General features: G+C 41.1%; 3 protein-coding genes and 1 long non-coding RNA gene across 14 annotated transcripts in view; 2 read left to right on the top strand and 2 right to left on the bottom strand.

Moving 5' to 3' along the window:
- Positions 1-5,676: 5,676 nt before the first annotated feature.
- Positions 5,677-12,759, bottom strand: LOC124257082. Of its 4 annotated transcripts, none has more exons than XM_046691066.1 (4): positions 12,442-12,759; positions 9,669-9,856; positions 9,427-9,475; positions 5,677-6,293 (listed from the first exon to the last, which is right to left on the bottom strand). In XM_046691066.1, the coding sequence occupies exons 2-4, from the start codon at positions 9,837-9,839 to the stop codon at positions 6,145-6,147; spliced, it is 369 nt and encodes a 122-aa protein (XP_046547022.1). In that variant the 5' UTR covers positions 9,840-9,856; positions 12,442-12,759; the 3' UTR covers positions 5,677-6,144. The 4 variants fall into 4 exon arrangements, with proteins under 4 accessions (XP_046547022.1, XP_046547020.1, XP_046547021.1 ...); XM_046691064.1 differs by having other exon boundaries at positions 9,669-9,918; positions 12,442-12,757; XM_046691065.1 differs by lacking the exon at positions 12,442-12,759 and adding an exon at positions 12,264-12,373 and having other exon boundaries at positions 9,669-9,918.
- Positions 12,760-12,828: 69 nt separating this feature from the next.
- On the top strand, positions 12,829-24,769 carry LOC124257061. 2 transcript variants are annotated; one of them, XM_046691032.1, is made up of 4 exons: positions 12,829-12,892; positions 18,927-19,051; positions 22,906-22,975; positions 23,442-24,769. In XM_046691032.1, the coding sequence occupies exons 1-4, from the start codon at positions 12,886-12,888 to the stop codon at positions 23,621-23,623; spliced, it is 384 nt and encodes a 127-aa protein (XP_046546988.1). In that variant the 5' UTR covers positions 12,829-12,885; the 3' UTR covers positions 23,624-24,769. The 2 variants fall into 2 exon arrangements, with proteins under 2 accessions (XP_046546988.1, XP_046546989.1); XM_046691033.1 differs by lacking the exon at positions 12,829-12,892 and adding an exon at positions 16,771-17,113.
- Positions 24,770-40,471: 15,702 nt separating this feature from the next.
- On the top strand, positions 40,472-54,236 carry LOC124257042 (tumor necrosis factor-like). Of its 7 annotated transcripts, none has more exons than XM_046691015.1 (6): positions 40,472-40,628; positions 41,101-41,289; positions 45,159-45,259; positions 45,560-45,681; positions 46,479-46,749; positions 54,081-54,236. In XM_046691015.1, exons 2-6 carry the CDS (start codon positions 41,282-41,284, stop codon positions 54,095-54,097), a joined length of 519 nt encoding a protein of 172 aa, XP_046546971.1. In that variant the 5' UTR covers positions 40,472-40,628; positions 41,101-41,281; the 3' UTR covers positions 54,098-54,236. The 7 variants fall into 7 exon arrangements, 5 of the variants coding, with proteins under 5 accessions (XP_046546971.1, XP_046546970.1, XP_046546969.1 ...); XM_046691014.1 differs by having other exon boundaries at positions 54,024-54,236; XM_046691016.1 differs by lacking the exon at positions 54,081-54,236 and adding an exon at positions 44,966-44,996 and having other exon boundaries at positions 40,476-40,628; positions 45,120-45,259; positions 46,479-46,770.
- Positions 54,237-58,551: 4,315 nt separating this feature from the next.
- Positions 58,552-64,647, bottom strand: part of LOC124257053 — a 6,846-nt gene continuing 750 nt past the window's right edge. The window contains exons 2-3 of the long non-coding RNA XR_006893170.1: positions 62,161-62,194; positions 58,552-60,919 (exon numbers count right to left, since the gene is read on the bottom strand). This is a non-coding gene — a long non-coding RNA (uncharacterized LOC124257053). The remainder of the gene's footprint in view (positions 60,920-62,160; positions 62,195-64,647) is intronic.

Below are 64,647 nucleotides of genomic sequence, written 5' to 3'. Positions count from 1 at the left end.
CCTGGTAACACGGGAACGGTAACACGAGCTCAAATCATGAAGTCACGGCCTCCGGGTAATGAGCTGATATTCCACGATATAGAAAGTAATGTAATCAAGATATTAAGTCTTCAGATATTCAGTTGTCGTCTTCAGAAATATATTACATGTTCGACATGGGCATTCGATTCGTGACATGTGTAGTCGTTATCTACGGGTATAAAGGTATGAAGACTTGCGTCAGTATGTGAAATCGTGAGAGCCGGCTATCAAATTGTGCTTCCCAATTGGTGAGCGCAGTAGATCTGCAAGTGTTAAATTTCAGTTATTGATGTAAACTTCAGCTCCATAACAGTACAGAAATAACACTGCAATAATAATCATAACATTAAAACTTTACTCTTAATGGTGAAACTGTGATGCCATCTTATGTAATATGAGGCACTCGACGTTAAAAAGTATATTCTTATTTCTTCATCAGGTGAACTTCATACACAAACCTACATCAGATTAAAACTTCACTCTACTCAAGAAGATGTACACATGCCGATATACGCGTCATTTCTAACAGTGTGGATCGAAAGCGGATGTCACGAAATGGGAAACCTTTACAATCAAAGGGAAATAACTCTTGTATACCTGGCTGTCCATGTTGAGGTTAAACTGGAAGCTGGATCCTTCACGTATATAGCCACAGCGTACAGCTGTAAAGTCATATCCTTCACGTATATAGCCTCAGCTTACAGCTGTAAAGTCACAGCCTTCACGTATATAGCCACAGCGTACAGCTGTAAAGTCATATCCTTCACGTATATAGCCACAGCTTACAGCTGTAAAGTCATATCCTTCACGTATATAGCCACAGCGTACAGCTGTAAAGTCATATCCTTTACATATATAGCCTCAGCTTACAGCTGTAAAGTCATATCCTTCACGTATATAGCCTCAGCTTACAGCTGTAAAGTCACAGCCTTCACGTATATAGCCACAGCGTACAGCTGTAAAGTCATATCCTTCACGTATATAGCCTCAGCTTACAGCTGTAAAGTCATATCCTTCACGTATATAGCCTCAGCTTACAGCTGTAAAGTCACAGCCTTCACGTATATAGCCACAGCGTACAGCTGTAAAGTCATATCCTTCACGTATATAGCCACAGCTTACAGCTGTAAAGTCACAGCCTTCACGTATATAGCCACAGCGTACAGCTGTAAAGTCATATCCTTTACGTATATAGCCACAGCTTACAGCTGTAAAGTCATATCCTTCACGTATATAGCCACAGCGTACAGCTGTAAAGTCATATCCTTCACATATATAGCCTCAGCTTACAGCTGTAAAGTCATATCCTTCACGTATATAGCCTCAGCTTACAGCTGTAAAGTCACAGCCTTCACATATATAGCCTCAGCTTACAGCTGTAAAGTCATATCCTTCACGTATATAGCCTCAGCTTACAGCTGTAAAGTCACAGCCTTCACGTATATAGCCACAGCTTACAGCTGTAAAGTCATATCCTTCACATATATAGCCTCAGCTTACAGCTGTAAAGTCATATCCTTCACGTATATAGCCACAGCTTACAGCTGTAAAGTCATATCCTTCACGTATATAGCCCCAGTATACAGCTGTATAGTCACAGCCTTCACGTTTATAGCCACAGCTTACAGCTGTAAAGTCATAACATCCCGGGAAAACACTGGAGTGGCTGTATCTCGCCCAGCAAATCTAGTGGTGTACCATGTCTCAATACCCTCTGAAGGTATGTAATGTTATGGTTGGGTGACACTGAACAGCGACTTGTCTGAGACCACACGAGACCTCACTGCGATTATCGATCGCAGCGGTCGCAAAGTTTTTTGCTACCAACTTTGACTTTCCGTTTACACGGTATATGGTGTGCGACCTGCCTAGGACCCCAAAAATCTAATTTACATTTTTATGGCGAAATGATTGAGACTGATGCGATCGGTCTTATAGATCGCAACTGGGTCGCTCGTTGGTGAAATTTTAGAGAGAATAGGGCACATCATCACGGGAGAAGGAACCAATTACAGGTCCTCTTTTTAAGCAGGGTTGAAACTCTGACATTAAGACACTGGTGACCAGTATCCAAGCTTGGTCTACAGCTACAGGGCCAGCAAGTCATCCCTACAGCACGTTGTGCCCCAAGTTGGCCAGGCGATCCTGGAGGCCTACAGAGACGAGGTATTCAAGGCTCCTTCTACACCAGAAAAGTGGAAGGAAATAGCCCGATAATTCTAACTTCGATGGCAAGTGCCTCATACCACAGGGGCCCTAGATGGAAAGCACATCAACATCAGTGCACCTGCACAGAGTGTGTCTACAGAAGCTGCTACTTCATCGTTCTCCTGGTGCTTGTGGACCACAACTACAAGTTCCTGTGGGGGGAATACTGGAGGTCTTGGACACCAGTCAGACGCCCAGATCTTAAATGCATCTGATCTGAAACATCGCTTGGACACTTGTACACTTGGTATCACCACTGGTCTCGAGACAAAACAGTTGGAGCAGATGGCGTAAACGCACAATGCTTCGCGGCAAACCGAGGAGCATGACTTTTCATGTGCGGTCAGACCACGTGCTCTTGACCAAGACAACAATCGAATCGGTCAGTTGTGTTAGGGTTTGCTTGGGTTAAGGTCTGACTTGAGTTTAGACGTCAGTTTAGTTCAGGTTTCACTTGAGTTCGGGTGTTTCTTGAGTTGGGTGACAGCTCGTCAAAATAGGATTTAGATAGACTGATATAAAGAATGTATTAGTGCATCGAAATAGAAGTTCCATATAGCTGGCTGCTATAGAGCTAGATACTGTACATGATAGACTTTACGCTGCAATAGAGCTAGATAGATTAGTGTAGATAATAGAATTTAAGGTATCACATTAAGTTTTCACCTTTAGTTGCCAATTTGTATTGTTTAAAATATTTGATCAGTTTAAGTAAGAGAGTCACGTTTAGTTCCCAAAAATAGCACATTTCGACACTTCAATGTTAGTTAGTCTAGTTTTTAATTCCACTGCGCAACAACCTTTTCTGAGCCTATTGAGCAATCTGAAGACTTTGAACCAAAGAACCTTCTCTACCTCATATTGGCCGATGATGCTTTTGCCATAAGAACATATCTAATGAAACCATGGGCCACAGGGAACATGACCAAGGAGGAATTGAGCGCAAAAACAACGCGATCTCCTTGCGAGCGAATGCGACCTCATGACGACAGACATACGACCAAATTGGGAGTCCATTGAGACTTCTGCGATCAGGTTACGGCCAATTTTGCGATCTCATAGCGGGTTGGACCGCTCGCATGCGGTCGCAAAACTTGTGCGAGTGTTTTGACCAGTTCCATACACTCGCACAACTCGATACGACCGGTAGCGAGTAATGGCGATAGATGGCGATGATTTAGGCGATGATAAGGACCTCACTGAAACCCCTACGCTACCCCACTACGAGTTTGTGAGAGTGAGCACGGTCGATGGGCATTTTTCTGTCGTAAGTCGCAAGCCCAGTGTAAACATGGCATTAAATATATATTTAGTATTTGTAATAATTTTACTCTCCAGGACCAATGGAAGAGGGTCATTTATGTACCGCCCACTGTACAGCCACAGCTTTCGATTATAAGCTCACTTCTAGGGGCATAAAGTAGCACCCTAAATGTATAAGACCACAGCCTACAACTGTAAAGAAACAGCATTCATGTGTAGGCCACAGACCTACAGCTGTGAAGTCAGAGCATCGTGCATCAGCTCACTTGAAGATATGTGAAGTATCAACCTTCATGTACTGCCACAGCCTAGAGTTGTCAAGACACATCCTTCGTGAATAGGCACACAGGCACAGGTGTGAAGACAATGCCTTCATCTATGAGGTCACTACCTCCATGTATTCTATCACAGCCTCCATGTATTATATCACAGCCTCTATCTATGAGGTCACAGCCTCCAAGTATTCTGTCACAGCCTCCATCTATGAGGTCACAGCCTCCAAGTATTATGTCACAGCCTCCATCTATGAGGTCACAGCCTCCATGTATTCTGTCAAAGCCTCCATGTATTCTGTCACAGCCTCCATCTATGAGGTCACAGCCTCCATCTATGAGGTCACAGCCTCCATGTATTATGTCACAGCCTCCATCTATGAGGTCACAGCCTCCATGTATTATGTCACAGCCTCCATGTATGAGGTCACAGCCTCCATGTATTGTCACACAGCCTCCATGTATGAGGTATATTATGTCACAGCCTCCATGTATGAGGTCACAGCCTCCACCTCTCCATGTATTATGAGGTCACAAGCCTCCATGTATGAGGTCACAGCCTCCATGTATTATGTCACAGCCTCCATGTATGATGTCACAGCCTCCATGTATGAGGTCACAGCCTCCATCTATGAGGTCACAGCCTCCATGTATGAGGTCACAGCCTCCATGTATTATGTCACAGCCTCCATGTATGAGGTCACAGCCTCCATGTATGAGGTCACAACCTCCATGTATTAGGTCACAGCCTCCATGTATTATGTCACAGCCTCCATGTATGAGGTCACAGCCTCCATGTATGAGGTCACAACCTCCATGTATTATGTCACAGCCTCCATGTATGAGGTCACAGCCTCCATGTATGAGGTCACAGCCTCCAGTCACAACCTCCATGTATGAGTCACAGCCTCCATGTATGTCACAGCCTCCATGTGAGGTCACAACCTCCATGTATGAGGTCACAGCCTCCATGTATTATGTCACAGCCTCCATGTATGATGTCACAGCCTCCATGTATGAGGTCACAGCCTCCATGTATGAGGTCACAGCCTCCATGTATGAGGTCACAGCCTCCATGTATGAGGTCACAGCCTCCAGTCACTGAGTCACAGCTTACGGGTGTAAAGTTACAGCCTCCATGTATGAGGTCACAGCCTCCATGTATTATGTCACAAACTTCATGTATGAGGTCACAACCTCCATGTATTATGTCACAGCCTCCATGTATTATGTCACAGCCTCCATGAGTATGAGGTCACAGTCTCCAGCCATTGAGTCACAGCTTACGGATGTAAAGTTACAGCCTCGATCTACAGGGCCCAACTCATGAGGTGTAAAGTCACCTTAGTATCTTTGAGAACAGCATGACAGACCTGTTCACGCACATAGCAATGTGTGAGCTCAGATGACCATGGCTTGTAAACTGGTAACGGTTATTAATATCACAAATATATACCCTTCAAATATAGCCCAATAGCATAACCTATCATAGGCAGTGATGGCCATCTCAGGTAAGCATTCTAAATGTGTATGTAAACAATGACAACACTTATAACAAACGTAATACATTAATGAATGTCTGCTGTATACGTAAGCTATAAAACGCTATTTCTCATGCCCGGTGCACCTATTGGCTGCAAGGAGTTGCGTCCCTTAGACCTGTTTGGTATGCTCGATTCTTCGCACCCGAGATTCTCCCTGCTGCTTCTCCGCATGCTGCAACACGTCCGAGCACTTGCATTGGGACTGACTTTGGTATTAGTTTGGACTTACACTTTGAGATCACGACATCGTGTTAGCTAATCCCTTACCGCTGAAATAAGCTCACTCACTTAACAGTCGTAGGTTGCAGCTTTTCTCGTCTTAAGGTATACAGCCATTCGTTACCTTCGAAATTGCAAGGAATTCAGCCTTAAGTAACAATCGTTTATTGCACTTCCGATATTTCACATGTACACACAAACATTTCAATATACATGTTGTAATTATCAAACCTTCTGATTACAACTGTAAGATGGCCAGATATGATAGTGTCATGTATATAAATGCCCGTTCCTATGTACTGTTTTATGATGAATCACCATGACGTTGTGTTCCAGCAGTATACTTACCCTCACATATGCTGAAGGTACCACATAACATACTTCAGATATTAGCACTACACATCGAAACAACATACCTTGGCACATGTATCATTCATTCACATATAGAAATCACTCGTACACTCAATTATAAATAATTTACCATTGCAACGACATTTTTGCACAAAATAACGTTCTATAGGAGAATAGCTCCATATGTATCCATTTAAATGCACATTCGGTATATACCCTCAGTTCCTGATTTGGTCCCTTCTGTGGGTATAACGCCTCTGTTCGGATCATATCCGGGTGAAGTTCACTGTGGGTTTCCGCTCCAGGTCACAGGTGCAGCGTCTGTTCATTGACACAGAGAGTTTCACAAGACCCACGAACACACATATACAAGCCGCTACGATTGACAACCTCAGGAATATCGTTTTGGCCAAATCTGAAAATAAAATGTGATAAAGTTAAATAATGATTACCTTTTAAACACTCATTCATACCACAGAAGTATTGAGTGTGCAAAACATGTGGTTGCTACATCCCACTACAATTACTGCATGTTATGTTAAACTTTAGATCACAGTTACTGCATGTGAAACCTCAGGCTATAGTTAATGCATGTAAAACCTCAGGCCACATTTACTGCATTTAAAACCTCAGGCCACAGTTACTGTATGTAAAACCTCAGGCCACAGTTACTGCATGTAAAACCTCAGACCACAGTTACTGCATGTAAAGCCTCAGACCACAGTTACTGTATGTAAAGCCTCAGACCACAGTTACTGCATGTAAAGCCCCAGGCCACAGTTACTGCATGTAAAGCCTCAGACCACAGTTACTGCATGTCAAGCCTCAGACCACAGTTACTGCATGTAAAGCCCCAGACCACAGTTACTGTATGTAAAGCCTCAGACCACAGTTACTGCATGTGAAACCTCAGGCTATAGCTACTGCATGTAAAACCTCATGCTATAGTTACTGCATGTGAAACCTGTGAAACCTCACGCCACATTTACTACATATAACACCTCACGCCACATTTACTGCATGTAGAACCTCAGACCACAGTTACTGCATGTAAAGCCTCAGACCACAGTTACTGCATGTGAAACCTCAGGCTATAGCTACTGCATGTAAAACCTCATGCTATAGTTACTGCATGTGAAACCTCACGCCACATTTACTGCATATAACACCTCACGCCACATTTACTGCATGTAGAACCTCAGACCACAGTTACTGCATGTAAAGCCTCAGACCACAGTTACTGCATGTGAGAACCTCAGGTGAAACCTCAGGCTATACTGCATGTAAAACCTCATGCTATAGTTACTGCATGTGAAACCTCACGCCACATTTACTGCATATAACACCTCACGCCACATTTACTGCTTGTAAAGCCTCAGACCACAGTTACTGTATTTAAAGCCTCAGACCACAGTTACTGCATGTAAAGCCACAGCCACAGTTACTGCATGTAAATCCTCAGACCACAGTTACTGTATGTAAAGCCTCAGACCACAGTTACAGTATGTAAATCCTCAGACCACAGTTACTGTATGTAAAGCCTCAGACCACATGTAAACACAGCCACAGTTACTGCATGTAAAGCCTCAGACCACAGTTACTGTATGTCAGACCACAGTTACAGTATGTAAATCCTCAGACCACAGTTACTGTATGTATAGCCTCAGACCACAGTTACTGTATGTAAAGCCTCAGACCACAGTTACTGCATGTAAAGCCTCAGACCACAGTTACTGCATGTAAAGCCTCAGACCACAGTTACTGTATGTAAAGCCTCAGACCACAGTTACTGCATGTCAAGCCTCAGACCACAGTTACTGCATGTAAAACCTCAGACCACAGTTACTGTATGTAAAGCCTCAGACCACAGTTACTGAATGTGAAACCCCAGGCTATAGCTACTGCATGTAAAACCTCATGCTATAGTTACTGCATGTGAAACCTCACGCCACATTTACTACATATAACACCTCACGCCACATTTACTGCTTGTAAAGCCTCAGACCACAGTTACTGTATGTAAAGCCTCAGACCACAGTTACTGTATGTAAAGCCTCAGACCACAGTTACTGCATGTAAAGCCCCAGGCCACAGTTACTGCATGTAAATCCTCAGACCACAGTTACTGTATGTAAAGCCTCAGACCACAGTTACTGCATGTAAAGCCTCAGGCCACAGTTACTGTATGTAAAGCCTCAGACCACAGTTTCTGCATGTAAAACCTCAGACCACAGTTACTGTATGTAAAACCCCAGGCTATGGTTACTGCATGTGAAACCCCAGGCTATGGTTACTGCATGTGAAACCCCAGGCTATAGTTACTGCATGCATAACCTCAGACCACAGTTACTGCATGTAAAACCCCAGGCTATGGGTACTCCATGTAAAACCCCAGGCTCTGGTTACTGCATGTGAAACCCCAGGCTATAGTTACTGCATGTACAACCTCAGGCTATAGTTACTGCATCTATAACCTGAGACCACAGTTATTGCATGTAAAACCTCAGGCTATAGTGACTGCATGTAAAGCCTCAGGCCACAGTCACTGCATGCCAAACCCCAGGCCACAGTTATTGCATGTAAAACTCCAGGCCACAGTTACTCAGGCTATAGTTGCTGCATGTTTAACCCCAGGCTATAGTTACAGCATGCATAACCTCGGACCACACTTACTGCATGTATAACCTCAGGCTATAGTTACTGCATGTAAACCCCCAGGCTATAGTTACTGCATGTATAACCCCAGGCTATAGTTACTGCATGCATAACCTCAGACCACAGTTACTGCATGTAAAACCCCAGGCTATAGTTACTGCATGCATAAACTCAGACCACTGTTACTGCATGTATAACCTCATGCTATAGTTACTGCATGTACAAACCCCAGGCTATAGTTACTGCATGCATAACCTCAGACCACAGTTACTACATGTAAAACCCCAGGCTATAGTTACTGCATGTATAACCTCAGGCCACAGTTACTGTTTGTATAACCTCAGGCCACAATTACTGCATGTATAACCTCAGGCCACATTTACTGTATGTATAACCCCAGGCCACAGTTACTGCATATAAAACCCCAGGCTATAGTTCATGCGACTATAGTTATCAGTACTATAATCTATCATTTTTTTCATGTTTGCTTCTATGAACATGCCTTTTCTTTTTCTGCTTTTAGATTTTACACTTAACTATTCCTCGAGGTTCCAGATATGTAGATACCAAGTTAAATTGGGGTTTGGATAGGTTTCTTTTCTGTGGTTAATGGTAAGATATTGATACTAAGAAAAATATCGATGTAGCGATACTTTTTCCTTGTGTATATATTCACAGTCGTACACTCCAGCTTTCTATCTTCTATTTAATGAGAATACATTTCGGACAATATTTGCCGGGTAAGCCTTATCTCCATATATCGCACTTACACCGAGGACACACTTATCATATCTACCCGTAATACAGCTTACAGATCACGTGAGCCGGAAGTACAGTTTACATTTACACGTTCAGCTGGAGAACATATACGTTGAAACGTGTACAGCACGTACCTGCTCTGTTTACAGAACAGCTGCCTTCAGCAGAACAGGATGCGTCGCCCTGAAAGAAAAATGACGTTTGCTAAATCCAACGTTAACATTGACTGAGCGTTGTCCACTCACACATCACCACTGTTGGGCACAGGTAATATATAGGTGGAATACGAATTATCATCTACTGTTTTCATAGCGCATGGCTATATTGTAATTGCTCTCATAACGAAAAGAATCCGTGAAAGAGACAAGATGCCTACCACCGTGGTGTTGCCAGAATGTTCTGGTGTGGTACGTTCTGTGGAGATGTGCTCTGTGGATGTTGAAGGAGATGTGGTGGTGGGTCTGGCAGGCAGAGCAGGAGACGCCACACAAACTGTTGTCACCAGTACGATCGATATCACACAGTTACACAGTCGTACTGTCACCATAGCTGATGAGGGCCGTTCTACAACACAAGGATCGCACACCTCAAGTAGGAGGAACCTGCCGTCTCACATGCTCCCGCAGCTGAAACAATACAATCAGTGTCTCCAGGCACCATTCTGCAGGGTCAGGTACGATTGTGTTATTAGGTTTAAAATCCGACACTTAATATTAACTCTTTGTAATTCAATGAGGGTGAAATTTGGATGACATGTTTGTGGTCGACGGATGTCTTACTTGGTAATATGTATTTACTATGTACAAACACACACGCGCACATACACATAAAGACTCATAGAAACATGAATATCCGCTGACTAAAGCAAACACACCCCCGCGCGTGCGTATGTGTATATGAAAATATGATCTGAATTATGCATGCATTTATTATTTATGGTAATCCACTGGTCAACTGCTTACACACACGCTCACACGACACTCAGACACAAAGGCACATTCAGACAGACACTCATACAGCCACACACAAGACACATACAGGTATATAATGACAGACACATACAGGTACACACTGACAGACACATACAGGTACACACTGACAGACACATACAGGTATACACTGACAGACACATACAGGTACACACTGACAGACACATACAGGTACACACTGACAGACACATACAGGTACACACTGACAGACACATACAGGTACATGCTGACAGACACATACATGTACACGCTGACAGACACATACAGGTACACGCTGGCAGACACTCAGACAGCCACACACAAGACACGTACAGGTACACACTGACAGACACACTCACGCACATACCTCATTAGATACATTTGTAGATATATATGTGGATTCCCTGATCTCGCATTGTTGCTCTGATGTTTGGTCAGTGACTAGTAACATCAGAATGGCATCATGAACGATTGAAAAAGTAACATCTGATTACTTGCGACCATGACATCACATTTGTACATGCCTCATCCCAAACAATCTGTTACAGTTTCACCTACATCCGTATGTATACATTTAGTCTCAAGCACAATGATATAAGCCAGGTGTCTCAATATATCAAATACCATGAATATTTGTTATGCTGCAATGCTTAAAGAGAACAAAGAGTGAGTGAGTTAAAATTTGACGTCACGGGGTGAATAAAGAATATTTCACCTGCATGCACTGATCGTCTCTCAACACAAAACATGGGATTATTGCAACCTCGTAACACGTACGTGACGTCACACCAGTTGGAAGGAAATGGCACTGTGGTCCCATATACATGCAGAAAAAACATTACAGTGTCTGCACGTGCTAAATGTGCACATGTGAGTTGAAATATATGTGTGAAGGTGAAGGTCAATGTGTGTGTGTGTGGCTGAGTGAAACAGTGATGTGTGATATCTGTGTGAAAAAGTGCCTTTTGCTTAAAAGTGTTTAACTGTATGTAGAACTGAGTGAGAGGGTGAGTGAGTGAGTGCCAGCTACAGAAATCACACACAACACATCGTCAGCAAGCGCAGTGTTCAACAACTTATATAATGTGCAAGTATGATTGGGAATAAACTTATATATACATATATGAAATGCCATGCTCCATTCGAAGAAGTGAGCAGCGGGCAGAAACAATTGGTTCTGTATGTGAGATATATACGGACGACAGAATACCGTCGTGGGGCGTGGCCCACCTGGATGCGGCAGTATGTCAACAGACCAGCTGATTCCCCATCTTTACTGCGGTATCATCATGTTTGCAATATTGACCAGATTTCAATACACGTTTTAGGAAGATTAGTTTTACAGACAATAGAGAGAGGTCGGTATCGTTAACAACCCACGACATAGTAGACTACCGTGAAGATGAAACAGAAAGATGCTCGAGACGAAATGATGTGCTAGGACGTTACACCACTGAATGACAAACGGCTTTTCTCACAATATAGATAACTTCAACAATTTCCTCAGAATTCCACAAGTGCAGAAACTCGGAAACGTGATACACAGCACGGTCGTGTCAAATACTGAACACATATCACGGATGAGGTTACAGTAGACTAGTGTACCCTAGTTAAATATTTATTTAATTTTACTGATAAGATGTAGTAACCTACACCTTAAGGTGGTACATGCACATTGTTTTCATGAGATTATATTTCAATGCATGGAGACACCTTCGATTTCGTATTCATATTTGCACAATATTCCAATCACGTTCATGACACGACTTCATAGATTTTAAACTAGGCCATCCAATAAGGCTGATCGGAGGTTAGTACAGGCATTGTGTCCAGTCTGCGAGTGTCCCTCCCTCCCTCAGTTGTCAAGGTCATGATTATTACGGTGTCTGTAATCAATTACAACACACTCGAGAAGAGTCATAGGGCGTTATATCACCAATGTTCATACAACCCTTTTATAACACACCCTGCATATGATACAGAATTGAACAAGCTGTACTTACCTATCTCCGGCTAGTAAAACCCCTACAATATCCAATCAGTGTATACAACTGCCCCCGTGTCCTACTTGTGTTGACTGACCCGGTATTCAGCAAGCCTCGTACATGATTTATTGACAACAGAAATATTGGCTGCGATAAGAGAGTTCTAGGTTACAAGAGTACTGTATACTCTGCTTACCTGTTGTGTGTCAGGAGTCGTTGCAGAGTGTGTCTCCATGAATAACTTGTCTCACAGTCACAACAGTTGAGTTGCTGATTCACTCGTGGCGAACACATGCAAGGATGTATTAATAGACAGCGGAAAACCCCTTGTAAACAGCCTTATTGATCGTGGGGTCCAGTGCTGTTCTCGTTGATGTTGACTTGATAATCGGAGAAGTCTGTGACTGGGTTCGGGCTTTAGTTAATTGTTTTAAGGCACTGGATGTGCAGACGCGACAATTAATGCATACATAATTCGTGGAAATAGAGAGTGGTCGAGCATGTGTGTAACTTTGAACATTCCCACTAGTGTTAAGTGTGAGTAATTTAGTGACTGAAAATAGAAACACGTCATTGTGTATTTCTTTAAACAGAAGACTAAGCAGGCTAGTTTGGCGTTGAGTGAGAAGCGCAGGACCACATGCCTAGTAAGATTGAATTTTCTTTTATATATTTCAACCTTTACAATTTTGTTGAATATTTAATACGGTATACAACCGATGAAGATATTTGACTCGTGGTGGTATGGTCGCGTGTTAATTAAATATCGGATTTTACGCATGACAAGACGTCCAGTTATATGGAATAAATCAAACGCAAACATATCGTGTGGCATACCCAGACCAGGTTATAGGTTTTCCAGAACACAGACAAACAGTTGTAGGAATAAGTCACGCTGATAACGCTCATACAACAAAGTGTTTCGTGTTGAGTCAAACAGATGGGCCCTTAAACCGTGCTGACAAGGCATGACGAGTTGTCTACCCTGTTTGCACAACTGCCAGTGCATGTGTGACTTGTTGCTGATGCAGAGAATAACGTATGTGTTTCAGTTTCTGTGCTTCATCTATGATGTTCACATCATTGGAGTTTCTTTCGTAAGCACTTCCTGTGAGTGAACCGGTCCCGAGAACTAAATATAGGACCACGTGCATGCAGCTAAACTCAGGTGACGATCACTTGTGTAGCAGCAGTGTGACGGTGGATCGGCAGACCAAGTCCAGGCTTTACAGTCGAGACGACAGAGATGGTTTAAGTTTGGTTGGCAAATATTTCCTCTGATTTTGTTCACATTTCAGCACAGCAGTTATTCCCGTGTTTAACACGTGCCTTATTTTTTAAAAAGTGACGCGTTCCCGTCGCGTGCCTGTTGAGATCGATATCTGTGATGATTATGGATCACTCATGGAGTAACTCGTGATATGTTGTGACAAATCTGTCAAGATTACACACATGTGCAGGTGTCCGACATTGGCAACTATTAGTGATAACAGATCTACACAGCAGTGACACCTAACAGAATGGGTGATTGCTTTTACATGCGTTTCTCTTTTTTTTCTTTTTGTTCATCTGACCTTTTCAAAAACAGCTACATCATGCTATTGTATGTGTTCGTACGTGTTTGCTTGCATCCGGATAGGTGAGTGTGTGTAGGTGTATGTGATCGCTGGTGGGGTGAGTGTGTGTAGGTGTGTGTAGTCGTGTGGGAAGAGAGAGAAGTGTGTGTGTGTGTGTGTGTGTGTGTGTGTGTGATCGTAGGTGGGGTGAATGCGTGTAGGTGTGGGTGGAGTGAGTGTGTGTATGTGTGTGTGATCGTGGGTGGGTGTGAGTGTGTGTAGATGTGTGTCGTGAGTGTGTGTAGGTGTATGTGATCGTGGGTGGAGTGAGGTGTGTAGATGTGTGTGATCGCGTGTGTGTGTGTGTGTGATCGTGGGTGGAGTGAGGGTGTGTAGGTGTGTGTGATCGTGGGTGGGGTGAATGTGCGTAGGTGTGTGTGATCGTGGGTGGGATGAGTGTGTGTAGGTATATGTGATCGAGGGTGGGGTGAGTGTGTGTAGATGTGTGTGGATCGTGGGTGGGGTGAATGTGTATAGTGTGATGTGTATGTGATCGTGGGTGGGGTGAATGTGTGTGTGTATCGTGGGTGGAGTGAGTGAGTGTGTAGGTGTATGTGATCCTGGGCGGGGTGAGTGTGGGTGTATGTGATCGTGGGTGGGGTATGTGTGTGGTGTGTGTATGTGGATCGTGGGTGTGGTGTGTGATGTGATCGTGGGTGGAGTGAGTGTGTGTGTATCGATCGTGGGTGGGGTGAGTGTGTGTGTGTGTGATCGTGGGTGGAGTGAGTGTGTGGTGTATGTGATGTGATCGTGGGTGGGGTGGTGAATGTGTGTGTAGGTGTATGTGATTGCTGGTGGTGTGAGGGTGTGTATGTGTGTGTGATCGTGGGTGGAGTGAGTGTGTGTAGGTGTGTGTGATTGCTGTGTGGGGTGAATGTGTGTATGTGTGTGATCGTGGGTGGGGTGAGTGTGTGTAGGTGTATGTGATCGTGGGTGGGATGAGTGTGTGTTGGTGTATGTGATCGTGGGTGGAGTGAGGTGTGTGTAGGTGTGTGTGTGATCGTGGGTGGGGTGAATGTGTGTATATGTGTGTGTGATCGTGGGGGGTGAGTGTGTGTAGGTGTGTGATCGTGGGTGGAGTGAAGATGTGTTGTGTGTGGAGTGAGTGTGTGTAGGTGTGTGTGATCGTGGGTGGGGTGAGGGTGTGTAGGTGTGTGTGTGATCGTGGGTGGGGTGAATGTGTGTGGTGTGTGTGATCGTGGGTGGGGTGAGTGTGTGTAGGAGTGTGTGTGATCGTGGGTGGGGTGAATGTGTGTGTGTGTGTGATCGTGGGTGGGGTGAATGTGTGTAGTGTGTGTGTGATCGTGGGTGGAGTGAATGTGTGTATGTGTGTGTGTGGGTGGGTGAATGTGTGTAGTGTGTGTGTGATCGTGGGTGGGAGTGAATGTGTGTATGTGTGTGTGATCATTGGGTGGAGTGAGTGTGTGTGTAGGTGTATGTGATCGTGGGTGGAGTGAGGGTGTAGGTGTGTGTGATCGTGGGTGGGGTGAATGTGTGTATGTGTGTGTGATCGTGGGTGGGGTGAGGGTGTGTAGGTGTGTGTGATCGTGGGTGGGGGGTGTGTGTGTGTAATTGTTTACAGTCGCAAGTTTACCTATCGGAATGTACATGGACATATACATCCCCAGTTACACCAGGGAAATGCAGTAAGGACGTGACATGACGTGGCAGTGTTTTGTAATAATAGAAACAACTATTTATTTAATGAACAGATGGACTGTGTAGGGTTGAATGACAAGAGAGGGCCACATGTCCAGGAAAACCGCATTTACTTTCATGCCATGTTTTGGTCGAAAGTTTATGGCTGCTCTTACAAATCACAAGGTAGGTTTCATGTGGCTGGTCTACCGTAAAAGTCAGGTGTTTCAGATTAGATCAGAACTCGTGAGCAGTTATGTAGATTAGATAGTGCTGAAACATACTGCTTTACATACCCAGACTAGGGTATGGTTATATGGAAGATGCATACCCAGACTAGGGTATGGTTATATGGAAGATGCATACCCAGACTAGGGTATGGTTATATGGAAGATGCATACCCAGACTAGGGTATGGTTATATGGAAGATGCATACATCTACAGCAGATGTTCATGTTGATAATGCTCAAAAAACAAACTCAACATATGGATGGGCCTTAAAATCCCACCTTAGTCAGATGACGACAAGATATGAGTTATCTACCTTGTCTCCTGCCTGAGTATGTGCTTGCTGTCAGTACAGCGAGCGGTGTGTGGCTATGCCTCTGAAAATATACCTATCATCTCGATATCATATACAGTATGTGCTCTGTGAGGTGGTATGACGTTGGCGGGGTATGAGTTATCTCCTTAATACAAAACAGTTGGTTCGACACACATCGCTACGTTGGGAACAGCGTTGGAAAGTTGCCCCCAGCACATCATATAATTACTGGTATCTTGAGTCGACTAAACTGTGTCGAGTTGTTATATGGCTCGTGCAATCGTGACGTACATTGCCGCTGATGATGTTGTGCACAGTCGGTGTATTGTGTAGACAGGGATATTTGCAACCCGCTGTGGTACAGATCTAAACACTGCTACACACGTATACTGTCTGTAATGGTTTGTCATCAAGAATGGTAATATTCCACCAGACTTTGTGCAAGGAGTACTTGTCTACTTGCATGTATGGAATCTGTCATAAATGCAGGATAGGGAGACGGACGCATGGGCACGTTGACTCTTCCCATTTGTCGCTTCCCACACCTGATCATACCGCAGAAAGAATATACGTACAAATACGTACACATTGACTCTGTATTTGCGTGCGTGCGTGTGTGAAATATACTTCTCTCACTATACATTCAGAACTTTCAACGGCCCATTTAGTGTTGCAGGTTAATCCCCCACATGTACGCCCGAGTGAACACAGCGACATGCAGAATAATATACAACATAACGGGATAGAAAACACTTCAGAAAGTTGCATCTGGGATAAATATAGTGCTGAGCGTTCTGCCCGGCTTCTGTCACGACAGGCCTGTATATGCTATGTAGTTACGACACATCAGTCGGTTCGGCCACCGATTGGACCACAGACGCTCATCTAGGGTCATCTGATATTTGCCCCAGCCCCGGTGAGCGGTGAGATCATTGTGTTGTTCACTGACTGTCAACACGACACGCTTGTCACGGTGGTAGATAGATGGATAACACGCTGGTGGCTGGACTACACGTTAGATAGGGCGAGCTCAGGCAATCAGCATAGCTCAATGTGACGTAAAGTAACAGGTATGTGTCTTTACTGTACCTCATTTCACCAGTAACTGTCGCTACGTAACCAAATGTTTGCTTCAGTGTCAACGGTTGGTAAAGCCTGGGAGAGGTTCACGATGTAACCAAGAGGTCGTGTTTACACTGCGGCTTTACAAACAGGCCGCAGTGTATAACACGTATTTTATATTAATATCTTGGTATTATAATAAAAATGAAAGGCATGTTTCTAAGATTAGGACCAGTATGACTCTAACTGGTTGAGTATAAACTCTTTTTCCAATGTCGATTCGCGACTTGTGTACAATGAGAAATGTTAGTTTTGAACTTAGGGCTTTTACCTGCCCTGAATATAACTGACTAGGTGACCCGTATATATGTGGAGATGCATTACGCTGGCCAGTGTGTCGATACATATACAACTCGAGTGTTGAGAGGTCATTCTGCGACCCACATACAGGGCTAAATAGGTTATTTAGGAGGACAGATCAAAGAGAACTCAATAGTATGTCACATCCATCATCTTTATTACTCGGTGCTCGGTTACAGATTAAACCCTCCTGTGGGATTGTGTCATACAGCATGCGGCGATCAATACTAGCTGCACAAGACATTATTGTTAGTTCTGAGCAAACATGAAGACTGCCGTAGGACAAATGCAACTTTCGAGACAATCTGCAAGACACCGGACATATTGTTTTCCATTGTTTGATGCTCATATCCTTCCTTTGAATGAAGGTTTTGCTGTCTAAATCCAGCTGGTCGACGAGGCAGTGGTCGAAAATAGAATTTATAAAATCTGCTGAATATCCAGTGTGTCTGCCCCATGATTATACTCCAACCAGCCACAATATTGGAACAGGTGGCCTGACGTGTGATTTGAAGTGGAAGATCACTGCAGCATGCGACATACCACATGAACGATAGGACGTTTGGATATATACTAACCGTATTTCAAAAGTTGACTAAAGTGTAGATTAGATACCTTAACGAACAATGTTTTTAACGAACAGACTTATAACGGTCTGACGGGTATAACGAATGTGTTCGCACCTACCATTTATTTGTTTAGGTAAAATGCGTAAAACGAGCTGCGGGCATGAACAACTAAAATTGGTGGTCCCCTTCAATTCGTTGTTATCGTAGTTAACTCACTCACTCTGAAATTAAGAAACAGAACAGTGATCTCAATTCTACAACCACACTAGCGCTTTGACAACGGAGCTGTCCTGGAACGTCTAACTGTACATAGGTGAGCAGGGCAGTTATTATAGAGAAGCAGTAAGCGGTTATGAAAAACGTACAATATAGAACAATTGTTTATGGATAACAACTTCTTTATTTCGTGAGTGCGACGTTTCGATACAGATTCTTGTACCGTTGTCAAGCAAGAGTGAGACACACTCTTCTAAAATGCCAATCAAACAAGTATGACAAAGGTAAGCAATATCACTCAAGTTCAAGGTTAATTCCGCATTTTCTTGATAATTTCACATATATGGTTTGAAAATAGATGTTGATTTAAAAAATAGATTGATACAAACAAAAATTGGAAGAAATACATCACAAGAAGCAGTTTGCTGAATGTATCACAGCTAGGACTCAGTCAAGCTGTTTCTTGGATATCAACATTACCTCCTTTCATTGAGGTGGGGACACGTTCTGAAGATAGTGAACGCGTAACTTACCTGTCCAAAACCTCATGAAATCACATTGTTGTAGAGAAGAAGTTCATACATACATCCCGTCCTTATTCAGCACTACAACCTTTGCCAAGGAAGTAACAACATTAAAAATCATATTCTGTTTGTCATATACGTTTACTTTACAGCGATGGCTTTCCGCTCGTCCCAAGGTCTGGTGCAAAGCGTGGTCATCCCGGCATTGATTGCTGTTTGGTCCACCGACATCGTCTACGGAGATAATGGCGACACTGGGTTGCACAACTTCACACAGGTATACTGAACATGGCTAAACATTCCTTGTCTTCGTATAAAATGGCTATCATAGAATGTTTCAACATATCACAACATTAACCACACGTTACTGTATTCATCAGGCTGGATATAGACAGTGATGTACACACTAGTGACAACATTAACCACACGTTACTGTATTCATCAGGCTGGATATAGACAGTGATGTACACACTAGTGACAACATTAACCACACGTTACTGTATTCATTAGGCTGGATATAGACAGTGATGTACACACTAGTGACAACATTAACCACACGTTACTGTATTCATCAGGCTGGATATAGACAGTGATGTACACACTAGTGACAACATTATCCACACGTTACTGTATTCATTAGGCTGGATATAAACAGTGATGTACACACTAGTGACAACATTAACCACACGTTACTGTATTCATTAGGCTGGATATAGACAGTGATGTACACACTAGTGACAACATTATCCACACGTTACTGTATTCATTAGGCTGGATATAGACAGTGATGTACACACTAGTGACAACATTAACCACACGTTACTGTATTCATTAGGCTGGATATAGACAGTGATGTACACACTAGTGACAACATTATCCACACGTTACTGTATTCATTAGGCTGGATATAAACAGTGATGTACACACTAGTCCACAACATTATCCACACGTTATTAGGCTGATATAAACAGTGATCATTATGACAACATTACACACACGTAGGCTGGATATAAACAGTGATGTACACACTAGTGACAACATTACCCACACGTTACTGTATTCATTAGGCTGGATATAAACAGTGATGTACACACTAGTGACAACATTACCCACACGTTACTGTATTCATTAGGCTGGATATAAACAGTGATGTACACACTAGTGACAACATTACCCACACGTTACTGTATTCATTAGGCTGGATATAGACAGTGATGTACACACGTTAGTGACATCAGGCTGGATATCCACACGTTACTGTATTCGTTACTGTATTCATTAGGCTGGATATAAACAGTGATGTACACACTAGTGACAACATTATCCACACGTTACTGTATTCATTAGGCTGGATATAGACAGTGATGTACACACTAGTGACAACATTATCCACACGTTACTGTATTCATCAGGCTGGATATAGACAGTGATGTACACACTAGTGACAACATTATCCACACGTTACTGTATTCATCAGGCTGGATATAGACAGTGATGTACACACTAGTGACAACATTATCCACACGTTACTGTATTCATTAGGCTGGATATAGACAGTGATGTACACACTAGTGACAACATTATCCACACGTTACTGTATTCATCAGGCTGGATATAGACAGTGATGTACACACTAGTGACAACATTATCCACACGTTACTGTATTCATTAGGCTGGATATAAACAGTGATGTACACACTAGTGACAACATTATCCACACGTTACTGTATTCATTAGGCTGGATATAGACAGTGATGTACACACTAGTGACAACATTATCCACACGTTACTGTATTCATTAGGCTGGATATAAACAGTGATGTACACACTAGTGACAACATTATCCACACGTTACTGTATTCATCAGGCTGGATATAGACAGTGATGTACACACTAGTGACAACATTATCCACACGTTACCATTCACGATTACAGTGATGTACACACTAGTGACAACATTAACCACACATTAGGCTGGATATAAACAGTGATGTACACTAGTGACAACATTATCCACACGTTACTGTATTCAAGGCTGGATATAAACAGTGATGTACACACTAGTGACACACGTTACTGTATTCATTAGGCTGGATATAGACAGTGATGTACACACTAGTGACAACATTATCCACACGTTACTGTATTCATTAGGCTGGATATAAACAGTGATGTACACACTAGTGACAACATTATCCACACGTTACTGTATTCATCAGGCTGGATATAGACAGTGATGTACACACAGTGATGTTACTGTATTCATTAGGCTGATATACACAGTGACATTAGTGACAACATTATCCCACACGTTACTGTATTCATCAGGCTGGATATAAACAGTGATGTACACACTAGTGACAACATTATCCACACGTTACTGTATTCATTAGGCTGGATATAGAGCAGTGATGTACACACAAGTGACAACATTATCCACACGTTACTGTATTCATCAGGCTGGATATAAACAGTGATGTACACACTAGTGACAACATTAACCACACGTTACTGTATTCATCAGGCTGGATATAGACAGTGATGTACACACTAGTGACAACATTATCCACACGTTACTGTATTCATCAGGCTGGATGATGTACACAAGTGACAGTAACCATGTTACACACAGTGATGTACACACTAGTGACAACATTAACCACACGTTACTGTATTCATCAGGCTGGATATAGACAGTGATGTACACACTAGTGACAACATTATCCACACGTTACTGTATTCATCAGGCTGGATATAGACAGTGATGTACACACTAGTGACCATCACATGTCAAGGGTTATACACACCATATGGTACTTGCATGGCACAAATACGGAATATGATCATTATGATTAATACTGTAACTACATGAATGGCACCGCGTCAACAATGTGCATGTCCCCTTCACGCAAACATACAGACGGGGACATGACGTCAAGCAGAGTTTGTAAGACATCTAACGACGTCATCTGCAATTGCCCTCAATCATGTCAACTATTCTTTGGGGCAGCACGACGCAATTTCAAGTTCTGGTCTAGATGTTTCATGGTTGACATGTCTGGAGATTATCTTTGACGTTGTTCGTGAAAACGGTTTAACTACACATGCGGAATACGGTCTTCCATGGTTCTGGAAGAACGGTAACTTAGGGAACAGAACATGGCGGCCAGTGTAACTTTGGGTTAATAGTTTTCATCAATGACAAGCAGACACGTACTTTCTCGGCCCCATCCCAAATGAACACACTGCCACCGACAAACGGTGCAATCTCCTGACGGCAACAAGAGTCGGGTTTTACCCACAAGTCGGTGGATGAACTCCTGCCAGTAGGAACCTGCGTTAATAGGAATGCAACACAGTTGCGGTATACACTGGCAACGTTGAACGAAGGATCTTCCCCCTCCATGGCCTTCCTGTAAATCACGAAACATTGCCTCAGCTCAGTGATCGTCATTTGTGAAGAGTACGTGAATATTTCGACTTGTGTGTAGCTTGAACATAACTATATAGCGTACCAGTTGTTCTCCCCCTCTCCTTGATCTTGTCGTGCTTGTGTTGCGGGGGTTGTACTGTTGACTAATGATGTGTGTTCACAGTGCGATGCCACCGTGTATATTCCATTGTAAGGATAACCTGTTTCTCTTGCATGGCAAGTTTACTTCCAGACGCAGCAGCTAGCGATGTTTCAATCGATACCTTCTGATGAACAATATTGTCACCAATCTGACCTCCCATGTGGGTACACTAGTCACATTGAAAAAAATTGCATACTTTCGTAAGATCGTCAGTTGATATGAAAGAGAACCGTGTGGAGATTCCACAGCGAAGATTGCAACCGGTCCTCGATGTATCCGCTGCCAGAACAGGAAGTCATTTTACAACACTGTGTGTGATCAAGAAAAGCTTCCTTTGTCCACACATATAACCTCGAAGGGTGTTCTATAGAAACCACATACTGACTTAACCGAGATACGGTGGTCAGGCCCGGAGAATGACTTGTTATCGTGACCCTATATTTAGCATATGTGTTGATGAATCCATTCACCGTCATGCTGGTCCACATTGCATTATGTAGAGAACTGTAACATAATGGGTCATATTTCGTAATGTTATATTCATTGTTTTCCTCAGCGCGCGGATGCATCTGTGTTTACGGGGCCCTTTGAGTTCCTGCATATAGCCGACGCTGACAGCCCTGGTCGTAAGTAGCCTCCATAGCCACATCTGGCAGGAACCTTCTGATGTTGATGGTCTGTGGTGATGATGTGGTCGTTGTCGTGTTTCGAACTACCAATTGTGTGACGTGGGAAGATGAACAATATAGGAGTGGATCGACATATCACTCATCCTATCATGTACACATTGTTACAGAGGTATATTTTACAAACTAATGCAAAAAAATGTTTTGGAATGCCTATTGCTGCGGGTTGGGGTAAGGTGCATGTGTCCTCCTTCACATGAAAATTCATCATTTATTTCCAAAACAGAACCATGTCAGTAATTACGACAAACATTAATAATTCCTTTTAGTCTTTGAATATCATATATAATTGATATACGTAAGGCAGCGAATCCGTGAAAGGCCAACTCCCTTTGTAATGAGGAACACAACAGGGTAATTGCTTATTCCTTGCAATGATGTCCAATATCCTTGTTTCTGTTTGTAGACGCGTTGCTGACGGGCCTTGCACTGACGTGTGCCATGTTGCTGGGCATGGCCCTGATGGTGGTGCTGTTCTTTGTGGTGCTGCCCCGCTGTAGCAGGGGGAATGGAGGCAGCCAGTACGGTCTTCTGTATAATGACAACATAACCTCATCCGTGAACTCCATCAGTGTGAAGACAGTTTGACGAGCACCTGACAAACATTGCGCCATTAACTATGCAGGATATGCACGCTCTCTCCTGCAGACACTTGAAATATTCCAACTGTTAATATGTTTATCGTTCAACATTCAATCATAGTCCTGAGCCACTCCGTTAAGAGGCGGGATGCACGGATCACACCTGACAGTATTTTGATATCAAATCTATGCTGAAAGCACTTTCGAACTTATAATGAGTGTGTATAATTTTTTCTTATTACAAGACACAAGGGTGATATGTTGTTTAACCATCGACAATCATTTAACCATATTATTTCAGTCAGTGAACAATAACAACCAGTAACCTCAGAGTGTAAAAGCACAATCAAAGCTTAAGAGAGACCAGTGATAACATTTGATTGTGATGTCATTGACACGATGACCTGCATTGCATTTCAAACCGAAACGATATCTACTGTAGAATCAAGTTTGGAATGACAAGGACCAGTCTTTATATCCTATGACTATTGTAGGCATTGATAAGGTACCTTGAGACTTCAAGATGATATGTACACTTACATTTTTTAATAGTAATTGTATTAATGCATGTAGTATATTTATGCTATAACTAGTTTCATGTGACACGTATCTGATAAATCTGTGGTTGATAGATTACATGTATCTTGGAATGTTCTGGAGTGCCAAGGTGCTCTTAACCCCATACCCGTTGGTACCCTTGCACCGTGTACGACAGCTTTCTACTCATGGGCGCCAGTCCCTGTCGTTCATACGCGGTATAAACTGTTTAAGCCTTATTTTGTCCTGCCATTCTCAGGTATTACCTGTTCTATTCTCATACATTTCCTTGGCAATATACTCAGCGCCAACACATGTAGTCCGTGCCCGTTTCTGTTTCTGTTAAGAAAGGTTGTGTGTCACCATTCCGTCTTGTGTTCCTGGTTCAGACAGTGATGACTCAATACGCCGCATGGTATTTGAGAGATCGAGAGCAGTACAGAATAATGTAATGAACGCCTGGCACGTTCGCCTATCACGTGACAGCACGGTTGTATGTTTGACAGCTACTCGTAAATATTATTTTCAATATGTTGTAAGCATGGCGAAAATGTTTTCATTATACGGTTTATGTTATACTTACACGAAATAAACACTTATTGCAATTGTATCATCATGTAATAATGGTTTGTTTTATACTCATGTAAAGATGTGTCTTGTACACACAGTGACCATGCAGGCATGGGTTCTAACTTCCCGTTATGTTGAGTACAATTCCAGCCTTCGATGTCTAAAATTTACATTTTCTTAGGTACAGTTGAGCATACTCATTAAACGAAAATTTCAAAGAGCGTCATTCGACTCTTGCTCAATTTGTTTGATTTCTGAACCAGATCCATGGTCTCAAAAAAACAAGTTCAACTCGTATTATGGGAATCATGTGGAAGACAAGTCCAGTTGTGGGCAGGAAACGACCTTTGCTAGTTCCTGGTGTCTTCACCATTTGATAGTGACCTATATAAACACACACTCGAAATCGACTGTTCTTTTAGAATCGGTTTCTAGTTAGTATTGAAATGATTTTGTGGAAGAATAACACAGTTTAGTGCTGTTAACCGTAATACAAGTTTAAAATAGCTGTACTTATGCATATTGTGCTATTGGTCTATTAAATATAATGATTGAGCTGAGGTTATCGAACGGTAATAGTAATTGTGCTGACTCATATACCATTGGGGCAAATCTGATATTCGAACATGTGACGCAGAGCCTGTGACCGCACCTCATTTATACTCGGTGAATTATCCTGCTGTACTCATGTTAAAAATAAGAGAAATGCAAGCTATTGAGAAAAGATACAGATATGTTTCGTCATCATTATTTTACAGATATTTAGGTCTGTGTAAACCCGTTAAAGCCACGGAAACATGGGGACATACACAGCCGGACACATGTGTACATTGGACTGGACCAAACCATCACAGACGTTAGCAACGCGTTACTTCGCTGCAGACAGTCGTCATAACACTGTAAACTTGAGGACCAAAACACAACAAAGATATCACTATCAATTACCCACGTGTACCGTCGACTCGCATATTTTGGCTGTTTTTCCGGCTTCAGAAGAACAATGACACTTACATGACCCTACATACCAACCTGGTTTCGGATTATTGTTAATGGGCAAGGAGACAGAGGAACGTATACGGGCCGTGCACTAGCAGCATGGGGAGTTTCAGATTGACAGTCGCAAAACACTTATTCTTGTTATTTTCTTATATTTCGCAAAAATAATGTTTAGCTGTTAAAATTCTATCCAATGGTTTGTAATGAAAGTTTGCTTCTTGTTTGGTTTACCCACGTCGGATTTATGAATGATATCAACTGAATCTGACAGTAAATCTTCAAGTGATGTTTGTTAGCTTCGACCACGTTGCACGACTCATGCTTGTTTCATTTACCCACCATCAAACATAGGTGTGGTAAATGTGTTGTCCTGCAGTATGTATCAGACAAAACCATCCTACGCATGTCTGTAGTGTTACATTACATGCAGTGTTAGGAATGTCTGTCCCTTTGTTCAACAATCGTCTCATGTCCAATAGAACATGTCTGCGTCATACAACTGAGTGAGTGAGTGAGTTTGGTTTTACGCCGCTTTTAGCAATATTCCAGCAATATCACGGCGGGGACACCAGAAATGGGCTTCACACATTGTACCCATGTGGGGAATCGAACCCGGGTCTTCGGCGTGACGAGCGAACGCTTTAACCATCAGGCTACCCCACCGCCCCCACACAACTGAACACACACTTCATGGTTCGGAATTATGAGAAACAGTATTGGATCTTGGACTTCTGCAGTATTACATAAGACCAAGGACAACTTGCTGTGAGCGTCAATAACTTAGGTACTACAATGACTATGTCTCACAGTTCACTAAATAATTATTCATACCTGATTTTCTGTGCATGTTTTGAAAATATCAAACATTTTTTCCTTTTCACGGAGAACCCAGTTACACAGATATCCCTATAGTGATCACAGACTAATCCTGCAAACAATTTTGAATATTGTTTTGAATATGTACGCAAATTGTATCTCTGCGAGTATGAGTAAATTAGAAATATATACTTATGACTTGGTAATTTCCTCTGAACAGGTTACACTTGACGTCGTGAAAGTCACGCATACTTCCAGCGCATTCCTGCCGCTTTCTTGTCTTAACTCTCCCACAAGCTTCACTTGTCCTATCTTATTGACACATTGCGTCATCAACGTAGCCCGGCATGGAGAAGGTTAAAAGGGCGGGTACAGTGACGTCACAATAAAAACACTAATCAATGATGGCAACTACTTTCGTTTTAGCATTCTGTTTTCAAAGGGCATAGCCGTAGTTGGTGCGATTCTTGCGAAACATGGCTGGTACTTACACAGTTTGCTGTTTCGAAAGCTAGATGAAGAAAATCCCACGTCGCAAAAGAATTATCTGCTCATGGAAAATGTAAGTTTTGACATTTTATTGGAAACAATCCAAGTCGAGATTCACTGCAATATACTGTTCCCTCCAGAGTGAAACAGGCCCTCGTCTTAGGGTATAGCGCAAGGAGTAAGGTAAGTGTCATGGTGAACACGCCACGGGAGGTACTGCGAGAAATTGCAGCTGGTAATATTTTCAGTTCTTTCTCTGGTGACGTTTCTCCAGTCACCGATGTCAGGCAATCATACCTAGGTCACTCTGGGATCTACACGGATGTCAACACAAGCGATCTTAGGTCACTCTGGGATCGAAACGGATGTCAACACAAGCAATCATAGGTCACTCTGAGATCGACACGGATGTCAACACAAGCAATCATAGGTCACTCTGAGATCGACACTGATGTCAACACAAGCAATCATAGGTCACTCTGGGATCGACACTGATGTCAACACAAGCAATCATAGGTCACTCTGGGATCGACACAGATGTCAACACAAGCAATCATAGGTCACTCTGAAATCGACACGGATGTCAACACAAGCAATCATAGGTCACCCTGGGATCGACACTGATGTCAACACAAGCAATCATAGGTCACTCTGAGATCGACACTGATGTCAACACAAGCAATCATAGGTCACCCTGAGATCGACACTGATGTCAACACAAGCAATCATAGGTCACTCTGAGATGGATACGGATGTCAACACTAGCAATCATAGGTCACTCTGAGATGGATACAGATGTCAACACAAGCAATCATAGGTCTCTCTGAGATCGACACTGATGTCAACACAAGCAATCATAGCTAGGTTACTCTGGGATCCATACGGATGTCAGCACAAGCAATCATAGGTCACTCTGGGATCGATACGGATGTCAACACAAGCAATCATAGGTCACTCTGTGATCGATACGGATGTGAACACAAGCAGCCATAGGTCACTCTGAGATCGATACGGATGTCAACACAAGCAATCATAGGTCACTCTGAGATGGATACAGATGTCAACACAAGCAATCATAGGTCACCCTGAGGTCGACACGGGTGTCAACACAAGCAATCATAGGTCACTCTGAGATGGATACGGATGTCAACACAAGCAATCATAGGTCACTCTGAGATGGATAGGGATGTCAACACAAGCAATCATAGGTCACTCTGAGATGGATACGGATGTCAACACAAGCAATCATAGGTCACTCTGAGATGGATACGGATGTCAACACAAGCAATCATAGGTCACTCTGGGATCGACACGGATGTCAACACAAGCAATCATAGGTCAATCTGGGATCGACACAGATGTCAACACTAGCAATCATAGGTCACTCTGAGATCGACACGGATGTCAACACAAGCAATCATAGGTCACCCTGGGATCGACACTGATGTCAACACAAGGAATCATAGGTCACTCTGAGATGGATACGGATGTCAACACAAGCAATCATAGGTCACTCTGAGATGGATAGGGATGTCAACACAAGCAATCATAGGTCACTCTGAGATGGATACGGATGTCAGCACAAGCAATCATAGGTCACTCTGAGATGGATACGGATGTCAGCACAAGCAATCATAGGTCACTCTGAGATGGATACGGATGTCAACACTAGCAATCATAGGTCACTCTGAGATGGATACGGATGTCAACACTAGCAATCATAGGTCACTCTGGCATCGACACTGATGTCAACACTAGCAATCATAGGTCACTCTGAGATGGATACAGATGTCAACACAAGCAATCATAGGTCACCCTGAGGTCGACACGGGTGTCAACACAAGCAATCATAGGTCACTCTGAGATGGATACGGATGTCAACACAAGCAATCATAGGTCACTCTGAGATGGATACGGATGTCAACACAAGCAATCATAGGTCACTCTGAGATGGATACGGATGTCAACACAAGCAATCATAGGTCACTCTGAGATGGATAGGGATGTCAACACAAGCAATCATAGGTCACTCTGAGATGGATACGGATGTCAACACTAGCAATCATAGGTCACAGATGTCAACACAAGAGATGGATACAGATGTCAACACAAGCAATCATAGGTCTGGGATCCATCTGAGATCGACTGGGATCGATGATGTCAACAGCAATCATAGCAATCATAACATAGGTCACTCTGAGATGATACGGATCCATACTGGATGTCAACACAAGCAATCATAGGTCACTCTGGGATCGATCACGGATGTCAGCACAAGCAATCATAGGTCACTCTGAGACGATACGGATGTCAACACAAGAGCGGATGTCAACACAAGCAATCATCAGGTCAATCTGGGATCGACACGGATGTCAACACGCTAGCAATCGGTCACTCTGGATGGATACGGATGTCAACACAAGCAATCATAGGTCTGGGATCGACACTGATGTCACTCTGAGATGGATACAGATGTCAACACAATGTCAACACAAGCAATCATAGGTCACTCTGAGATGGAGGATGTCAACACAAGCAATCATAGGTCACTCTGAGATGGATACGGATGTCAACACAAGCAATACAAGCAATCATAGGTCACTCTGAGATGGATACGGATGTCAACACAAGCAATCATAGGTCACTCTGAGATGGATACGGATGTCAACACAAGCAATCATAGGTCACTCTGAGATGGATACGGATGTCAACACAAGCAATCATAGGTCACCCTGATGTCAACACAAGCAACATAGGGTGTCGACACAATGTCAACAATCATAGGTCACTCTGAGATGGATACGGATGTCAACACAAGCAATCATAGGTCACTCTGAGATGGATAGGGATGTCAACACAAGCAATCATAGGTCACTCTGAGATGGATACGGATGTCAACACAAGCAATCATAGGTCACTCTGAGATGGATACGGATGTCAACACAAGCAATCATAGGTCACTCTGAGATGGATAGGGATGTCAACACTAGCAATCATAGGTCACTCTGAGATGGATAGGGATGTCAACACTAGCAATCATAGGTCACTCTGAGATGGATAGGGATGTCAACACAAGCAATCATAGGTCACTCTGAGATCGACACTGATGTCAACACTAGCAATCATAGGTCACTCTGAGATGGATACAGATGTCAACACAAGCAATCATAGGTCACCCTGAGGTCGACACGGATGTCAACACAAGCAATCATAGGTCACTCTGGGATGGAGACGTATTTCACACAGAATTACAGATTATCGATTTGTCCAAACCTTGCGACCTGAAGAATAAACGCCGTTTCGTCTTGCGTCCTACATCTTAGATGTAGCTGGTTGTATGCCATTTACAGTCGTTGGGCTTTGTGACATGTCAACCGTGTACGCATGCTTCAATTTGCCAGTAAAACCCCTCCGTCCCTACGAATTTACGAAAGGGCTCTACCTTGTGCAGCAAGACACTGGGTATTACGTTTATAAAATCAATAATGACGGAAGAATGATTTTAGATAAAAAATAGAATTTAGATTTGTTATATATCTATGTATGTGAGTTTTGATACCACCGTATCAATATCAGCCTGGGCTTTGTAATCTCTTATCAGCTAGATTTGGCATGTTCCATATCACACGACACTGGTGAGATTATCTCTGTCAAACTTATTGGGAAAAGAATAAGGAGTTACGTGAAGGTCGTCAGAAGCCTTTTGTTTTGTTGGTTTAAGGTGAGCTGAAATGTAATGCAACGATCAAGATAATTGCATTTCTGGAGGGATGTGCGTGGACGTGCTAGTCGTGTTGGTGAGACACGTACAGAAATTAACACCCATTTAGTAATGGATTTTTTCGAAATTCTGTCCTATTAGCGCCCTATCCCAGTAGCTACTTGTCTCGCCAGCCAGGACAAGACACGTACGTACATAACAGAATTCTCTGGCTCGTTGCTGGCAGCTTTTGGTTTGGTTGTTTTACGCCGCACTCAGCAATAGTCCAGCTATATGGCGGTGGTCTGTAAACAATCGAGTCTGAACCAGACAATCCAATGATCAACAGCACGAGCATCAATCTATGTAATTGGAATACGACGTGAGTCAACTAAGTCAGCAAGCCTGACCACCTCGATCACGTTAGTCGCCTCTCACGACAGGCATGGGTTATTGAAGACCAATTCGACCCCGGATCTTGTTTGCAGTTACATGATAGCTATTGTGATTCAGTGTGATCTAGATTTGCCCTGGCTTTAGTGAAGATAGCAAACCGAAACATGAGTCTCATTAAGCCATTCAGACAATGACCTACTTTTCAGCCGATCCGAATTTTCTCGTGTGAAAGTGAAACAACAATGGTTACACTAAATGCCAAGTCCTTGTTTTATAAGAAAATGGTATTTACAAACGAATTTTAAGTTTAAACTTTAATAACATCGTATTTTTATAATTTTTTGGCGAGGTGTAGGCAGCATGACGTTAACTAAGACGTCACAGACTGACCCTTTTTGATGAGGTCGTAAAATGATTCTCAATGCATCTGGCTCACTGGTTACACGTGTAACGTATTTTTGCGCTTATTCAGTGTAGTCCTGTAACGCACAATGTGATTGATATAATATCAAGTCCGTACCAGACCGCCAAACTTTCCTAGCGGCAGAGCCTCGTTTTGAGATTTCCACGATTTCCAGGTTTCCGTTTGTCAGAGCTCGCTGTACGAGAGAGCACGCTGCACGATGTGTTTGCAAGGATTAGAAGGAGCGTAGTGTTGCATTATATACAAGTACTTAAATGTATCAAATAATACTGATTAATAATTATGTATCCAGTTGAATGAATTGGTCTCAAAATTCTGAACTGGTTATTGTACTAAGTTGCGCAATAGGACGGAACCCAGTCAATCGGAAAGGAGACTGTTGTATAATCAATGTTTTGACTTGTAACCGTAATCGGAATGATGCAATTCCAGAACAGCGTCTAAAATCCTATAGTTATGCTACAACCTGAGAATCTTGGTCTCGGAACATAGACATTAAGCACATGTTATCTGTTAACGTGCCTATTACGTAACTGAAGCTCATTCCCACAGCTCCAATTAAATCGCAGCCATTTCTCGAGGCTGAAACACTCAGTACAAACACAGGTGGTATTTATATTCACTCGCAATGCGTAGCCAAAATAGATACACCTCTCGCCATTAGATGCGTTGAGATCTCACTAAATAGCATGCGTTTTCCCATTGGTTTAAACATCTCGTGTCTACGTGTAGAACAGCCCGTTTAGTTACTGACGACGCTTAATGTAAATGCACTTGCATGACAGATTACTTCGACTGGAGTATTCTAAGTGCATAAGTTCAGAACTGTTTCTTTGCTATATATTTAACACTGACACTCGTTTCAAACACCTTGGCAATGTTTATTTCATAAGCGGAAGCCACCGAGATATGAGTCGTGTTTACTGTCCCTGTGATGTTGTACAGAGCTACGCTCAAATAGGTCAGCCAGTGTCCTCCTTCACACCTGAGTGATTTCACAGCAAGACAAACAAGTGTCAGCTGCTTAAAATAAACTTGCTATTTCTTCAATGTCAATGTTAAAGTCTGCCCTGCCTTGACTGCGGTGTGGTACTGCAGGATGTGAAGAGGGTACAGGTAGGTGTGCATGTGTCTCAGCGAGTATGTCCATGTATGTTCCGTAGTCAGGTCACACGGACAGATAGTGTCTCTTGAGATCTCCTTATCTTACTGTTATGTCTCGAGACTGGCATACCTGCATGATGGGCAGTTTCACCCCTGTCGTATCTCGCTGTGTGTCCGTGTGTGTCCCAGTGTGTGTCCCAGTGTGTGTCCCTGTGTGCATGTGTCTCACCGAGTATGTACATCCTCGTATGTTCTGTAGTCAGGTCACAGACAATTAGTGTGTCGTGAGATTCCCTTGTTACTGTTATGTGTGGCTATGTGTCGAGATTACTGCGTGGTGGTCCAGAATTGTACAGTTTCACCTCTGTCATATCTCGCTGTGTGTATGTGTGTGCCCCAGTGTGTGTATTGCGCCTGCAGTGAACCTGTACCTCCCCCTCAACGTCTCTCTTCTCCAGTCCCATCCATTCTGTCACAGATTACTCGCTCAACCTTCATTTGCTCGTCTTCTCTCCTACGTCTGTCATCGTTTTCATTCCTCGACACACACGAAGTAACCGGCCTTTCTATTCGCACTTCCCCCGTACTCTATCTATTCACAGATCCTCGTCACAGTGTCCATCCACAGATCTTAGTCACCTAATTCTTTGTTCCTCGTTACTCCATCTATCCTCAGATCCTCGTCACCCAAACCTTCGTTCCCGTCACTGCTTCTATCCTCAGAGCTTCGTCAATCCTTCTATCCACACATCCTCGTCACTCTGTCTGTCAACAGTTCCTCGTCACTCCATATATCCACAGATCCTCGTCACCAAAACCTTCGTTCCCGTAACTGCATCTATCCTCAGATCCTCGTCACTCCTTCTATCCACACACCCTCTTCACGCCATCTGTCAACAGATCCTCGTCACTCCATCTATCCACAGTTCTTGTTTACTCCTGTTTTAAAAGTTCCGTGTTACTATGAATCCACAGCTCGCTATTACTCTAAGCATACACTGTCCGTCGTCACTGCATCTCATCCACAGATCCTGTATCTCCACTGTCACTGCATCTCTCCATATATCCTTGTCACTACATCTCTCCACAGATCCTTGTCACTGTATCCATCCGCTCTTCGTCGTCACTCAGTTCCTAACGTCACTGTATCCATCCGTTGTTGTTTCGTCGTCACTCTGTTCAGTAACAATAATAACAGTACTAGTATTAAAGTCATCGTCGGCCTTGCTAATTTTTGCAAGTTGTTGTTATGCAAACTAAAAATGCATGATTCATTGTGTAAGGTAAGTGCGCCACTATACATAACCGCTACAGGACGATGTCGCCACTTGAGATAGGTATTGTCGTCGCTGTCATCGTCGGCCTTGCTGCCATATTGCGTGACTATATGGGCGTGCGTAAGACTTCTATGGGCTGCCAACGTATTATCTGTGACGCGTGCTAAACACGGGGTATTATCGTCAGGTACAGGACCGTCAAAGAGAAACGTCATTGTGTAAGGTACAGTATATGTTTACCTGTGCGCGCCGTACTCTAACGTATTATCTGTGTCACACCGTGTGCATCGCACAGTGTGCATGTCCTAAAAATTCGCGAAGAGTTAGCGAAGTCACGATCATGAGCCTTGCTAACATGGTATCTAACGTATTATCTGTGCGTCACGTAAGACTAACGTATTATCTGTGACTAAGACTCTAACGTATTATCTGTGTCACGCCGTAAGACTTCTATCGTATTATCTGCGTCACGCCGTAAGACTCCTATCGTATTATCTGTGTCACACCGTAAGACTCTCAACGTATTATCTGTGTCACACCGTAAGACTCTCAACGTATTATCTGTGTCGCGCAGTAAAACTCTCAACGTATTAGCTGTGTTGCGCAGTAAAACTCTCAACGTATTAGCTGTGTCGCGCCGCACGACTCGTATCGTATAACTTTAACGCGCATCGACTTATCAGTATCACGTCGTTAGACTAACACTGGTAACGTGTTATCTGTGCCATGCCCTGCGATTAGCAAGGTCTTACTTTGTCACGCAGTAATAGCCGCAACGTATTTTTCGTGTCACGCAATAAAATCCGCAGCGTAACATCTGTGCCATAAGCCTGTTATTTGTGTCATGACTGAAGACAAGTCAAAAGGTGTCCGGGATGGCGTTTCCCTTGCATACGACGAGCGTAATCAAATTCTTCCATCTGTGCGAACGGCAAAGAAACAGAGACTCGTCCTGTCATGCCTTGTCTTGTCTAAGGCAGCTGACCCATCATATGTTGAAGAGGTTGCAACAGTGACGCTCTGTCCTTCAAGGCTCCGCTGATAATACGTCAACACAAAGTACAAGTGGCTGACATGCGGTGTAAAACCAGCTAAAACACGTTAGCCAAACTTTCAGAAAGAACTATGGAGCATTTACAAAACAGTCGCTGACAGAAGTATGGATGCAATAGTTTTGTTTCTGTGAATTACTTACGGTGCAAGTGGAGGCATATTTACGTTCTCTTGACGCTGTAGCGATGAGGAAGTACAGCGTTACAGGGATGTAAAAACATCACGTATGTGTGAAGAGCCATTACCTTTCAAACCACATATTTCACTACGTAACGCAGTTGTGGATCACACGTCTATCTGCGGGCTGGAGATATCGGTGAGTCGAGGTATAAGTTGCTGCATGCACTAACGTCGTCTCGCTCTACTTCCGTTTGGCCTTTAAACGAATACAAACAACGATGAAAACAGTTTGTCTCTATACCTACTTGGATATATTAGAAGCGTATAAGAAGCTGTAGTGCATTATGTTATTTTATGTGATACTATGATTATCCGATAAAGAAAATACATCTGCACTGGATGTCGCTATCAAATAAAGTCCATTTGATGTTGCCATGCTTCGTGAACCCTGGTATCGCATACATCGGCGTGTTGAAAAGTGGTGTCCATCTGTGTAATTGTGTATGGTTGCTATATGAAATGCACAAGTGTCATTAATAATGCTATCGCTCGATAATCATAAGTTCCTAACACTGTATTATGCATAATATATTAATTATTATAACACAAGGGTCGTTATTGTGGTGTGGTTGTCTATATCTGGTGGTGTACTAGATGTTGTGATTAGAGGAGGGGTCAAATGAGATGTACTGTGCATATGTGTCGATCAAAGTTGACTCACGCGACACAATTCAGTTTCTTAAACCCGTCATACACGGTTATGATTAATAGCGTTCAGTTACCACGAGTGGCTATTGTCTGGCGAGATATTAACCACCTGCGATTGTCCGCTCAATAAGATATTAATACAGCACAGCTGTGAGAATTACAACCAAAGCCTATCGTGACGTCAACGGCAATATCCGACATCGCCTGATCAGTCAATAACGGTTTTCCAACACAGCTTACACTTCCTCGTACAGAAGATTATGTAATACATATACACAAACCGCCGACTGCAATGTATGTTATGGTCAGGGCTGACCTTTGTTTGGACACCTAATTATCACTTGCCCCGGGCAGGGGACCGCCAGAGGAATGTCAACACGTTTATCAACCATACAACCTTCACATTACTACTCTCCATATTGGACAAGACTTAGTCGATAGATGTGCGTCTTGCAATGCCTTACATGCAGGGTGAGTTTGCTCGTTTCAACCACAGCTATAAACATGTTGACATATATTCGTAGATGCTATTTAAACCTTTATGGGGTTACTTAATGTCATCTGTGTGTATTTACAGGACTGTAGTAGATAAAGCCAGGGTACAACCTACGTATGTGTTCTGCCTTACAAGCTTGCCCCTGGAGTGGTGGTGACTGATGTCGTACCAGCAGAACAGGTAAAACGGTTTCAGATTGTTGAAAACATGACTCATTCAAAACAGTGCCTGCTTTTTAGTGATGATACGACGGTGTGCAGCGATGTGTCCCTGATGCCTGGTCACGCGGAATGGATGTTGGGAGATTTAAGCTATTCTTTTTCACAAAACCTTTTGACCTTGGCGTTCAGTACAACCCTGATAAATTAAGCGTGTTACAAATATCGCCTTCGCCTAGCGCCTTTGCCTTGAGCTTTCGCCGTGGGTGAACTGAGCTGTTGAGTACCAATAACGAACATTCCTATTTCAGCAGGCAGCTCTTTACAACGCAGTGACAGTCCAAGAGTTGCTATGGTGATTTCTGCAAGATGCTGGTGGAAGTAGTATAGCTGCCAGAAACAGGTAGGTCAATTAAAACAATGTCTCATTTTGGAAAGAATTCTCTGCCAGGAATCTTTTAAAATAATTTATTGAATCTGATAGGGCATCACCGCAGGGATTTACACGGTTCGAGCGAGGGGTTATCTCACTTAGTTGTTGATCATCGTACGCAGACAGCACGAAGCGCTTCTCATAACATCACTCAGTTGAGTATTGAGGGGCTCAAGACAACAGACTAGTGGAAAGACTTAATTAAATGTTGACGAGAATGATCCAGAAGGTATATTTTCGTTTAAAAATACGTTTATATTCATGTCCAATCGTGCTGTCACGTTTTCTTAGTTCAACTGTTGTACATACCTGTTTCCATACAACAAGTCCGAAGGATGAAATACCAGCACGTGCAACACGTGCAGGAATACAATCAATCAGATGGCAAATAACACGTGCAGGAATACAATCAATCAGATGGCAAATAACGAATTGCTTGCAATGAATCAGAAGGATAAAATAGTTGCAGGCACGCAGTGAGTCCGAAAGGTAAATACCTGCAGACATGCAATCAGTGAGAAGAAGGAAAACAATAGCAGCATTATAAGTTGGGATATTCGGGAAACTAGCTGTTGTCATCCAGTGAAACGTCGACAACGATAACGTCATACACCATCATGTCGTCGTCATGCCGACCCTCAGTCCATCCTAAGTGAATGGCGAGTTGGGTTTAGCGCCACTTGCACCAGTCTTCGGGATATACTGATGTGTGTCAACTGAATGAGGGAGAAATGTCCATAGTGATACGGACCCCGAACGTTTACCACTCTGTTTAAACAACTCGTGAGGGATAATGTTGACAAACATGGAATCATATTTCAGTGTTTTCATTGGGTACTTTACACAGTGCTTTGTAAATGTGGAGACATGTGAAAAGAAGTAAACTACGTGAAACATCTACACCATTCACTCACTAATTTTGTGACATTTAGTTAATATGTTCGCATGACTGCATTCAGCCATCCGACCCCGTAGCCTAGAACAGTGAGCCATCCCTCCATGTACAACATGATAGCTGTGCTTGTTTGTTTTTTCACAGGATGTTGTCATTCAGCGACCCCGTCACAGTGGGCTTTATCATCTTCCTGTGTAGCGTTCTGCTGCTGGCAATAATCTGTGCACTGGTAGAACTTTGTCACGTCATGCGTGAGAGATCTAGGTGCCACTCCTACAGCCCCGTGACTAAAGTGTGACGTCAACCCTTAGGACAAACAATAGCGGCGCGTGTCCTCCTGACGTGAGGTCAGTCAAGCAGTCTACTAGAGATCAGACATGACACTGTGCCTGCGGTCTACCAGAGATCAGACACGACACTGTGCCTGCAGTCTACCAAAGATCAGACACGACATTGCGCCTGCTTTACCCTTCCCAACATTTGACGATCTGAAGAACCGGTCTGCATGTCAGTGCGAGCAATGACGTTGGTCAGACTGTTTGTGTCCATCCGGCGTCATATGTGGACAACAGACACGTGGTGTATTGGGCTTTGTCTTCTTAAAAGTGACATCACCAGAAAAGCCTTGAATGTGTCGATTATATACAGGGAATGAAGCTGTGTAGTGATGCGGAGGGTAGCGCTGTGACAAGTTACCACTGTTCAGCCGTACCTCTCCAAGTTTGAGGGGTAGGTTGGGGGAATCAAAGTACCAACTTTCTACAACCTTGAGGCACAATCATTACATATGCGGAATGTGATAACAGTCAACTAACTTATCTAACCTAGAGGACGCATTGTAGCGGACGTGTATAAAGTCTATGTGTACATACAAAGAAAATAAATCAAATATATGCAAGGCTTAGTGTATATTGCATCCTGAAATGTGCATGACAACACAACCATATATTTGATGGACGTGTGTATTTAATTAACTGTTTGATTTGAAACATGACATCCCTGTCTGCGATATAAGGGACTGATAGAATTGACACAAGGTACTCTTTTAAAAGAAAGTCGAATATCCCTCAGTGCACACATTGCCTTGAGATGATTCTGAATACTTGAAAACATACCATAAAGTTCGTCAACTGCGGATGACCATACATATATGGTATGGTGGCTGATTAGGGCCATCGCTTTCTCGCCTTAAAAGGCGAGAAAGCGATAAAGCGATAACACGAGACGAGAAAGCGATAACACGATACGAGAAAGCGAAAACACGAGACGAGAAAGTGATAGAGCATGACGATGGCCCTAATCAGCCACCATAATATGGTCATTCCATTTGCTATTTTGTATTGATTAAACCTAGGGGAAATGCGAAATTTACAGTCGGCAGCACAGCGAGGTGTTGCGGTAATTACCTTGTTTCCCCTTTCACTATAACATTCAGCTGACCCAATGTTTGACACGAACAATCACAGTTGTAGTAAAAAATTGAAAATCAATCTGGATCTATATCTGGAAGTTACATATGAGTCTCTCACCGACTGACAAACTCTATGATCTATAAGGACATGGCTGTGAAATGGTGCATAATTGGTGAATGGCGGTTTGTACTTTTCTCCACATTCAGGTAATTGTAAACTTGGTACAATGTCGTGAAGTTCTCACCCTGCCTACAGCTGTGAAACAAATAATGACAACGGACACTGGCAACACATTTCCCTCTCGACGAAAACGCATGATAATTTTCGGGACATTGTAAGCGTGGTTCTTTGCAATGGAATGTTACCTGCAAAATATAAGCCCACATATACCTCAGATGAGTGAGCTTTTCATTGATGTTCTTTGGAGTGCAACTCCATTCCAATGTTACCGTGACAATTTTAAACAATAATAAATCAACATATATTTACAGACAGTCACAAGGTTCTTGAAGGTGTTTGGTCTAATGAATCATACGTGTGTATTGGATAATATTTGATAAAAATGATAAAAAATTAAACATATTCACAAGCAAATGCTGGATCTACGCTTCTGAGTACATCATAGTATGTGTCCATGAACCGCTGAAACATTGTGACCCGGTGAAGGTGACCGTGTTAAAGGGTTACTTACAATAGCACTGGTTTAGAATGTCTATTAGGTTGTACTGGATCTATGTTGTGTCTGAAGAGCAAACGATTACAGCAGTATATTGGAGGAAGTAAATGTTATTAATGCTATATCGACAAGAAGGATTGGGGTTTCGTTTTGCTATGTAAACCACTATCTAAATGCCGTGTTTTGAGTATTCAAATGATCGACAGGCCAATAGTGTGGAGGCTGAACGCATGTACCACCCTACAACTCCGACGTTTCACGGGTCGAATTGGGCGGGCATCACAACCATACATTCACCCAGACGATGCTGACATGCTCATAGCACATTCAAATATCGGACGAAAGATGCGAGTCGGGCATCATAAATACATCATCCAAACTATATATTTACAAAAGCATGTATATTTCTCTCAAACAAAACAGACGCATCTTGAACAATTGCTGGTCCGTCTGCTCACACATGGACACATACTAGGCTCACTGTGCACGAGTTAAACACTCAATAGTTGCTTAGACGGAGTCATAATGGAGTGGTCGTTGTACATAAAGATGAAAGAGTTGTCTCCCTTAGATTGTTAAACTCGTATTACTGTATGAGGTGGCAGATGTCGCAGTGTGGTCGATGCATGACTGGTTCTATTGTTCAGTGTTGGAGCGTTCGCGCAGGTGCAGCAGACCCCGGAAGCTACCCGATCCGACCAGGCTGGTTCTGTTGATTCCTCTGTAGGTCAACTAAGAGCAAACTACTAAAGGTACTGATGGATATATATCTTATCCAGAGACATATATCAGCATGTCAATACAATGACGCTATCAATACATGTCTATAAGGCTAAATGTATGGTTGCATTGACAACACACACATTTCAAAACAGCATAACACGGACCTTTTAAAAAATGTGACAAATATATAAACTGTGAAATTGTAGTCATGTTTTTGCCATGTATTTGTGAAGTGTCAGAATAGCGTTAGCCATATTATTTGTTTGAAATGTATGTTGTAGAATGAGTGGTAAATAACTTCCGGTCTAGCGCACGACGTTCAGTCGTTGTCGACGTTGGATGATGTCATCCATCCATTGAGAAACTGAGTTATCTTTGCACATTGTGCATTCCATCTAAAAATATCACTGATGCGCTCATCTACATTATAAGGTTATTTAATTCGATGAGAATGTGACTCAGAGAGAAATATTCTAGTTTCACTTTCGTTTTCGTTGTAAGACGCCGCGTTGGGGTGCTGAAAGCATCTAGGGTGCACATCATTACGACATGATTGCTATGAAAGCAGTGACGTTGTTGGTGGCTGCAAATATCATCCTGCTTGTTGCTGTGGTCGTCGTCTTGGCTTTCTACAAACAGACTGGGAGCACGAGCTTCACGGATACACACTCTGACGTCATCGATGCACAGGTAGGGCACCAATATAGATTGATCGTGATGCATGACTAGACTGGGTTATTCTGGAACCGTAATAACCATTATCTAGTGACAGAGAGTTGTCAGTGTGATCTTTCGATAACAAACAATAATTTGGAGACTATTATATCGACTTATAAAACGACAGCGTTTGTGATATACATCATCATCATCATCATCATCATCATCATCATCATCTTTATTGTTTTCAAGGCTAAATGACCCATTAGTCATACAAACATATACAGAAAAGACATGCATGTGTGCGTTACAATTGTTGTAGATGTATCTTAAAGATAATATATAAGTATTTACCTAATAAAAACAAAGTATTTGTATCATTTGAATTCAGTAAATGTTTAAAATTATCCGGTATGTTACATTGTAAGGAGACAGTTAATTCCATACGGAGACTATTATATAATGGACACTGATAAAATATATGTTTCTCATCTCCTAATACATTATACAGGGGACATTTAGCATCATCATTTTCAGCATTACAAAAACCTTTTCTAACATTTTGTACTCTTAAACGATTAAAATTTGTTCTAAATAGAAGTGATGACCTTCTGTATTTTTGGTTCTTCACAGCATTAATATACAAGTCTTGATTATATTCAGTTTTAATGGATGAATAAAAACATAAAGATTTCTTTTCTAATAATTCGGACTGCCAGTTTTGATTCGTACAGTCGATGACTCTTTGAGTAAACATTTTTATAAAATTATCTTCATTTCCAACACCTTGATACAGCCAAACATGGCCAAACCCGAGCGAAAATAACAATTTCTGTATGTGGGTTGCCCAATTAGGGCGTTTCCGATTACACGTTTCATTTAACATAAAATAACGTTGTTTTGGATATCTATATGAAGGCATTGTAACAAGCCTTATCCGATATTTTATACAGTTCGTAAAATGTTTCACATAAAGTGGATATCTGCCACATTCTCCATATATTGCAACGTTTGGAAATGATTTGCCAACATTTAAAACAAATTTACAAAATGATCGATGTACAATTTCAATTTGTTGCATATCTTTATAACCCCATATTTCACTGGCATACATCAGTATAGGTACAATGTTTCAATAAAATATCTTAAAAGCATCTTTTGGGCATAAGTCGAAGTTTCTTATGAGTAATCGTATTGGGAATAGGGCTTTATTTGCTTGTTGTGCTAGAACTGTACATGTTTTACTCCAAACTAGTTTTGGTGATGTCATTAATCCAGCGTATTTGTAAAAACTAACTGCTTCAAAATCAGTTCTAATATAAGTCCATTTCTCTAATCTGGATAAGGGTTCTCCGTTTCGAAAACATTTATGTTTGCCTTATCAGTATTAATTTCCATACCCCATTTAAGACAATATTGATGAAGAAAGTCTAATTATATTGTTTCTGCAATGTAATTGGGGTATCGGCAAGTAGAGTGAGATCATCTGCAAATAGTAAAGATAAAATATTATACATAGTATCTGATATAAAGATGCCATTACTAAAATTACTGCTCATGGATTCGACAATTCCAAGTTCTTTAAAAAATGTGGACATCCTTGTCCAACACCAGAGGAACAATCAAAATAATCAGATAATTTATCATAATTTTCTCCCTTCTCCGACAACTATAGCATACTTCACGTTGTCATAAAAATGTTGAAGAACACGATATATTATTCCATGGATACCATTTCTTAAAAGAAGATGAAGTAATGTATTTCGGTTAACGATATCAAACGCTTCTTGAAATCTACGAATGCACAGTAGAATCTCCCTTTTCTTCGAGTTACAGTCGAGCACCGTTGTGTCGAACTCTGATAACTCGATATCTCGTTTGTCTCGATATGACATATCGGTCCCGGCAAAATCTTTCATAATTTATCATTATTCAAGCCCTTTTAAGTCGATATGGATGTCTTGATATTTCGGATATCTCGATATAATTTCATGGTCCAAACAAGCAAAATTGCCCTTTTAACTCAATATTTGCAAAGAAACTCGATATTCACCTACCTTTCTTTTGCAAGTATCCCTCTAAACTGAGGTTGTTTCCACATGTTTCCACACGGTGCGGCATGAATCAAAGGGATGTGGTAGTGTAAACTAATTAGGGCTAATTGAGTTGAAGGTGTCATTTGTAATTAGGATTAATTAAGAAGGATTTAATTAGGAAGTACTCACTGTTACGACTAAACACTACTGATAACGAATTATAGTTTCGAATCAAAACATACTGAGAAGCGTTTTGTTTTCTTTCATAGTGATATGTAATGATGTGCCCTGGTCGGATGTCTCGAAGTTCGGATAACTCGATATTATTTCTTGGGCCCATGAATATCGAGACAACGGTGCTTGACTGTATATGCTTTTGAACAAACTGAAGAATGAATATGTTATCAAATGTTGAATGATGTTTTTTTCTAAATCCCCTTTGGTATTCACCAATTATACCTTCATTCTCGACAAAGGTTACTATTAATTCTCTTGTTTATAGGAATAAACTCCGAGGTTAAATGGGAAAGTAAGACAAGACAAAGTGTTCAACAACGATATGCTGTTCCAAACCCTATAGTTATCTTTGACGGTTCAATTGATTTATTTCTTCATCCATTTGAATGTTGATGTTAATATGTGGGGTGAAACCTGGGAAGAGGTCTTACTTACAAAAAAAGTCTAATAGCAGAACAAAACCTCAAATGCGGTAATTCCATGTCTAATATATAGTGAGAAGCAGCCTCCAGGTTTATAAAATAGCAGTAGTCCATGCAACTAGGAAATGACCTTTGCATAATATTTGTGAAAACAATAAAGCAAGGTTGGGTGCAATCATATCCTTAACTTTCATTAAAAATTCTGTTGGAATACCGTGGTCTCCTGGTGACTTATTCAGTTTAGCATCGTCTATTGCAGATATAACATCTGCTATTGTTATATCATAAGACAGTTAATCATTTGCACAATCAGCATAATGTTCATAACTATGTTCAGAAATATAGTTTCCAATATATGCATCCCACTCCTGGTCACAGTCATCACGTGATACATGATTCAATAAATCTTTAAAATATTTATGCCATGTTCTGGTAAAATATTATTCTAATCAGATCGCTTAGATGAATACTTTTTACAACTTTCCAAAACCCTTTCCAATCATTATTGATGGCTGCTTGAGTAATGGTTTTGCTTACGTTTTCATTGTAATATTTGTGTTTCCTCTCACACATATTTTTTAACCTGTTCTTTGCTATCTGGTATGCTTTTAGATTCATTGTTGACGGATATTTCCTGAAATGTTTTTGCATATTTACATTCATTGTCAAACCATTCGGTTTGTGGTAGTTTAGGTCCTTTGTCTTTAACAATCATAGATCTACCACTGAAATTAAATATATTCAACAAAATATCAACCGACTTATCAATATCAATAAACACATTTTCCAAACATTCTTCCAAATAGTTATTAACTTGGTCCGACTGCATATCATTTACATATTCATTTTCATATTCAATTCTCCATTTATACTGCAGTCTATCATGGTACTGACCGGAATACTTGTGATATAGTGTACACAATGTAATCGGACTACACTGAGCACATGAGAACTATTTGCAGTGCATATACTAGACGTTCACCTTGATTATGTGATTCCCGTCTGTATTTGCAGCTTAACGCCCTGTGTGCGGAGACAGTTTCAGGTTTGTACAACTCATGGATTCTTTCACTCAAATGATTTACTGCTATCACTGTTAACCTGCACGTAACATTTCGGTAACTGTATGTTTCCACGTGCTGTGATATTTGCCTGTTTTTATTTCTAGGTTGTTAGATTAAGTTCAGTATATCTCCCTGCCCTTCAGAAAACAACTATCCTCGGGAGTGGGCGGTGTCACAAGAACTGGACGGCAGTTTATGGAAGCAGCTGCTCACCTGGTCATTGATCCCCGAGCAAAGTACACAGGTACGGAAATTGAAATAAAATATCGAATATCGAAAATGTAAGTGAATTAGCTCACTGACATGATTTTGATAAGTTTCACGGAAGCTATGATGAAAGTATTTATTGTAACAGTGGGACAAAGCATCGTATTTTTCCGAGGAGAAGCGACTTCAAAGCGGATTTATTTAAATGTATACATATATAAATAAATAAAGGATTCAGTTGGATGAATAAGATGAATGACACAACCTCATTTATAACAACACACAATTAACCATGCAAACCATTAATCCATGTACCATTCTACTTCTGAACTGACAGCCGCAGTTTCTGTTTTGAACTGGAGAGAGGACAGCAACAGCACCTTCGTTGGTGACAACATCGAACACGACGCCGGAAGCCTCACAGTGAAGGACGGTGGTTACTACTTCATCTATAGCCAGGTATTGTCACTGCGATGTTATTAGGGCATATCCGGGGTTCGAACCCGCGATCAGCGGATCCTTATACGTGAAAGGGATACAGCACTGCACGGCAAACAGCGACACTCTACACTAATGTGTCTGTCTGTCAGTCTATAAAAATACGTGTACATCGGTAGATCTGGTTGAAACCACTCAAAAGAGCTTAACTGAGCTAGGAACTGGCAGTTGAAAACTTGTTTAGGGTCTTATTAAGGAAACATCGTATGCCTTTCGGAAGGAGTGGTTCTTTAGAATTGCTCTGAACGATGACCTCTGGCCGAATGGCAGACTGTTCCCAGTTATTTACAGACCGCCACCATATAGATGGAATATTGCTGAGTGCGGCGTAAAACTAAACTCACTCACTCAATCCACATATTAGGTCCAGATGTGTCGAAACGTCTGTCTCCAAATGTTCTGTTTCTGTTGGATCGGACACAGAGAAGCAGTGACCGCAGATATCGTGTTGGCTAATAGAATTGAATGAGGTCTGTGAGATATGCCTGAGCGAGTCTTTGTAGACATTTGAATGCCATCACTAGTATTTTGAAAGCAATTCTGTATCTCACTGTATCGGTTCCAAAACGGAAATGATTACAATTGAAATATATGCTTTCAGTTTCGAGTTTTGTGGGATGCTTCTAAAAGCGTCATAAAACCATACTCAATCGCTTACTTTTTCATTACGACGGTGTTTAAACCTATTTTATTTCACTCTTGCGTGATGTCTATGGAAATCAATGCTGCAGTTGAAGAAGTGCATGTTGGTGTTTCAGATCTTGTACCGAGGTGAAGGCACCAGAGAGCTGGAGTATGGACGGGTACTGCATATTGTGTTAAAGCAGAGAATGTCCGAGCTGTCTGAATCTCCCACACCGTTGATGAGGAATCTCATATCCACGCCCTCCATCAGGAGAGGTCACCTGACCTACGCGAGCAGTGTACTTGGGGCCACCTTCTACCTTGACCCCAACACCAGACTCACTGTCAATTCTAGTGTCCCTGGGAACATTGATGCAACAGGCTCTCCACACTCTAACGTCTTTGGTCTATTTCTTGTTTAATGTAATCTTGTATAATGTATTGATGCAACAGCCTCTCCACACTCACAAGAAAAAAAATGGTGATTTCCAAAAAATTCCAAAATTGGAAAGATGATGTTTCCAAGGTTGGACATTTTTGGAAATTTAGGAAGGATTTTACCACATCCTTTTTCAATTTCTTCTTTTTCCCAAGGATCCCCGGCCCATGAGTGTATAGACTGAACTATTCCACGAATCTTTTGATCTGTTAGAGTTCTTATTGTTGATATACACAATGTATCTTGCATGTGACATATTTATTCATGAAAACTGCAGGAAAAAGACATATTTTCATATTATCCCTTTTTCCTTGATATCAATGCAACTGCGTCTCACGCGTGAAGTGATACATTTTTTAAAGTTGGGATTATGTTTAGAGTAAGTGTTTACTATTCGCCGTCCTATGCGACCAACTAGGAACCAATTCTATATATTAGTTTAACTTCACTCATCTGCATTCTTCTCGTTCTATGTGTCAAAAATTGATATTGACTGTTCTATTTACCGCTAGTATGGCGAGCATTTTCAAAAGTCAGTTTCAAGTGTATGTTTTAGTTATTATCCACATAAGCGCAAATATGTTTAATTTTTGTCCCCTCTCAATGTTCGTATGAATACAAATTCCATACACCTACCCTATGTGGACTATATAACAGTGTACCAGATATACTGACTCACTGAGTGTATTACATGCCATAAAGGTGAATCCGTGCCATGGCGTAATGGGGTATTCTCGTGAAGTAGAATTTTCTTTATTACAGTATAATCTCGTTCATGTTGCGTCGGTGTTGTTATACGGGATTAACATACTGGGTGCTATAAAATTCTGGACTTGTTTTGAAATATGATCGAATTTACTGAGTTAATTTACTGAGTTTAGCTCACTGAGATTATAATGATACTGATTCATGTGTTCACTCAACGTCTAAGGGGATGATACGTTCTACGTCTCGCCAAAGTTATTGATTAATCTACTGATCTACTAATATCTAACAAAGTGCGTTTTGGGTGACCTTCGTAGGGTCAGTAATAAGTTGAAATAGGTCATACATGATTTGAAAATTATGTATCTTATTATTACTTGGGGTGTCGGCATGGCAGATTTAAGAAGATCGTTGAAAAGGCCCTCCAAATGATAGTTGAGATATATTTCACATGATATGTTTCATCTTGTGATGATTAATTGTGGCAACACCAAATATATTATGTCCTGAAAATGTCAAATATCAGTTTAGGCTTATTTCATTTCTTTACCCCTTCAACTTTTCGTATCAACCCTGTGCCTGTTAAAACATTAACTGGCCTTTGTTCGAAATCACAAGGTCTTGGAAGTAATCACCCTATGTTTTTACAATTCTGCTTCATGGGAACTAACCGTAGTAGAATACATTCTCCAATTAACACCTGTCACAAGGGAGAGGTCATTTGAGTTTGCGCTCAATAACAGTGTTATGCAATTGGTGTATTCACGAAAATCTCATGAACTTGTCAATAGAAAATTGGATGTGTAGTCCAAACATGTGCGGATTGAAGCAAATACTCAAATGAATTCCCTTTTTACTGAATCATAAGTGTATCTAGATTAATTTGATCATTTACAAGAAGTACGGTATCATTATAGATCAAGAGAAATCAGCCCACAAGCTCACAGTTGATTCCAGAGAAAAATATACATTTAAAAGATTCCAGTTTAGACAAGACATTAATTTCATAATAAGCCAGCCAATAGACTTTATGTTAATATCCCAGTTACAGTTATTTTGAAGGGTCAAGTATAGATGCTTGTGATTATCTGTCTTGAATTATCACACCGCTCATTGTAAGGTCAGGTTGGATGCTTCTGTTAAGTTTTCTACTAAACTGTAAAATAGGTTTGTCGCTGTGGTGACAATTATATACGTTTGAAAATGTTAACACCTGCAATGAGAACACGACGCCACGCCAATAGCAACTCCATGCTTGTTTGATAAGTATTCTTGTCGATGCATAGAGAAGGGTTCATTCTTGTATCATTATCGAGATAAAGGGTAGGTTAGACATTTGGGTCAAGGTAAAAATCGTTTGATGTTTGATGTTTTGACAACGGTGTTGTTTTAAGGGATTCTACAAGATGAAAAAACGTGTTCACTCAAGGAAAGAAATAAGACATGTATACCAGACTACCAGTATGAGATTGAATCCATGTTAGTGAGTTCACACAGTCACTTTGATTATAATTTAGTTCACTCAATTCATAAGTTGTGAGTAATTCATTTTCTTGCAGAACCTTGCTATAAGAATTTTGGAAATGACAGTTTTCACCATTATTTCCACAAATTCAGTTTTGGTAAATGCACAGTTAGACTAGAAGTTTCTTCCTACTTTTCGTGGTTGAAGATATCTATGTGTAAATGGTTACCGGTATATGTTCATTCTGAACAAGAGGAAAAGGAAAGAATGGATCTCATGGAGATGCAGTCAGAAAGACTGCAGAGCAACAGTCTCAACCTTGAACGACATGTATATACATGTATATTCAATGCAAGACAAGAATTATATAACTTGATTTCTGCGGCAGCTCTTTTCGTTACTAGGCACAACCAACACCATAACCAAATATTTATTATTCAATCATTTTTCTGGGTGTAATTTTGTCTCAATATTATTCTTTTCTTGTCCGTCTATTTCAAATATGTATCCAGCTATATTGGAACTGTGTACTGGAGCGGCGTTTATATAAGCCACTAGGCTTGTTCGCCTATCCAGGTTTCTGCATTGACGGAATAAAAATATGTTTAAACCACATTGAACAACATAATGTCTAAAATTCCTGGAGACCACAACCAGTACACAACGAAGTCAAGGAAAATCAAATCTCAAATAGATTGTCACAAAAATAACGAATATTTTTTTAATAAAAGGTAAGAAGTATTCCTAACGTTATGTTAAAGGTCACATGCAACGTAAAACACAACTTTGCAGATTCTGATTCCTTTCGGTATGGACATACCGAAACAATTCATCAAAAATGCAAATTCAACTTATAAAGTTGACAAATAACGCGATGAAAAAAACCGGGTGACTTCGGAGTTCAAACGGTTCACTAATTTTCCCCCAGAGCTTGGGGGAAAAGTGGTTTCAACAGCTGGGCTGCGCTCATAACACATGCGCAGTGAAACAGGTTCCCGCAGCGGGTTGTTCGGTGAATACTCGGTGAAGGCTTTGGTGTGAGCTATTTTTTTTAATGTTTTGTTGATATTTCACAGGCGCGAGATTTTTTATATGTTATTCCAGTAGATTACCGATTTAACTGTTTATATAATTTCATTTGTCTGTTTCACCACACGTTCTTCTTACCGAGTCACTGTCTCAGTTCGGTACTTAAAAGCAATGTCATTATTTAGCGTTGACAGAATATCTAACTGTGACACAGATATGTCGTTGCCACAGACAAAACTCAGGGTCTGTTTTATTGACACCTATGTGTCTGCCTGCCTGTCCACTTATGACAATATTCAATATACAACTTCGATCACTGACCACATGCAATTTGAACTTAACACCTATACACCATAAACAAAACGCATTGATTTATGGCCCGAGTTCGGTCTCTGTCACATTATGTAATTACAGACAGGCAGGTGTGATACTTGTACACATGACATGTTATGATGTCTGTTGACAAAATACAAAGAAAACAGGATTAACGGGGAAGCTCTTTAATTTGGGCAGATACAAAAATATTAATACAGCTATACGTTTTCATTTTTAGTATACATTTTCTTGAATTCGACATTAAATTGTCATTATCCATAGTAAATCACATTTCTGTCAATCTACGTCGAGCTTAAGACAATTTGAGAAGTTCAGACACGTGGTCTGTGTAGGCAATGTCCCCGATGATGTTGTTCACAAGGCCCTTCAGGATTAAGTTAACTCTAACCTGCGGACCTGCCATCACGAATATGTGTATGATAGTTCGGTGTCAGTTTGCAACTTAAATATTATAGCAAGGTTTTTCGAATTAAATACATCTGAAATAAAAACGCCATTTAAATACAGGTCTACACAAGCGAAGAAGATAAAGATGCCTGCTACATATTGAAGTTGGAAGATACCATAATGTACCTAGGGAAGAAATAATATGTGTCCATTGTTTATCTTTAAATCTAAATCGAATAGAAGACTGGTTCAAGTCTTAATAAAGTCTATGTTCTATTCTGTTCTGATAAATACTCTATTATAACAATGTTTTGAAAAGAAATGTATCTACTCCCGGCATGGATTATGCTTCCCGGCACCGGATCTTTAGCTTTGGCGATACTCCCCTAATTAGCTCTCCCGGGAAATCCAAAATATACAGTTTAGCCTTCCCGGGACATCTGAAAAATAAATTTTAGCCTTCCCGGTACGACACCGTATTTACAAAACCTAACATCTCTATATATACACACACAATGAGCCGTGAGGGCATCGGCAATTGAACCAGCCGTTACACTTGAGTGCACACCCACCCGCCCTGACTGGGTTCGGTATCCCGGCTGCTTCGTTTCTAGGGAAGTAAACCCAAGTACAAAATATTGCACTTTTTATTTGCCATTGTACGCTTTTTTTTTTTTTTTTATGTTTTTTCATAATCAGAATGTATATTATATGTCATAAATAAGTGATAACTGTGTTTTAATTATGTTTGATTTTTTGGTTGCATGTGACTTTTAAGCAATCCACTCCTTTGATGATCTCCTAGGTGCATTATCGCGATAATGACATCGCGAGATATCGAACGAGCCTACAGCTCAGCAGGAACAGAAATCGTGACAACTGATGTGAAAAATGAAAGCTATATGTTCTCACAATCTGCTGTCATTTAATTTTGTCACCAGCTTTGCCTAGCCTCCGAGTGGGCCTAGGACAAATGCCACCCGGACAAATTCCACCCCAATAAAAATAAAAACCACCAACACAATAACATTTTTAAAAAGTCAACATTACTATGAAATCAAAATTGTACATGAAAATCAACTTTTTTATCATAGTGAATATAGGTTTTTAAGAAACCAAATTATTCATCAAAGTCTACATAATTTTACAACAAAATCAACATTAAAATCAATATGGGTGGTAATTGTCCTCTCTGTAATGGTAAAATAACTGGGTGGCATTTGTCCGGGTGGCTTTTGTCCTGCTCCCCTTCCGAGTTACAACTTGTTTTCATAGACGATTCTGTCGTAATTGCCTGGTGTCGCTAGGCCTTATTTGTTCGAGCCAGCCGCTGGTGATAGTGAAAACTATGATCAGCCTCGCTCATCTCGGTTACGGTTAATTTCTTCAACCTAAACAGTGCGACATTAAGGAGGGTGGATGCCCATCAGATGCAGTTATTTGAAAATTTCCCCGGTAGTTCTTGTCTGATTGTATCAAAGTATCAAAGCAGTGTGGGCTTTTGCAGGTTTTCTAATGCCTGGATGGTATAATGACTGATCATAATTGATCCCATTTCTGTGTTATTTATTCGATATTTATTCACGTCATGTAAAAATATGACGTATAATATTAAAAAATGACATTTGATCTATCTGAATCCGTAAACTAAACAACCCCACTTTGCCATTGCTAGAAATTTACGTAGGTAAATAGGTACAAACAGTTTTAGCACACAGCAAATGCTGATATGTATTTCTTATGCAACAATGAAGTTCTGTCCGTATTCTCAAAATAGTGTCGGCCCATAGGTTTTCACATGCAATTAAAAGTGCATGCAATACAGCAATTAATACTCCCTTGTTGTAACCCGTGTTAGGTGGTATAAACCTACACATGTTATTTGTCATCATTCACTTGATGGTCAGTTAATGAATTTAAAACAGGTATAATTAGTGGTAACACCACTTAGATAACCCGACAAAGGTTCCCATTTTGCATTTCTTGTGTCTGGAGTAAATACTCAACATTATTAACATCGATCAAAGGATTAACAGATAACACGATGATTGATTAATTACTTTTAGCTTACACAGCGGATTTGTCGAAAGGTAGTGTTTATGTATGTAGATTTACTAATCTATACTACTTACAATATTATTGTCACTTCCACCAAAACCTCGCTTCCGAGAAAGAAATCGTTATGCTTCAAGTTGTGTCATGGAAAATCTTTTTGGTCATCAATCATATATATATATTGTACTACAACTAGTAAGTAGTTTTGATTCTTTAACTTCCGCGAAGCGATCTGAACACATTTAAGATATTGTTCCAAGCTTCCACAACGCTCGCTTCGCACTCACAAACATAACCCATTTAGCACGAACTACGGTGTCCGGTGGAAATTAGTGCATGGTGACACCATCACTCGACCCCCTAGGAGGGAAAACGCAACGATTGACGGCAACGCAACGATTCGTTTTGCTTTGAGTAAGTTTCGTTGTTCAGGCCATCCTTTAATGTTGGAATATAGGCAAAAAGTAAATATAAAACAACATGAGCGATTCTGCCCTCTGTGTATTGTACTTATCATTGAATCAGAGTACTAATTCTTTATTGAATGTTCATTTTATTGTGATCTGAGAAACAGCCTGCTCCCACAATACTACATAAATAATCCATGTGAAACTAAATTTATCAACTTATTATTGTCTTGCAATTCTACAACTGTTAACAATCTTGCTAAGTTTATATTTCTTGCATTGACAAAAAGGGCGAAGTTTTTTAATATAGAGTATAAGATTAAATGAGACATTGTACATGTTAGCATACAGTTTAATATTATATATGGCGCTGGATTGTATTGTCATCTTTATAATTGTATAATGGGTCCGTGGCCCTTGTACAAAATTAACTCTCACTCACTAGATATAAGCTTACGATGACACATACTTAAACTAAACGTGACAAAATTCACTTTCACCCAAAACATTGAACATTTAAAATGTGTTGACCACTGCAATTTCGACTAGTCAAGTCGATAATCCTTTCGTTAATCCCTTAAACAATCATTACTGAAGCAACACCAAACATCAAAGACTACCGCCAGTCGCCTTAACGCCCCCATGAAACACTCATGCCGCCCCCATGCCACTATAGCAATTAGCCCATGCAGAACAATCAGTCATTTACCATCACCCACCAGTTATCTCCCCTTGCAGATATTTCCAAAATTGGAAACATCATCTTTCCAAAATTGGAAATGTCTTGGAAACATCATCTTTCCAAGACATTTCCAAGCTTGTAACAGTGGATTTTTTTTCCAGTGTAACGTCTTTGGGCTATATCTTGTATAATGTATTGATGCAACGGGCTCTCCACGCTCTAACGTCTTTGGGCTATATCTTGTATAATGTATTGATGCAACGGGCTCTCCACACTCTAACGTCTTTGGGCTATATCTTGTATAATGTATTGATGCAACGGGCTCTCCACACTCTAACGTCTTTGGGCTATATCTTGTATAATGTATTGATGCAACGGGCTCTCCACGCTCTAACGTCTTTGGGCTATATCTTGTATAATGTATTGATGCAACGGGCTCTCCACACTCTATCGTCTTTGGGCTATATCTTGTATAATGTATTGATGCAACGGGCTCTCCACACTCTAACGTCTCTAACGTCTTTGGGCTATATCTTGTATAATGCATTGATGCAACGGGCTCTCCACACTCTAACGTCTTTGGGCTATATCTTGTATAATGTATTGATGCAACGGGTTCTCCACACTCTAACGTCTTTGGTCTTTTTCTTGTATAATGTATTGATGCAACAGGCTCTTCACACTCTAACGTCTTTGGTCTTTTTCTTGTATAATGTATTGATGCAACAGTCTCCCCACACTCTAACGTCTTTGGTCTATTTCTTGTTTAATGTATCTGCCATTGTGTCTCATACAGATCCACAGCAGGAACAAGGTACCTGTCTACCTGCTTCCAGAAGTGTTTCCTGATTTCTGGAACACGCACGACATGATAACTCGAACATGTGCGTGTCTGTTCTTGCTTCCATCACATCGTCAAGCCAATGTATTTCCTGCCATAATTGTGAATCGTATGGGGTGTGCTTTTCAGTTTATTATGTCAGTCATTTAGTTATCGTGAGTGGTTATGTACTGACTGCACAACGTATGTTTTCTCCTTGGGAATTAACACGAAACAACCGGGCCACCCCTTACTGATGAGTGTTCCCAGCTATATAGCCCACACCTTCAAGATTCAGTCATGACACAAAGGGTCATGGAGACAACGGTAGCTGTTGTTGTTGTTGTTGTTGTGGTTCATGTTATTGTAAGTTGTTTTTCACTCAGTTGAGATAACATTTTGAAAACGAATGTGACAGATCTAACCCCACGCCTGTTGTTGGCAACTCCATATGATAACCTAGATAAGTTTACACAGGACTACATTGCTGATTGTAATCCATGTATACGTTTGCCGTGCTTCAGTAAAAATTAACTTCGTCAATGTCAGCATTTTGTGATTTATAATGTTTTATGAATGCATCATCCTCCTCGCCATGACAGGGCCGATATAGACCTGAAACACTTATAGAGGGACACACTCGGTTTCAGTAGTATACAACAATAAGCCGGAAGACATATCCATGACAGTTTTCTCATGTGATATGCGTTACTACTGTTACGGTTAATAATTTGCCGTGACAAAAGGTTTAAGAGTCCCCTTTGATTTAGCAAAATAGAAAACTGACAAGTCTAAAATATTCAGTAATATATTGAATAAACAATGAGCAAACTACAATGACGGACAATACAGATTTCGGGAGTACTGCACTTTACCGGGCGCACTTTTTCAGACTAATTAGCGCTGCTGGGGTTCCCTAACCCTAACCCCTACCCCTAACCCTAAGGATCGTAAAGGGTGCCTAACCCTAAGGATCGTAAAGGGTGCCTAACCCCAAGGATAGTAAAGGGTGCCTAACCCTAAACCCTAAGGATCGTAAAGGGTGCCTAACCCTTGCATTCTAGCCCAGATGTATATAAATCCAGTCATGTGAAAGTTCCGTCGCACAACTCAACAACCAGCCTTTATATAGCCCTTACACAGTTCTCGGGCATTCTAGCAAAGCTAGGATGCATCATTATCCATTCAGAACGTTATCGAAAGCTCCACGGCGAGATCCGGAAGTCAACAAATACAAACGATTGCCAAGGGAGGCAACTCCGAAGCACTATCGAAAAGGCGTGCCGCTACAAATACCATTGCCATTGATCATATACGATGCGAGATGCGAGCCACAGCCCACACTCAAAACTTTAAACATTGTGACCCATAATAACGATCACTTAATCAATGTGATATTACAAATGACAAAAAAACACACTCTCGTAACACTACCATCATAAATATCGTCATACTCTGCATGGATTCGATGGTGCGATGTTAGGGTTTGACTGAAACTGATTACTGCACTCGCGTCTGTCGCACATGCGGATTATCTCTGGATGTTCCAAAACGCATAAGGGGTAATCATTTCAAATTATCATCTTTAAAGATGTTAATATTGTTAATATGATATAATATTATGCTTTTTAAAAGAAAAGAATTGTATCGGAAACCTTTATTTAGTTTTAAATTGGTACTAGGTAAAATTTGATAATTTGATAATTAGTGGTCATACCTTCCAAGTAACGTTAAACTATTGGCCTACAAAGAGGGTATCTAAGACCCCAACTTTCAAAGTATATTTATTGCCGCTCTGTTTTTTATCGTCGATTAAGTAATCTTTGAATTTGGTTGGATGGTCAGCAATCGCCAATAACTGGAGAAATTATTTTAATCCTACTACGGCCAGGATACTATGAGTCCCCATGGTCCCTAGTAAGTTGATCTATCTTTAGTTATTGGCTATTAATAGCCTGTTTGTTTTTTTATATTATACCGTTAAATATAGTGATGTCGTTTTGTGGTAACACACTCGTTGTATACACAGACTGTGATAATCCGATTATTTTACTGTCCCTTGACAACATTGCACATTATGTAACTGTACACTAGCTATTAATTTATAGTAACAGTATGGCTGAAATACTGTCGATATGACTCTAATTCCTAACCCACTCTCTCATGACGTTATGAGATGTGATAATCCGATTGTTTTACTGTCCCTCGACAACATTGCACATTATGTAACTGTATACTAGCTATTAATTTATAGTAACAGTATGGCTGAAATACTGTCGATATGACTCTAATTCCTAACCCACTCTCTCATAACGTTATGAAATAAACTATTGTCAAATAAATGGTATTTGAGGGACACTCATGTAATAAATCCTAGATGATGACGTCTTTATATCTGGCTAGGAGATAGACGAACATGGACAATGTAAATGGCTGCAAGGCTGTCATTGGAAACCCTAAACACGGTCGCCGACTCCATAAACATCTATAATCTAGATATATCAACAAAAGATAGCGCCCACAAGAAGATAACAATCCTTATAAGTGAATCAGCAATTACATCTACGATTGTTGGAGAAACAATACCTGCTTGAAATAAAATCAACAGAGATTTTAGCCACAAGCGGAAATGATTCAGGGAACGTCAGGAACACTACACTCGAGCGCTACTCCAGCATAGTGTTTACCACAGCCTGGTGTGGAACAGGGCTAGAGTGGTGTGGTCTGTCTGATTGGGCGTTACCATAACCTGGATGTAAAGGTCATTGTCCATTCTGTCAACAACTGTTTGTTTGTTGTTGGTTAAGTCTAGTGCTTCTACCACTGTAGGTAGCGGAGTAACATAACATTCATCTCTTTATGTTTCTAGGCAGATCTGCAAGTCCCAGTGGTCGATAATTAGTTGTTTAGTTCTATTTACATGTTAATTTGTGTAGAATTGCCAATGAGGCCCTAGTTGGGCTTCACAAATACAGACCAGTGATAAGACTGCTCCTCAAAGTTTACAAAGTAAATTGTACATACGTTTAAACGATGCTATAGATTAATAGATTATTACTTTCAAACTTTTCCCAACAATGTTTTATTATTTCCATACTTACAATCCCATACACATGTAGCCTCAATTCCTGGTGTATATTTCACTCAGTTAGATGAGAACACAATACTGACTGAACAACAAGGTCTTGGTTCTGACCCAGTGAAGATCCGGGTTAGAATGAACCTTCAGTAACCCATGCTTGTCGTAAGAGGCGACTAACGGGTTCGGGTGATCAGGCTCTCTGGCTTGGTTGACACATGTCATCGTATGCCAATTGCGCAGATGGATGCTCATGCTGTTGATCACTGGATTGTCTGGTCCAGACTCAATTATTTACAGACCGCCGCCATATAGCTGGACTATTGCTGAGTGCGGCGTAAAACTAAACTCACTCACTCGTGATTCTGGAGGGAATGTTCAAAGTGGAGGGAAATGTTTCCCTTTATTACACATTGACGAATAGTTGTCAGACCATAGAACATGACCATGGTTAGAACACTCACGATTAGCAACTGGTACATCATCCAAGGGGAACGTATATCTGCTGTTGAAATGATGAAAATAAATGGTCAACGGGGAAAGGTTATGTGTAACACCCTCAAGTTTCACGTATTGGATGGGAAGCAATAAAACGGTAATGGCATTGTAATGTAAACGTTGATCACCATGTTTGCAAGTTAACCTTTACGCGAACACCGGGTGTCGTCACTGATTCTAAGTCATGGAATCAATATCAGTTGTTTTCCGGCATTCTGTATTTATCACTTACAGAATGTGAAATAATTCAAGGACGGTTTAACATGTCTCAGTCGTTTTGCCACAGAAGTAAAATGACGATGAGAAATAGTTCATTCTTTATTATAAAAGTCAATGAACAGAACATTCAATGTTTAAACCAGGCCAACATATATGTGTACATATATACGTCACAGGCACTTATACAACGGGATCGTTTATAGACAGTATTTCAAACATTAAAACTTTTCGTAAATCACAACAAATATCGAGCCATTTGACTTTCTCAAAAAGGAAGGAAATCACAAAGTTTGACTCGTCACGAACAGACTCTTTGGAATGTTTCTTCATGTATGAATATGTCTTATCTCCGCCTGGCAAATATATGTAAACGTAAAAGACGTGGAAGGTAATATACGTATCTACCTAGCTTCGTTGCATGGCTCATTGGAAGTAACACAATATCAAATATTATCAGCGCATGTACCTTCGATGAATGAAAACATTACGATGGGGAAACTAACGGTTTTGTATCGTTTACAGTGGCTGTGAACCAAATCCATTATAATTAGTATGTACATTATAATCAAAGAGTAATATGTCTCTGTGACCCTAACAAGATTTTGACAATGTGCGGACAACTACGCTTGCCATACTTCCAGCACTGACATCTTATACAGTCAAACAACGTGGTGTCGAAGTTAAAGGGTCCTGTGTAAATACTGTGTAAAGTTATCCGATTTGTGACACACCCGCAAATAATGTCAGTTTTACATGTGTTAGACACATCCTCAAATACCTAGTTAATTAGGAAAGTGGATCAAGCTTGTATTTCGAGACAACCGCATGGTTGACACCTCAAACTTCGACACAAGCGTGTTTGACTGTGTATGTGGGTTGTAAAACCCCCACAGAGGACCATGGTGAGTAGATGTAACTACATGGATACACATATATCAAATGGGGGAAGGCAATACCAACCGTTCCGTCCAGGTAATATGTACCAACGTTCGTGCAGATGCCGCAAGTGACTATGTACATACTGTATATACTGACAGCAAGGCAGCTATACACAACGACTGGATTATTCACAGTATCAGGCCAACCGAGACACGTCTCCATGTTTACATTGAGAATCCTATTTCCATTAGTGAAGAAATTGTAATGTTCATCTGACAGATTAATCGACACGACTACGGTTCTTCAAAGGCTATGGATATGTACATTAACCCTTATCTCCTCAGTCCAAAGCTGGGAAACTATTTCAGGAATTAGTGTTCATTCAGATATTCAAGTCCTTCCCATAAGGATATTTTTATAAAATGTACGTCTTCATTGTTAGATCGTTGCTTGTATGCTTCTAAAGCAAGTGTAATCTTCTTTTAATGAGGAAATACATAATATCGATCATCAAGACACATCATATCTGGAGGATCAAGATGACTCGTAATATTTTCTCAAAACAGTTAATCCTTTACCTTGACTAATATTTCATTACAAGTGCAATGGAAAATATATATTGGAAACTATTCTACTGTATGCATGTCAACCTCATTCAGAAGTTTGTTAATAAAAACTACCGCACTGAATGCTCTGTACGGTTTTGAATTAGAACACATTTTGAGTTAATGTTCACTTCTATCAAAATTAAAACTGATTTCAAGTTTGTGAAAGCCTGGTATTGTTTCTGGGACAACTTATATGTATCACTGGCCACTTGACCAAGAAACAAGCACCTGTGTCCAAACATCGCATATATACAGCAAAGCAGAGGACATCCATCAGTCAAGCGTGTTTTCACTGATACCAATGTTTCTAAATGCCACTTGAAAATACAATTTCACTAGAAAAGATGCATGTTCATCCCTGACAGAGACTATGAAGATGTTCTGGAGTCGAAGATGTCTGATTTTTGTGCAGACACGATCGGATATCATCATACATCTTGGTGAGCAACTAAACATGGCAACTAAACATGACTTAATGGATAACTGGCTCTTTGACATCCGTACAAGTCTTGGTGAGGAGCTTGCTTCATGGCATCAAAACAAGACTGGACAACTGTTCGCTGGCCTTCTGGTAATGAGCAGAGAAAGACCACCTCATGTAACAAGCACCCATCTTCAGATATAGGTGACGCGAAGGAGATTCCGTCCTTGAACCACAGTGACACCAGGACGTGTTGCAGATAGCGACAGATGTATGGTTCCAGACATCAACTCCGGAGACTAGTTCCTGATCCGTAACGTGATCCAGCAATGTCACATCAGAATCTCCTCACGAGTCCCTGGGGTAAAGCCGCTGATCACACATGCTCATACCGGATCCCTTGCTTCTCTGTCCCTCGGGGTGAGGACCACGGTGAGTACTTACACACAAGGTACATCGTCCCCGCGATCCCCAGCACACAGAAAACAAGCGCCACGGCAATAACACCAATCAGGACTGGGTTGAACAGGTCGTATACATCTCGTCCTGAAAATATATTTGCATTGTATTGTTATATTGCAGTGTAGATGATTTTAAAACTATTTTATAACTGTACTAAATTGTTCCTTTTGAACGCCTTGTCTTCTTGAACAGCATGAATCAATCTTCAATAGGGTATAACATTCTGGAAGATACCTAAGCCAGTATAAGGACCCGTGAAGATCTGGGTTAGAATTGGTCTTGAGCAAACCCGGGCTTGTCGTAAGAGGCGACTAACGGGATTAAGTGGACAGGCTCGCTGAATTGGTTGACACATGTCATCGTATGCTATTTGCATAGATCGATGCTTATGATGTTGATCATTGGATTAACTGGTCCAGGCTCGATTATTTACAGACAGACGCCATATAGCTGAATACTGCTGAGTGTTGCGTTATCAAAGAACAAACAAACTGTATAAGGGGACAAGTGCACGCCTCTCTCATCTCATGTTACACCAAAACAGCGGTGTTAAGATGGCGCCTGTTTCGGGAGTTTGTCCACTGTTGCTGAAGAGTGAATATTATCGCACTAACATTGACGTTTACCACCACTCTTTCGTTTTATACTGTCATTGTATATGTACTGCCATCAAATTGTACAGTACCATTCTTGTGGGCTGCAATTGTACTTACTTTACACTGTAATCCGTATGTGTGTGTACACCGAGTTAACTGTATTGTTAATCGCATAACACTTCCGTGTTCTGGTTTCGTTTGGTACTGATTGCGTTTACAAGGATGTGTAGATTAAAGTATTGTTACAATCTGGTAATTGACATGTAACATGCAACATGCAATGTACGTGTAGAATAACGATCAATTATGGATGTGGAGATATATACTCATTGAAGAATATTCTCATAAGTAGAGCTATTTCATGTCATTGAAATTAATTTTTTATAATCAATTAAACGTATTTTAGTGTTACTGTACTATAGGATCATCCATTCAATCACGTTTACAACTGTGGTACAATTTGTTGGAACACTGAGAGAGAATGACGAGGCCAGTCGTTGGGGCAGACTGAGTCCCCTAGATGTGCCAGGAAAATGGTCGAGTGTCACTCAGGTAATAAACGTGGTGTGTTACGTTGGTTCAGGTAGTTTACATGTACAAGGGAGAACACGATTAAGACCTTCTTCCGTCCAAACTTCCAATCCGGTCCTTTCTGTTCTGTCTGAGGGTAGTCGGAGGCAGATCAAAACTAGCATAATCCATCTTAATGAGATCACTTATAGTACTTACCCGTGACGCCAGACGCTTCCATTGTAGTCTGTATCTGCAAATATACAGGAATATATTTACCTTATGTATGTTACACAGATACTGAGCGCAAACATGATAGGCACAGTGAAAATTCATTTTGAATGGGCACTTACAACATGTCATTAGATATAAAATATAATATATTCATCATAAAAAGTCCCATTTTGTCAAATTACCACAACAAGTTATCCGTCAGGCATACATCACATGCAAGTGCCCACGAGGGGGAATACCTGTGTTCACAATAGCAACTGCATATTCACGTAATATATCACAAATGGAATAATAATGCGGTACTGTCATGGATAACAATGAAGGCGGCCGGCACACACACAATACAGTAATACCATATGACTACACAGGACAGAAGACAAGACTGGTATTCACATGGAACACGGATCACTTGTTCACAATACTTGGCCCTGATTGAATCACCGTGTCACGTGGTGTGATCCACTCAGGGGCGAGCAGGTTCTCAACAAACTCTTAAAGACCAGGGTCAGACCAGCTTCCCTGTAATAAAGATGGCATTATATGCTGGAGTGGTTATCTTGCATGTGTGGGGTTGTTAATGGCCTTTATTAAGAACAATCATTTTGTATATATTTCGCCAAGGCTCGCTGAATACAGCATTTATTTCACATTACAGGATAATTCCCTTCCCAAAACACACTTGGGTGATGACCACCATGGACCTAATCTTGAAGTTTAAATGCCTGTGCTATGAATCTTCAGCATTATCATCCCTGTCTGAGCCATACTCCAGTCACTACATGATACTGGATGCAATTCTCTCTTCATGATACTGGTTGAATGCTCTCTTCATTATATTGGATGCAATGCTCACTTCATGATACTGGTTGTATGCTCTCTTCATGATACTGGTTGAATGCTCTCTTCATGATACTGGAAACAATGCTCTCTTCACGATACTGGATGCAATGCTCTCTTCGTGATACTCTATACAATGTCCTCTTCATGATACTGGTTGAATACTCTCTTCATGATACTGGAAATAATGCTCTCTTCATGATACTGGATACAATGCTCTCTTCGTGATACTCTATACAATGTTCTCTTCATTATACAATGCTCTCTTCCTGATACTGGATACAATGCTCTCTTCGTGATACTCTATACAATGTTCTCTTCATGATACAATGCTCCCTTTATGATACTGGATGCAATGCTCTCTTCATGATACTGGATACAATGCTCTCTTCATGATACTGGATACAATGCTCTCTTCATTATACAATGCTCTCTTCATGATACTGGATACAATGCTCTCTTCATGATATTGGAAACAGTGCTCTCTTCATGTTACTGGATGCAATGCTCTCTTCGTGATTCTCTATACAATGTTCTCTTCATGATACAATGCTCTCTTCATGATACTGGATGCAATGCTCTCTTCGTGATTCTCTATACAATGTTCTCTTCATTATACAATGCTCTCTTCATGATACTGGATGCAATGCTCTCTTCATGATACTGGATACAATGCTCTCTTCATGATACTGGATGCAATGCTCTCTTCGTGATTCTCTATACAATGTACTCTTCATGATACAATGCTCTCTTCATGATACTGGATGCAATGCTCTCTTCATGATACTGGATACAATGCTCTCTTCGTGATACTGGATACAATGCTCTCTTTATGATACTGGTTGAATGCTCTCTTCACGATACTGGTTGCGATATTCTCTTTATGATAGGTTACTCTATTACATGCAAGGTCCATTCCGAGCTTAATCACTTTAACATTTTGATTATCATCGGTCCGGTGAAAACAGAAACGTAAATTGTAGAAATAACACAATGTACAAAAGACAGACGGCGAAGACGCGTGTAAAGTACACCAGTGTACTGATATCGTGAACAGGAAAGACCAAAAACAGATCAGTATCTGACCAGTGGCGTGCAGCAACGACCAGCGGGATGCATGATCTGTAATACCCTGAGTGAGATCTAGTTGGGAGCCCCCTGGATCAAGCTTCACACACAACAAAATACACGATTAATGAACGGTTAACTGACAGATCACTACGGGAAAGCACACTGCTTAGTATAAGACGTATGACAAATTTACATGGTGACTTTCTTCTCAGCTTACGGTCAGTTGATGTCGTGAATTTGAACAGCAGGTGGTCGTTATCATAAACTTTATACCGGCTTTACTAAGTCACCAGCTATATCTAGGTCATACGTGATAACTCCGGCAAATATTGAAGGGAAAAAAATGTCATTTGGAATTATATTCTCTCAGCGACTGTTGTACATTGCAGAGCAGTTATATCCTAGGCAAGACGCCTGTATATTTAGCAGTTACGTCACACGGATTGTCTGATCTAAGGAGAAGCTTGGCAATCTCAATTTGGATCTCAGGAGGCCTTCTTGATTTATAGAAGTATACAGGTGAGCACATGCTCTGTCATCCCACCTGCTGCAAATGTGGCCTTG

The sequence above is a fragment of the Haliotis rubra genome, unplaced genomic scaffold (assembly GCF_003918875.1).
Source record: "Haliotis rubra isolate DU_JTF1 unplaced genomic scaffold, ASM391887v1 Scf649, whole genome shotgun sequence".
Taxonomy (NCBI): domain Eukaryota; kingdom Metazoa; phylum Mollusca; class Gastropoda; order Lepetellida; family Haliotidae; genus Haliotis; species Haliotis rubra.
Note: the sequence above shows the minus strand (reverse complement) of the source record. Positions and strands in the feature narration are given on the sequence as shown.

Excerpts from the sequence above, each read along its gene's own strand:
- LOC124257061 (XM_046691032.1), top strand. Across the intron at positions 19,052-22,905 it reads GGTTGCACAACTTCACACAG|CGCGCGGATGCATCTGTGTT; the intron begins GTATACTGAACA and ends TGTTTTCCTCAG. Across the intron at positions 22,976-23,441 it reads CGACGCTGACAGCCCTGGTC|ACGCGTTGCTGACGGGCCTT; the intron begins GTAAGTAGCCTC and ends TTCTGTTTGTAG.
- LOC124257082 (XM_046691066.1), bottom strand. The coding sequence starts at position 9,839 with ATGGTGACAGTACGACTGTGTAACTGTGTGATATCGATCGTACTGGTG. Across the intron at positions 9,476-9,668 it reads ATTCTGGCAACACCACGGTG|GGCGACGCATCCTGTTCTGC; the intron begins GTAGGCATCTTG and ends TTTTTCTTTCAG. Across the intron at positions 6,294-9,426 it reads CTGTTCTGTAAACAGAGCAG|ATTTGGCCAAAACGATATTC; the intron begins GTACGTGCTGTA and ends TTTTATTTTCAG.
- LOC124257042 (XM_046691015.1), top strand. Across the intron at positions 45,260-45,559 it reads TCCCCGAGCAAAGTACACAG|CCGCAGTTTCTGTTTTGAAC; the intron begins GTACGGAAATTG and ends CTGAACTGACAG. Across the intron at positions 45,682-46,478 it reads ACTACTTCATCTATAGCCAG|ATCTTGTACCGAGGTGAAGG; the intron begins GTATTGTCACTG and ends TTGGTGTTTCAG.